We start from the raw sequence: 61,076 nt of genomic DNA, 5'->3' as shown, positions 1-61,076 counted from the left end.
GGAGTTCCACTCCAACTTAGATATTTGTGTCATAAGAGGATTTCCACTCCAACTTAGATATTAGTAAAAAGAAGATTTTGGAGAGCTTAGATATGATAAGTTTATAGTCTATTCTTTCATTATTTTGGTGTATTTAATATAATTTGACTCGATTTATGTAAGAAATAGTGTGGATCGTGTAAGCAATGAACAGTGTGGATCGTCCACACGATCCACACTGTTCATTGCATTGATCTATGGGTATATCTGATGTAAAAATAATGAAAGTCTAAAATTTTGTGTGAAGTTTCTCGTCATAGATATTGATTGGTGTGCATCCGGTCGAATCAGATTAGATCTGTATGGATCATGCGATCCCTAAGGCCAAAATATATAAGGGCCCTAACTTCCATATCAATCTGACCATCAGATGGGCTACACTGATCATATTTGAAAATATTTACTAAAGAAAGCTTAGATTTTTGCGCAAGTGTTGGTATCACTTGGTGTAGAAGGCCGAGATGGGCCATCAGTGTATGTGTGGTTAGATCTATACCATTCATCTAATGTGTAGAGGCAAAATATGTCATGACCTCAAGAATCTGGATGATCCAATCATCTGGTGGGCCACCCTTATCAAGCATTTTACATTCAATTTCAGAATCTTGAAAAGAAAATCTAAATTTTGATAATTAAATTTAATAAACATATTATATATGGAATTTTAAATTATTTGATCATTTAAGGTTTGGCCACCTAGTATGTTAATCAAATGTGGGCCCCACCATGTAATAAAACTAGATGAATAATAATATTATTGATATAATTGATAGGATCTCTAAATTCAAAGCAACCTAATTACCTTATGGATTCTGCACTACCAAACTCAGGTGAGTAACCCAACGTGTCTCATGATTCATTGGAATTAAAATAAATTATTTGTGATCGTTTGATTGATTGATGTACTGATTTGAGTGTTTTGTTGCAATATTATATGATATGGTAAATTATATGCTAATCTGTGCCAAATTACATGAAATTATAATTGTTTGTTGAATTTATTTATCAAGACAAGTATATATGGCAGTTATGAAAATGATACATTCATACATCATCCATCATTCATTGCATTTGCATAATAAATGGTCGATCTTAGGAGTCCTCCCTGATAGAAATGTCGATCCTAATAGAGTGTTACTAGATGCGAGCTATGCCTAAGCCTACCGAAAGGTGGAAGCCTACTCAACGGGCGGATGCGGGTTGACGATCATCCCATCCGAGGCATTCATACATCATTTGCATCTATATCATTGTGCATATATTTTTACATTTAGTGCTTATATTATTTTAATTGTTATGATTATGAACCATGTTGGGTTTTCTCACTAAGCCTATTCACATTACCTTTTTATTGATGAAAAAACTGCACAGATAAGTAATTAGTTGATGAAGTGCCATAGGAACAAGAAGTTGTGACTGAACTGGTGCACAACACACGTGAGACATGGCTATATCTGTCAGGAGAAGAATTGACAACATTTTGACCATTCCTAACTAATTAATTAGAATTTTATTTGTTATGATGATGTGATTTATATATAATGAATGATGATATTATTTGTAGGATTTTTAAGTATTTGATTGATTTTATTTAATAGAATTGTTCTAGGTCTCTAACAAGTATTCATTGGTAAGCTGCATTGACTGGTGAATGATGTATAATTTATGTTAATTAAATGTTTATGTATGATGAGAATGGATGGATGTTAGTGCTTAAATCATTTGTGTGAATGATTATGAAACGACCTAGTTGGAATGTAAAAATGAATATTACTTTTGCCTTTGAATAATCGTATAATGAAATGAAGTTAGTACACTTTGTGTACGAGTTACGACTCGAAACTCGGGTCTGAGGGTGTACACTCTGTACTCAAATTTCGGGGCATGACAACAAAAGTGATGGAATTGGTTCAAATGCAGGAGGTAGCTGCAATGGAAATAACTATAGTTATATGCCAAGAAGGCATTACTCCTGTGGAGGATATTAAGTTAATACTTTGAACACTGTGATTGTAATATTTTCACTATTCCGTTTTGTAAGTCTCTGATTTTCACTTATATTGTAGAAAATAAAATGAATGTATTTTATGCATTGGGATTTATCTACAACATCGAACTCGAATTCTAACCCGACTCAACAGCTTAAACTTGAACTCAACTCGAAAGCTTAAACTCAAACTCGGCTTGAAAGCTTGAGCTTGAACTCCGCTCGAACTCGTCTTGAGCTAGCCTGAGTTGCTGATCGAACCAGACCGAGCTGGACAGTCAGGCTCGAGGACCGAGCCAAGTCGAGTTCGAGCCGTGGTGCCAAGCTCGACACGATATCCAACTCTACTTGAAACCATTTTTTTTCTTTTTTTTATATAATGAAAATACCTATTTGCCACTGCTGCCCCTCGTACAGTAAGCTCTTGTCTTGAAGGGAATTTATTTTTTTAGAGTTAATTACGAAAACCCACATACCTTTTGATTCATTTTTTAATACATGCCTCATTTAGAAATACTCACAAATATATGCCCACCATTTAAAAATACAGTGAAAAAACAACATGTTTGATTCTAACTATCTATTCTTGACGGAAGGGCGTTGTTAAGGTCTCTAAAAGATCATTTTTCTCATGTTGCCAATCATATTCAAAGTTGGACCCTAAATTTATGCGCTTGCTTTTGTCATAGAGTTTGGGGCTTACCTTTAGCATACAAAGTGATCCATACTATCCACTTATTTTGTAAGCCTATCTCATGGACTGATTGCCTATTTTTTAATGGTGTTCATCGTTCGGATTTGATTTTATTATTGTGGGCCGCACCTAAATTGGATCTAGCTGTTTTTTTTTAAGGCTATAATATGAGTTGTCAAAGTAGATGGATGGGGTAAATCACACACATACAGAAAGGTAGGGGCCACATAAAGGGCAAGGGCCTGTTAGATGTAGTTAGGCTATTGTGGGCTAAGTTTGGCTATGATATGACTAATTTCTACGTGAGGGCCTGATATGAGATGTGAAAATAAATGGCTGACTAAGATCATACACGCACACAATGATAGGGTCTACTAAATAGTAGTTCTCACACATAATATACATCAATAAATGATTTTTTTATTTATATATTGATACTGATAATAAATACATCCAAAAGTAGCTGTTGTGAAGGTAATCAAGAACAAAAACCAATAAATAAGCAAATACAACTTATTTTGCTTCCGATTACATAATGTACATCGATAGGAAATAGAAGAAAATTTGACAATCACTCCACTCATGCATCATGCTCATCACTGGGCTCTTACGTATACTTGTCATAGAAAATAACGTAAATTGCTTATAAACTGAAACCTGAAATGAGCAGTCAAACAAATCTAAAATTGAACACGTGATGATCAAGCTAAACCTGTAAGATATTACAAATCGAAACATGAAATGAAGAACCGTCGTCCGAGCTCAAATCTGTAAGATGTTTAAACCGTAACTTGAAATGAGTAGCCAAAAAAATAAAAAATTTCAGAATACATATGTAAACATGAAACCTGTAATGAACAACCAAAACAATAGTTTCAAACCTGTATGTTGATACAAAGTAAAATATGAAATGAGCATCCAAATAATATTTTAACATCCAAACCTGAAATCAACAGTCATAAAAATATAAAACCAAACTTAAGTTATAACTTTGACTGAACATATTTTGATTGGACTTGACCGAGCTTGACTTAACTAGGTTCAAAGAATAATTATAGTTTACCACCAATTTCGGTCATTCACCGTATAAGATCTTAAGTTATTAGAGCATTCACAGGTTAGGCTCTTAAGTTATTGGAGCATTCACAGTTTATGCTCTCAAGTTATTGAAGCATTTACAGATTAGGCTCTTAACTTATCGGAGCATTCGATATAGGTCTCCTGCGTAGGTCTCCTGCGTGGTTGTCCTACTCGGGCACTCACTGTTGCGTGGTTGGCCTGCTTAGGCACTCACTATTGCCGTATATAAATGAATCGTCATCGTTGATAATACAGGGGTTGTGTGTTATTGGCTTTCTTGGGTGCTCACTGCTGCTGTATATAAATGATAATGATAATGGAGAAATATATCAGCTTGAAGATAATATCAAGATGGCTTTACTCTCGTGGCTTTGCCTGACAATAATATCAAGATGGCTTTACTCTCGTGGCTTTGTCTGACAATAATATCAAGATGGCTTTGCTCTCGTGGCTTTGACCGGCGATGGTATATTATCTTAATATTTCTTTAATCGTGATTTTGTTTTTATCAACAATTGAATATTTTAGAGCTTTATATGGAGCTTTTGAATATTTCATAGTCAGTAATCATCGGCGAGGTCAACAATGACCATCTCGATAATCGGCAATGCCTTGTAATGTATATAAGGCGATAATTATTTGGCAATGATTCTGTCAGTTGACTGATATAATATTATGTCATAAGAATGATATAAGGTGGCTATCGCCTTATTACCAATAATCATTGCTTGCTGAAGATAGTATATGGACTTACGATTTTGATAGAGCTTCAAGAGATAGTATGCTTAGTTGCTTGATCTACCCCCTTTTGATTGAATGAGATTTTCTTTGAGAATATTTACAATCAAAACTTCTTTATCTTTCGAGAACAATAATTTTGATAAGATGAATATTTATAGTCATTCCGACGCTCTGTTCATTCTGATTCATGGCTTGATAAGTTCGTAGTATATTGCCTCTTTTGAAGAATATATATATATTGAATATCTTTGTGTCTTGATTGACATTATAAGCTTGATAATTGGTGATAATTTGGATATAATTGTCGCTCAATAAATCTTTGCAGATAATTGGTAGTAATTTCGAAAATATTTTGTGATACCCTTTTCAAAATATATAATTTCTAAGATACTTTTGAAGGTCACAACAATAATCCAACTACAATAATAATCCCGGACTTAAATGTCAATATATAATAACTCAACCGTGGTAATGATTCTGGCCCTGGTGTTGTCCTGTAATAATTGATATTGACAATTATCATCTCAGGAAATCAACAATTACTTTTTCCGGGATCAAGGGATTAAGAGTTTCGCACAACTGTTCGAAAGGATATATTTGAAAAGAACATTTATAAATTGTATTTTTATCTGATTTCTCTATTCATTAATCACTCTTCATTCTTACTTCACCAGTTAATGAAGGTTTATGAAGACACGACTGAACTATTGCTTGTCTTATTATGTTATTGCATAGTCATTCTGCTTTTCCTTTTTGCGTATAAGCATGATGAACCGTATAACTACTTAGGATCACATCTTATTTCTTGAGGAGTTGCTGATGCCTTGTTTCAAATGAAAATTATATCGACTCTCCCTTCTTCTCTCTCTATCGTATTCTTCCATAACAATTTCACCATTATCAATCGTCCTTTTGGATATATCTTTAATGATATAGTAATTTTTAGTCTGATGCCTGAACGTACAATGATAATAACAGTATCATTTTGCTATCATCTTCTCTGTTTTTTGACAGTGCTTTGACTGAGGTAGCTTAATTTCTCCTCTAACCAACAGTTGATTCATCATAGGGAGTATATCTTTTTTTGTGAATGCACATTTCTTATGGGTTTGATATTGTTTGCATTTTTCATACATCATTCCGATCGTATGACTTTTCCAATTTTCTTCACTGCTATTTCTTCTTTCATTATGATAATCTTCTTTATTTTCTTTTTTGCTAACGGCATTGACTGATGTTTCATGAAGATTCTGATATAATGACTTTATGTAAAAAGCGGACACTTTTTCAACCATCTTTTTAAGAGTATGAGCCTTGGTAGCAAGATCATGAAAGGTCTATAAATATGCACTAATCAGGTTACATGCCACTTCTGGTCTTATACATTCTAAATATAACTTGACCTGATCCGATTCTCTAGGAAGATATCGACATAATGCCCCTAAGTCTTTCCATCGACTAATAAATTCTTCGACTAGTTCATCTTCTCGTTGGTGTGCAGATGGGCTAATTCAGTTAAACTGACTTCTCTATCGGAAGAGAAAAAATTCGCTATAAAAGAATCTTGCATCTATTACCAAGTATGAATAGACTCTGAATCTAAAGCTAAATACCATCTGAGGGCTTTTCTTATTAGAGATGACCTGAATAATCGTAAATAATATTGAGAAACTTTAGAAAGATTTCTCATTATTGTTATGAAGTGCATCATGTGTTCTTCGGGTGATCCGTCCCCATCAAATTTCTGAAAGTTCGGGTGTTTGAAGTCAGCTGGAAATGCTACTTCTTCTATTTCAGGGGGATATAGTGTTTGGTATCAGAATCTTTTATTCTGATTTCGTTTATTTTTTAGATGAATGTTTTTGATAACCATCTGTCGGATTTCTTCTTGTGTTATGATTTGAGGAATATTAGGCACAAACCTTTGAAATCTAACCGCTTGTGGTTATGACCTTTCTACTTGTGGTTCGATGTTGTTCACGACAGTCACTGCTAGAAGATTATGGATTTCTTCAACTGTGTGCTTATCTGGTGAAGGCTAATTGGGCTGATTGATGTCTGCCGATAAGACTTTTGTTTCTTTATTCTTCGATCGTTCTGATATTGAAGGAAGAAACAAGCATTGCATTGTTGGTGTTGTTGAAGAAGATGAACTGTTGTTTGATTCGAAACCAGCGTATTGTCGCTTCGAAAAGGACCAACTAATTCGAATCGCAATATCCTTGGTGCATGAGTTCATGTTAAATTCTTTGAGGGGTGTGTTGTAAGCGAACATTTGCTTGTCACAACGACTTTCCCTTTATTCTTCTAAATTCATAATAATTCTGCGGAAGATGTCTTTACAATTGTAGTTGGTGATATTGGAAGATATTCGCGAGTGACGGGCTTTTTAGTCATTCTCGAATGAAATGATTGCGTGACTGAGGCAATACTGCGTCTCAAGATATTTCGCATAATCAACCCTCTAACCGTATTCGGTATGATAATACTTCTTGTGGGGGCAGATTGAACACTTCGTCTTCTGGATGTTACTATCATTCATCCTTCATCGTCTTGTTGCGCTGCTGGTGAAGCAGATACCATTCTGAACATCACATGATATCGTATATCCTTGATCATAACTGATTTAACTTTATCTGGTACTTTTAGTAGTTGTAATCGCGCATTGTCAATGTAATCCACAGCGAATCCGTTGGGTGTGAAGTAGAAAACCACGTTAGTCGGGAGAAAAGCTATTGCGGTTGTATAAGGACAGAATACCTGCTATTCAAAATAAAGTATCAGTTATTTTAATTAAATAAAATTGCACTTTGTTTTAGAGATGAATAGGAGGATGTTCCCGTTGAGAGTTACCATTTTAGTGTCTATACGATGCAAAACAGTGATAAAAATCATATAAATATTTTATAAGTTATCATTAAATAATAACAATCCCCAATGAAGTCGCCATTTTGTTTCGACAAGAAACGAATATGGTTTGATAGGAGAATTATCATTCAATAATAATAAATAAAATAGAAGAACATTTATCATTATAGATTTTATTAATTTTAGGTTCATTTACATTCCTGTGTTTTTCTTGATTATGAAAAAAAGTACAATGAATTAATAAAATGACATAAAAAAAAGTAATCCAATAGCAATTTCGGCAGCATTTCTTCCTTCAACAGTTTCCGTTTATGGAGTTCCATCATGCCCCTCTCGCTCATATATATATATATAGATATATATATATATATATATATATATATATATATATAGGAGGTCGGATCGTAAAAGATTCCACAAAACTGCAAATAATAGAGTTGTGAGGACACTTGTTGCGCTCCTATGCAGTGTATCTTGTTGTGTGAGTGCGCATAATATATCTCTGTTGCGCGGGTCCACGCAACACTATTCACCACGCAACAAATTTTACAAAGAGAGGGACGATAGAGAAAGGGCCATACAAATAAGAAAAATGTTGCGCAATGGGAGATCGAAGGAGATAGAGAGAGGGCCGCAAAATGGGTAGGGCTACCTATCTTGTATCCTTGATGCGTAACAAATCGAATTCCTATTGACTCGTGCATTTTTTATGCCCTAACAAGTATAATGTTACTCTTCTCTTTTATGGAATCAACTTATTGCTGTTCAGTTTTTCTTTATTGGGTTAGCCTTGTACTATTCTTTTTATGTTATGGCCTGGGTATATGTCTTGGAGTTTCGAAACTCTCATGATTCGATTTAATTCCCTATTGATGCAAGTGATGTGTTGAATGACTCACGACTAGTGACTTATATGTATTCATCATGAACATAATGTACTATAGGTAGTAACTCTCTTGGTCAATGCGTAAATTATTGGATTTGATCGGTGATGTACATATCGATGTAAGTAATCCACATGCACGTGTTATATCATTTTCTTGGGATCGGATTGTGCAATTAGTTACGAAATCGTGTCATATAATTCTTATAATCCATGTGTTGTACCATCTCGATGTGTTATATAAATCCATGATAGTGTTGGACACCCGATTAATCTCTGTAGTTATGGGATGCGAAGTGAGCCAGATTTTTATAAATTACATCCCACAATGTGGTGCTCACTATGTACGATGAGCCACACACTATGCCAAATATGCATTCGCATACTAATACCACTCGTAGTGGTGGAATACAAGATGTATCATAACCTTTATATTATTCTTATGATGAATTGCTTGAATTATTATTAATCTTAAAGGACAGCCATTACTATGAGTAGGGCGTCGACCATTCCAACCATATAGATGATGCAGGTGATGCATATGCTGAAGAAACGTGTAATGCATGATATTCACATGAAAGAATACGAGTGACGTGAGATTATATTATTGATGATTTCATTTTAGTTTGATTTTATTTACGTTTCACGCCGCAATTTTATATATTTGTAATAAACTCCCACCTTGGTGAGCATTAAATAATCAGTTGGACTTTTATATTTAAATGGAATAAGATTCATAATATGATTTATTTTAATCTTGTGAATGGGTACCTTCATTAATGTAATCTGAAAAATTTAAAAAAATAAGGTACAATTATGAGGTATTCATTCATTCATTTCATTAATACCTAAAATTCTCGAGCAAGAGTATGTACTCAAGCTGCGAAAACTCGAGGCATTATAGAGAGTCTGTGAAAGAAAGATTAGTGTGGGGGTCCTCTGGTATCTTTGGCATAATAAAGTAATTGGGAGTTTTGAATTCCCTTGTGGAGAGGTTTGAAATCCAACATGAAAGCTTGGATTAATTCTAAAATCCTTCCCAGAGTTACATGTGTCACTAGACTGTTAATCTTTTAGGCAAATGACCCACGGATGATATCCCAAAATAATTAGATTATTAATCGCATCACTATAATACTTAAAATATGATGATCTGTGTAGTGCAAACATTATCCATGTAAATCAATAATTAAAAATTATTAGTTAGCTACTCAAATGACTCAAATTTAATATTGTGATTGTGGCCCATCCCAAACTTGGAATTTCATCATTTTTACTTAAATTATATATTTCAATAGGCTTATTACAACCATTATGTCAAACATTACATGCCTATTACAATTAGAGATATCGCAAAAATTATGTGTAATTACTTTTTTGGATTAGAGAATATTATGACTCGAGGGTGCTAAATACAACCATGGCATTTCAAATACAGGGTTTCAAATCCACGCCCTCAAACAGCCCCTTACAGTGCTCAAACAGCAATCATTTATTATAGTCTCTCCACCGGCGTCTCTCTCTCTCTCTCTCTCTCTCTCTCCGCGCGTTGAATAGAGGGATTTTCTCCATTTCTGGAGGAAGTAGTCATCAGAGAAATGGCGAATCAATTCGGTGCGCGCATGAACACAATCAATCCCATGGACTCGCAGACCCACAATACTTCCCTCCAGCGTCTTCACCATGTCGAAAAGGTCAAATTCTCTCTCTCTCTCTCTCTCTCTCTCTCTCCATTTCTTCGCTACTTCCGGCGCTCGAGGGATTCATGCCGTTCATCAGGCAGGGTCCATCAAGCGCATTCCGCGGTCAAATAATCAGGCGCGTCCCGGTCATCAGGTGGGCCATGCATGCCCGTCGACTGTGGACTGCCCGTCAATCATTATGCGAACCGCAGTTTTTTTTTTTTCCTTCTGCAATCAAGCAGGCTACCTGGAATTCATGAATTCCGGGAACCGATGTAGGTAGTGTGGCCCACCTGGTCATCAGGTGGGCCATGTATGCCATTCGACCGTGGACTGCTCCTCAATCATGATCTTAACCGCTGTTTATCTCTTTTCCTTCATCTGCAAGCATGCCGTCTATCCGGAAGTCATGAATTCTGGGTTCTGATATACACCGTATGGCCCACCTGATGAATGGACTGGGTTTGCACGCATGCTTGTTTGCGTTGTTTCTTTTTCTTCTCTGCGAGATGAGCTGGGAGTTTATCTTCTTGACTGTGCAGAGGATAGTGCATGTGCTGGAGCTCGCCGGCGCTGTAATGGATGAGCTGGCAAATTCAACTGGCCCCCGGATGGAAGTCCTCAACAACCATTGCCGCGAGTTCATGCAATCAATCAAGGTAATCTCTCTCTCTTGCTGTCCTCCTCCTGCAGACAATATTTGGTGTGGAAGTTTGTATTCAAAGCGCTCTTTAGAGACTTATGAGTGGAATATCCAAAGATGAACAAAATCATACTTAGAAGAGATGCCTAAAGCAATGGATGTGATTGTGAATTGTCGATACTTAGAAGTGTCACACAATGTAGGTGAATCTAACTGTTCAAATTGTGAGCTCCATTATGGTGGAGCTGACCTGATGCAAATCCAAAAGGAAAAGTAAATAAATTAATAAGAAAAGAAAGATATTGTGGGAAAAGACCGAGCCGAATGCTAGAGATCACAAATGCAAGACTGTGAGCAAGCTCAACAGTCCTCTAGTTTAGAACTAGAGATCACTATCCTTCCCTTCAACAACCACCGTAGAGAAAATAAGAGATTATCTTTTAAAAAAAAATAAAAAATATGAGATTATTAATCAGCTTGTCTTATTCCATAGGCCATAGGTCCTATTTATAATCAACCTTACAATTTATAATAAAATATATGGAATCTAAGAAATTATGAAATTAAGAAAGTACCTAAAATAAGAGGATACTTAGATAAGAAAAACATTCTAGAAAATGCCTAGAATAAGAAGATACTTAGATAAGAAAATATCTAAAATTATTTTCTGCTTAAAATAATGATATGAAAGAAAGCAGATTTCCTAATATAAGATATTTGAAAGAAATGGGAAGTGATGATGGGATAAAAAAGCTCAATTTCTTGTGCACACGTGCGGAGCGTCCACGTGTGGGATGTGGGACGATTGCATCATTACCCCAAAAAACGAGACTCATCGGTTGATCCTACCATCCAATTGGTGGCCATCAAATAGGTCACGAAAAGAAAAATGGCCAATGGTCTGAATCAATTAGGGAGATCAAATAAACAAGGCCATCCTACCCCTGTGAGCCCTGATCTTTCCTCCCTCCAAACAATGCCTATGTACTTCTTGGATAGTTTGGATTGATGGGCAATACTGGCCAGTGTGGATGGGGTTTTGCAACTCAAAGTCATTATTGCAAAGACTGTTTCTTACGTGTGTGGCAATTGATTTTCTTTTTGGGCTTTAAACTGAGAAAAAGATGGTGGAAGGTGGTAATATTCATTTGAAAAGAAAAAAAGGAAGATTGTAGAAGACAAGAATGATCGCACTTTTATGTAGCATTTGGGCACACAACAAAATTAGGTTGCAAAGATTCAGTTCAACGAAGAGAGAAGAGAGAGAGAGTGAATTAGGGCTCCACGTCCCTCCGCTCTTCTTTTATATATTAAGTCAAAATAGCAAATATCCCACCCCTCCTAACTTACAATATGACATGTGTATCTTAAGGATACCTAATAGACTAAGGGACACATGGACAAAACACAATACTAGGTGGGCCGTGTTACTGTATGGCCTCTTATTTCATTCATCTACGGCCCAGATACACAGTCATTAACAGTTACATTTCTTTAAAGTTCAATTTGAAAGACCATAACTGCGGTTTGGAGCATAGCCTACAAATACTATGGAATGTAATTGCAATTTGGTCATTTCCATGCAATTGAACTAATTGCTGCAACTTAATTTAGTAGTACATCTAAACACAACCTTAAGGTGGCTAGTAATCTGTTGCTGCAATGTAATTTTGCTGGACAAATTATCTTTCAAAAAAAAAAAAGAAAAAAAAAAGAAAGAAAGAAAATTGCTGGACAGATTTGGGCTGAAATTTTTCGATGTTTGGTATTTTTGTTAGTGTCCTTGAGTCTGTTTGCGAGTTGCGACCTCCTTGCTTGCTGGTCTACTAACATGTGGGGCTTGCTGGGTTGTATCGTGTGGAATATGACCGCATATGTAGCCCTGCAGTTTATCTGGATTGAAACAAATATTGGGGTTCCCATGGGCAAATCTTCTTGGGCTCCTACCATTTTGAAGGAGATAATGGCTGCTGTTAGAGAGTGGGCCAGCTCTGGTTGCAAATTCAAGGTTATCCCTTCTTTAGTGATGCAGCAGAATTGTAAAGAGATTTTGGTGTGTGGTGAGATGGAAGGCCCCACCTCTGGGAATGTATAAAGCTAACTTGGACAGCTGTTTGTTGGAAACCCATGTCTCGCTGGGGCAAGCTGCTTAATTAGAAACAGCTATGGACACACTATTTTAAGATTCCGCCCCTATTGCCTTCCAAGATTCTTCTTTTTCAGATGCTGTAGTGAGGCTGCAGATGGTCAAGCTTATTGTTGAGAAAAATCTTCGTCCCGTGTTAGTGGAAGGAGACTTTCTTCGGGGCTAATGGTAGCTCATATCCATGGAGAATTGTGGATATAGTGGAGGAGGTTCTTGACTCGAGAACCAGGATCCAAGGTTCATTCAACCATATTCGGAGAGAGGAGAGTGGGGAAGTCAATGAATTGGCCTTGGTTGACACTATTAAGATTAATGCTCAGGTCGAGTGCAATATGGGGCATCAGTTGATGGGGCAATTGAGACATGCCTCGTGCTGTCTCTAAGGCCTTGAGGCCACTGTTCTTTTTTGTGTTTACGGGCAAGGTGCTCCCAAAATGGGGGTTTGTATGATGTTATACCCCCTTAAGAATGTATTCAATTATTCTGTAGATTTTAATAGTGTGGTCTTTTCTAGAGGTCGGCTCCCTTTTTATCTTATGGTATGGATGTAAAATTATCTTATGTTAGAGTAAGCGGTTTGCCCTATTGTTCTTTTGCATGTAGATTTCAGTAAAACTTCTTCGATATTGATGACACAAATGGTTGTAACAATGAGACTACCGACGACGACGTTGAGAGACTACCGACGATGACGATGAGAGACTGGAAATCAGTTTGGGAAGTGATGGACGATCGTGATTACGGGCATGAAGAGAAGGACAAAGGAAAACAAAATACGGCGATCCCCGGGGTTTCGATCGGATTTGTACGAAACGGAACGGAGAGTCAGCAGGGGGAAAAATCGGATGAATGGATACAGGTAGGAAGAAAGAAACAGGTTAGAGGGAAACGAAGCTCTTATTACGACTCTCTTCCGACTCTTTTCGTCAAAGGCTATCCCCATGGCTGGTTTTCTTTGAATCTCGAACGAGTTTTTGGGCGTGCAGGTGCAGTCATGGATGTGATTATGCCCAGAGACAAAAGAAGTGGAGAATATAGGGGCTTTGCTCTCATTAGGATGAGCTCGGAGGAGGAATTATCCAGAGCAGTATCGATGCTACACGGACAGAGCTTTGGAGGTAACAAAATGCTAGTGCAACGCGCTAGATTTGGGCCGGAAAGGAATGTTGCAAAAGGAGACAGATCGGCTAGACTGGAACGTCAACCTTCTCAGGACACACACTACCCCTTGCAATCAGCGGCGCCTTACTGGGATGCTTTGGTGAAGCTCCCGGTAGTAAAAGGAATAACGCATGATCACACATTCTGACAACAACGACGAAAGGAAGAAGCCTTTAATCGAGCCTAAGGAAGCATATAAGATTAAGATCAGTGCTGAGCGCATAGCTCAATCAAAGAAGGACCTCTAGGACTCGGTAGTGATCATAACAAGAGAAGGCGCTTCTCTACCCCAGGTCTAGGAATGGGTGAATAGCGTATGCCGAATCCGGATAGCTCAGTTATCCATCAAACCCATAGGGTATAATGAACTCTGGGTAAAGCTCATGCCGGGTCTGAATCCGGACATTCTTAGAATGGCAGGGGCTCTCCACAACGATGGGCCTGTTCGATCAATTCTCAGCTAGGATGAATTCTCCATTTTCGGTTTCGAGGAGGTGTGGATTCTAATCTAGGGGATTCCGTTAGAACTCTGGTACGACGAGTTCTTCGTTTTGGTGGCGAAAGAGTTAGGGTAGTTGATAGAGTTGGATCAGAAAACAAAGTTCGGGGAGGAAATGGGAGTTGCTAGGATGAGAATCAGAAGGAAGAAAGGTGAATTCACCCCCCCTCTGATTACGGCTATTGTCGAAGACAAGGAGATCCCCCTCCCGATCCAGCAGGAGGAGAAATCTTCCCAATCTCCAAGATGGGGAGACATATGGCGTGCCAGGGAACTTCCTCCCGTCTCGGATCTCCGTCCTAGTGTGGAGCACGAAGGCCCTCCATTTCAATGCTCCCGTGGAGCACCTAAAGTTTCGGTACCGTCTCTGCAATTAGCTTTAAATGCTTTGGTCTGTCCTCCTTCCCCTTGTCAGATGTGTGGAGCCCTATCGCCCGTCCATAATGCCAGAGGTGCCTCTTGCACGACAGGTGGCACGACTTTTCCGTCTCGAGCGGCGTCCCCGTCTGTTGACGTAGCTGAGCTTAACCGTCCACTGGGGGAGAGCATACGCAGGATGATGACACGTGGTCATCTGATTTCAACAGACGCGCCGACGAAGTTTCGTGAATCCCGGGAGGCCTGTGTGTGTCTATTGGATACTGGACCTGAATTTGTTACTACTGCGTGTTTGGATTCCGGTTAGGCGGGTCCAACGGGTATTTCAAATTATGAATCGGGTCTGATGGTTCGTGGATCAAAGGAGTTAGTTCCGACAACGCCTACTCCTACCGATGCGCTCATTCTTCATCCTGCTTCTTACGGTCAGTCGATCCACTTTGAAGAACCACAACAGCTGGACCAAGTCTTCCCTCAAACCCACTCCATTCCAAGTAAGATGATCCTAGGTGTCGAAATAGACCAAGGGTCTTTCTATTCCGAAAATCAGCCATCGCAGGATTTCGTTCCCTCTTCCCCCCTGTCCTCACCAAATCGCTGGTTCGATCACGGCCTCCTTGACTTGTTCCAGGAGCATCCAGATCTAGAGGTGATCGGGGCAGCACCTCTTCAGTCCAGAGGGGGAGGGATGCCTACTTGTATTGAAGGCACCTCTCAGCCTCTGAAAAAGGTCAGATGTGAAGATGATATAGAGAAGATTCCTCACAAGAAATGGATAAAAGACGCTACGGGACGTGGGTAGAGCTCTAGGGCTATCCTTCGGGGATTGCCCAGACGACTTCATAGCGTTATTCCAATGTGTCGAAGCTAGTGGAAGACCCCTTGCAGAGCAGAAATCTCCCAAGGCGAGAAGATTAAAGCCAACTCCCAATAGGAAAGAGCAGAGTAACCGCACTACGCAGCAACAGGGAATTGCAGAATTTATTAATAGGGCAGGGACTTTCAGCCACTCCTTCGAAAAGGAGTTCCTACCAGGGTACTCGGGGAAGTTCCGTCTCCAAATGAAGCTGATCTCTTGGCATGGTCGAGGGGTGGGGTCCAAACAGAAACGAAGCATCATCAACGATTCCTGCATCAAATACAAACTAGATGTTATTTGCTTTCAGGAGACCAAGTGCTCCAACTTTAATGACAGACTGATGAGTTCTCTTTGGCGGGCCCCAGATGTGAGTTGGGTGGCTAAAGACTCTACGGGTAGTGTAGGTGGAATTCTCATTGCATGGAAGAACTCTATTTGGCAGGTCCTTAACAGCTGGTCTGGTAATTTCTCTGTTTCGGCTTTTCTTTAGCATATTATGTCTGACTTCGCTTGTCTTTTTTCTTCTGTTTATGGGCCAAGTCAGCACGGGGACAGAAAAGCTTTTTGGGAAGAGCTATCCACCGCCAAGCAGAAATTTGCAGGTGCGTGCTGCATAGTCGGGGATTTTAATGTTGTCAGGAACAACTCCAAAAAATCTCAAGGCAGAGCGTCGACGCCAGCCATGAAGCAGTTCTCTGATTGGATCGAAGAAGAGGAACTTGTGGACCTTCCCCTGCTAGGCGCTAGATTCACTTGGTCCAATGGGAGAGCCTCCCCTACTATGTGCAGGTTGGATAGGTTCCTTCTCTTGTCTGAGTGGGTAGATCAGTTCCCCGTAACTTCTCAGAATGTGCTCCCCAGAACCACTTCCGATCACTGTCCTATATCCCTGGAAGTAACGGAGCAGAACTGGGGGTCAAAGCCTTTTCGTTTTGATATTTCATGGCTTTATATCAAGGGATTTGCCACTTAGATTGCAGATTGGTGGAAAGGTTTTAAGGTTCAAGGCTTTGCTGACTACAAATTATCTGTCAAGTTGAAGATGTTGAAGAAAGAGCTAAAAGAGTGGCACAAGAGCGACATGCAAAACAGAGATCTCGACTATTCTAATCTCCTATCAGACCTCTCAGCCTTAGACGCGTAGATGGAATTAGGCAGGTCCTCTCCAGATTTGCAGGCCACTCGGGTGCACCTGATTCAGGAAATCGAAAACAGAATCATCCAAAAGGAAATTTCTTGGAAACAAAAGGCGTGTCTGACTTGGCTGAAGGAAGGCGACAGAAACACTCGTTTCTTTCATACGGTGGCAAACTGGCATGCGTCTAACAATAGAATAAACAACATTTTGGTAGAAGGGGTTCGAATTGAGGATAAAGACGACATCTCGAACATAATGACATCGTATTTTAGATCGCTCCTTAATGGAAAACAGTGGCGCAGACCAGAGCTTAGTGGAACCCAATTCAATACTATCTCGGAAGAAGAAGCGTCTTCCCTCGAAGCCCCTTTTACGGAAGAGGAGATAAAGCGGGCCATAGACGCTCTCGGTTCTGAAAAGGCCCCAGGTCTAGATGGCTTTCTGATTGCATTCTTCGCCCATTTCTGGGAGGTGATCAAAGCTTACGTCATCGACTTCTTCAAAGAATTCCATTCTAATGGCAAGATCTCCACCTCCCTAGGGGCTACTTTTATCGCGTTGATTCCGAAGATGGCAGGTGCAGCTTCTCCCAAGGATTTTAGGCCCATTAGTTTGGTGGGGGGCCCTTATAAGATTTTGGCTAAGGTTTTGGTTACTCGTTTGGCAAAGGTTATAGGGAAGCTAATTTCTAAAAACCAGTGTGCATTCATAGTAGGAAGGCAGATAGTTGATGCAACCTTAAGTGCAAACGAAATTCTGGATTCTGGTGCTAAATTGGATTGGAAGTATATTGCTTGTAAGCTTGATATTGAAAAAGCCTACGATCATGTAGACTGGGTCTTTTTCCAATATTTGTTATAGCGTATGGGGTTTGGGGTCAAATGGAGAGACTGGATGAAAGAATGCACAGGATTAGCTCATTTCTCCATTTTATTAAATGGCTCTCCCAAAGGCTTCTTCTCTAGTAATAGAGGCCTTAGGCAGGGCGATCCTCTCTTCCTATTTTTATTTCTTCTGGCAGGAGAGGCTTTCTCTAGAATGCTCTCGAAAGGTCAAGAGGAAGGCCTTCTTCTTGGGATCGAAATCAATGGTTTGCTGTGCCCAATCATGCACATTCAATTTGCGGATGATTCCCTTATTTTCTCTGAAGCGTCGAATGAGAAGGTGGTTAACTTGGGTACTACCATCCGCTGCTTTCAAGCCATTTCCAACCTCAAGGTGAATATGACAGTCGAAGATCTATGGGATAAACATGGAACGCGAGGAGGTGAACATTCTTGCACATAATATTGGCTGCTCTGCAGATTCGTTCCCGTCTTCATTTGTAGGCTTACCGCTATGCATCGGAAAACCTCCTATCTCTTCGTGGGACAAAGTCATTTGCAGATTCCAGTCAGCGCTTTCGAGATGGAAGAGCCGATATTTGTCTCTTGGTGGTCGTCTCACGTTAATTAAAGTTGCCCTCTCAAACATGCCAATTCATTATATTTCTCTTCTGAAATGCCCGGCTACGGTTAGAATGTCGATCGACAAACTGAGACGTGATTTCCTCTGGCGAGGCAAGGAAATGGGCAAGAAATTTCATCTTCTAAACTGGCAGGAGGTCTATTCCCAGTTGTCTCATGGTGGAGCTGGCGTTAAAGACCTAAAAGATATGAACAAAGCTCTCCTTGGTAAGTGGATTTGGAGGCTCGGGACTGAAGTAGGCAGTCTTTGGTGCTCTATTATAAGGGGTAAATATGGCTGCTGCTCTGATTGTTGGTGGGTGAAAGAGCTTCCGTCTCACAAAGTTACTCACATTTGGCACGAGATTATGAGAGTGAAAAAGGAAGTCCCCCCAAATATTGGTTTCATTCTCGGCAAAGGTGAAAAAATCCGCTTTTGGGACGATGTCTGGTTAGGAGACCAACAATTAAAACTCAGGTTCCCCCTCTCCTACCGGATCGCGTCGTCAAAGAAGGGGTTTGTTGCTGATTTTTTCTACGTTTCGGGGGGGGGGGGGGGAGTTCGTTTGGACCGTTAACTGCAGAAGAAGTCTCCAAGACTGGGAGGTTTTGAAGTATACACGCCTATTGGAATATCTTTACTCTGCGTCTCCCTCTCTTTCTTCAGAGGATGAAATTTATTGGAAACCAGAGAAGTCGTCCTTATTTTCAGTCCGCTCTCTATATAATCAACTACGCAAGCATCAGTCTGAGCCGCATTTCAATCATTCGTTTATTTGGAAATATGATACCCCCTCGAAAATTCTTGTGTTTGGATGGCTGGTAGGGAAAAAGAAAATACTCACCATAGACAATCTCCAGAAGAAAGGTATGATCCTCCCCAATATATGTCTTTGCTGTATGCAATCGGAAGAGACCGTTGATCATCTCCTGCTTCACTGTCAGTTCGTCCATTCAATCTGGGTTGAGTTTATGAATAGCTTTAACGTAGGCTGGTGCTTCCCGGGAACGGCAGATCAGTTTCTTTTAGCCTGGCATGGGATGTATTTTGGTAAAACGAAAACCACTATCTGGCGCATGGTCATTCTTGCAGTGTGGTGGTCTGTTTGGGGGGAAAGAAACAATAGATGCTTTAGAAATCTCTCCAATTCGGCCGGGACTGTAGCGTCTTTGGCTAAGCGTCTTATCATTGAATGGGCTTTGAATGTAAAGGATCTGTCAGGTCCTGATTTCTTCTTTTTGGGCGTGTAATAGGACGGCTGCTGTGCTTTCTCAGCAGCCTCCCTTTTCTTCCCTCTTTTTTCTTAATGAAATCTCTTCATATTTCAAAAAAAAATAAAATATTGATGACACAAAGGCATACATATAGTGGGTCTCCTGAATTTTTTACTATTCTTGAATGGTTTTGGTCATTTAGCAACAGATGCACTCGCCTTTTTTCCCCCCCTATCTAATTTACACTTTGATTCATGTTTATGTTGATGTGCTTAATTCTACTCAATAGCAATTGCACATGTTGGTAGGATTTGCATCTGCAGTACCTAGCCCGTTGCCCAGATAAACGAGGTTGTTTGATGTCGGTTATGCAAAAAGTTGTCAAACTTTTGCCAAGCTAATATGAGAATGACCCTGATGCCAAATTGGAGATTTTGACAAAGCGTGTGGAGTCTAGAGTCTTACAAATTAGTAGAACCAAGATAGTAACAACTTTAGTAAGAAATATTATAGATGGTTTGGAAATGTTTGCTGAAGACTAGAGGCTGCTCCACTAAAAAGCAGAACACCGATTACGTGCTTGAAAAGAGAACAAGAGAAAGACCGAAAGGAAATGAGACTATGATCGCGAGAAGGGATATGGTGACTATAGGATTGATTGGTCAAATAGGAATAGTAAATCCTATCCCATATAGCTAGTACCAAAGTCTAAAAAGGTGCTTGAGGGTAATACCTCGAGGCAAGGTGTGGTAAAAATACCTCGATGCATGCTTATCAAGGTCCATTGTGCATGAGATGTACACTTGACTAACATAAAGAGGTGTAGTAAAGGTGTAGATATGTAGAGGGATATGCATGAATCAAAAAGAGGCATACACTTCTATATTGTTTTATACAAACAATGCATGCCCTTATCATATATACTACTTGTAGGCATTTTGCCCCCTCTCCAAGTTAAAAATCTGGGTATGGGCATCAAAATGCCAATCCTAATATTGTTTTCCCACTTTTCCAAGTTAAAAGTCTAATTTTAAGGGCACCTAAATGAGTATCGTTGAAGCATTTTGCTTACTTTCCAAGTTAAAATTGAGGGTAAGGGCACCAAAATGTCAATCCTTAAGGAATTTTACTCACTTTTCAAGTTAAAATTTATGTAAGAGCACCTAAATGTTGTAGTTTTGGAAATGTATTGAAAAATAAAAGTTTTCAAAGGTCCAAATTAATAGATTAATCCCCGAGGATCATCGTTAGATATTATTAAGTTTATGTAGCAATCCAAGATCAGAACTTTTTTATTATTATCTAAACTTACCTTTTGATCACTGTTGCTGAATACCATTTGAGTCCTACACTGATCATCGTTGTTGAATACCATAGCGTAAATGCCTCGAGGATGGGCATTTACATGTCTTGATACAAACCTTTAACTTGAAGAGTACACAAAAATGCCATGAGGATAACTATTTAAGTACTCTTCCAAAAATTTGAACTTAAATGTTGATTTAAATGCCTCAAAGATAAGCATTTAGTGTTAGCTAATGTGTGTCCTGCAAAGCTAATATGTTAATTTTAACTGTTGATTTGATGATCTTGATTGTAGATTATGATGATCATAGGTTCTGTGTTGACATGTCGCTAATGCCATAACTAGTCGCGGGTGTACACACAGAGGTAAAGGAGATAGATTCCTTCGATTGTCCTTAGGAACTTTAATTTGGACACAACGACCGCTGGTCAAGGGAAAATTGTGGTCCATGAATCTTTGTATCTTGTTATTTCATGATCATATAGAAATTGTAGGACAAACATGTGGTTGTTATTCACCCTTATGCAGTCATCTTGTTTAAAGGAAACGATAACGAATCGGGATGGAAAGTCTCCGCCATTGGGTTCTACGACAAGTTGGTGTGCCTATGCCATACCTTACAAAAGTGTGTTATAGGAATAAGTTCCTTGGTATTGGACTTGTTGGACACTTACATTGGATGATCAATTTAAGTCTCTAGATCAGAAAACCCATAATGCTTGAACTATGATCAACTTGTTTGTATACTAGCTTTGACTAATCCTTAAACCTGAGGACATAAGGGGAATTTAAGTTCCTAATGTGATGTGCTTTGGCATATCTCACGAAGTTAATTGTGGCGGCTCATATGTGTGTGTTGTTGGGTTCATGCATTGAGACACGGTTAAGACCTATATGATCCAATAATTATTTACTGTTTCTCCATATGATTTAAATGGTTTTACGAGTGTTTTCAACCATTAATCTTTTGTTAAAATGTTTTCATCACACTAGATGATAATTCCGACGGTTGAGATTTGTGATCCATTACTTGATTTTATGGGAATTGCATTTAAGATGGATAGCTATGTTCAGTAGAGGGATGAAGTCAATTTGGATACATGAATGTACAAGATTACGGACTTTAAATGTGTTGGGGTATATCAAAGTTTGTAGGGTGGTGAAACACTATGCTAGTGTCTCTCCCCGAAACCCTAATTCCTTATAAAAAAAAAAGATCATATCCTAAGGGAGAAAACACAAAAAATAGAGAGCTTTGGATGTCCAAGCCTCCTAAAGCGTCACCTCATATAGAAACATAGCGAGAGTAAAGAAAGAGGGGGAGGAGAAATCCTCGCTTCTCTCCTTCCCTACATTCACAGGTCCACAAATGTGGCCCATTGTGTATTTGTCACTTTGTCCATTGCCCTAGCCTTGCTCTAGAGATGATGTTTTGGCTTTCCTCCTCTCTTCATTTAGGATAGATCTGGGAGAGAACCTTCTACTTTGAAGGTATGCAGGCATGGAATCAATCCCTAGAGGAAGAAGGGGAATTTATAAATTCTCTTTCTAAATACAACCCCTAGAAGAAGAAGGAGAATTTATAAATTCTCTTCCTAAATACACAATTCAAAAGTGGCAAACGAAGATAAATCTTAAAATCCAAGATTTCGTGTGCTAGGTAACATAGTCTCATAGATAGTGGTGTTGATGCTAACTACATTAGGGAAGGAATAATCCCTTCACAATTTCTCGAAAAAGACTCGTTACCGAATGAGTATGGCTAATGGGAATAGCTTAAAGATAAGCTATAAAATTCCCAATGTCAATGTTTGTAAGAAAGGAAAGTGCATCGAAGCAATGCTCCTTGTAGGCAAAAAACCTTCAAGAAGAACTTATTCTTGGCACATCGTTCTTACTGATGATTCAACCATTTTCAGTAAACTCTAAAGGATTAGAGACAGCTATTGAAAACGAAAGAATCTTGTTTGAGTTCCATGAGTCTCCTAAACAAGGACAACCATGCTCAATATCCAATCAAATTTCTCTTAAAGAGCAATACGTCCAAAATCTCAAAGGAGAACTTTGCTCTCTAAAGATTTTTGAGGCTCTCAAACAAAGAAAATTCAAATCTCAACTAGCCCTCTTCCCAAAAAAATTAGAGTTTGATTGTTGCTTTGACTTGCCATCTTCATTTTGGAACAGGAAGAAACACCAAGTCAGTCTGCCTTATATTCCAGGCTTTGATGAAAAATATATTCTGACAAAAGCTAGGCTCATACAAATGGATTCCAGGCTATTAGAATTATGTGACTTGGAGATAAAAGATCTCCTTAATAAACAACTCATTTGAAGATCAAAATCCCCTTGGAGTTGTGTGGCTATCTATGTAGAAAATGCTGCGGTAATTGAGAGAGGAGCGCCTCGACTTGTAATTAATTACAAGTCTCTCAATAAGGTGCTTGAATCCATTCGGTATCCTTTACTAAGTAAACAAGACCTTGTAAATCGTCATTATGAGGCAAAGATCTTCTCAAAATTTGGCTTAAAGTCTGCTTTTGGTAGATTTAGGTCAAAGAAGAAGATAGGTATAAAACCGCCTTTTCTGTTCCATTCGGCCATTATGAATGAAATGTCATGTCCTTCGGATTAAAAAATGTTCCATCTGAATTCCAGAATATAATGAATGATATATTCAATCCTTACAAATCCTTTTCAATTGTTTATATCGATGATGTTCTAATCTTTTCAAAAGGGATTGACAAACATTGGAGGCATTTGAGGTTTTTGATTATGCGATAGAGAGTAAGAGTTTGACGGATGTGTCGACGTATTCGGCACTGGAGAGTTCTCTTGTTCTTTCTTTCATCTTTATGAGTGTTTAAGCTTTTGTCTGTAATGGCTCAAATAGAGAGAACATTGTAAGATTTGAGTGTTGTGACAAAGTCTATCTTGATTACTGGTATTGGATCCAAGAGACTTTGAAAGTAAAAGTAGTTATGTTGGTTCGCTTTGAACTCGTAGTTTTATCTTGCTTGTACTGTTTTAATCTTATGTTAGTGTTTTAATTCAATCCAGCTGCTCTTCTTCCAGGAAAAAAATATCTTTTGTATTCCTTCCATACTATTTTAATTTTAATAAATAGACAGCGAGGCCCTAATAGTTGCAAGTGAGTCCATTTAGACAAGGAAGGCATTTGAGGTCGTATGTGTGCTGCTAGGCCACTATTTTTCTAAAATTCAAAAGAAATATGGATAGAATTCAAAGATCTTTTTCTTCTCGAAATTCTTTTTCTGCTGCGTCTGCTTCTGGTAGGACTTCTTCGTTTTTGGACTCTCCAAACCAAATGACTCTAAAAAATATTGGAGAAATAAATTATGAAGATTTGGATAAAAGTGTCCAAGATTGGACCATCCGTGCCGTTGCCACTAAAGAAATCTACAAAAAAGGATCTGTCAAACAACAGTCTGATTACATAATCAAGACTGTTGAAAGAACTCTTTCAATAGTACATAATGAAAATAGTATTGCCTTGTTGAGACAACATATCATTGAAATTTCATCGCAAGTATAATTATGTTTATATAGGACTGGTTCAAGTAGCCGTCAAACCCTTAACTCGTCTAGGGTTAAATACTTCGACCTTCTCATATGTGCGTGACAATGTCATACACTATTCCAAGACTCATTAGCAGGAATAGTTAGAGGCTAGCCTGAGTCAAGGGCCAGCCGTCTTCAACTGTCTACCCAATTATACAGTTTCTCTCTCAGATGAGAATTTAGATGATGCCTTAAGTTTCGGCATCCAGACTAAAGGATTCAATATGAAACCCAATAGTGAAAATATTACTGTAGTATACAGGATATACTACAAACTGATGAATACTATTGAGCCAAATATTGCATATTCTCAACAGTTAGAAGGAACAGCAACACTATTCCTAACCAATATGGCTAATAGGGCCCAAACCTGAAAGCCAATCAAATGGGAAAATCTTAACCTCTGCAGCCACTGGCACACTAAAGATGCTCAGCTAGTACCTAGGAGGCAGAATGAGGAAGTTGACTTAATAATAAGTCATGAAGATGGATAAATCGAAATAATGTTCAAAGATTTAAAACAAAGTTCCGCATCCATCTCAAGGCCCTCAACGCAAGACCTTCTGAATCCTCATACAAATCAGCTAGAGAATCTCTGTTGAGGCCATCTGGTATATCATATCCCATTTATAATCAAGAGGACACCACCTCTAAAAAATCATTTGATATTTCAGAAGCCGACTTAAACATTAACTCCAAACAGTCACTATAACATTCATGGTTCATCAGATTCTCACCCCAGTATCCTAATAAAATTGCTCTCTGGTCTTACCAACAGTGGTGGTTCTTGTTTGGGGCCGCAAGATGCATATTGCCTGAATCAATTGATCTATTATTCAAGGAATATGAAAAATCAATTTCTCCCCTTTTGTCTTCATGGAATTTCTTAGATATTAAGATGGGATTATTATAAAGAATTGGCCTTCCCGCCAAAATTTGGCTGAAAAATACATCTTAAGTGGTGGGATAAATATGAATTTAAAGCTTCTAAAATTTCAGAGGCATCATCTTCTACACTTAAGCCTCTGCTAAATAGCATCTTTGAAGATACTCTTTATAAGAGGCTTAAAGCTCAGCTTCTTGATGACATTAAAAATGAAGGCTATCAAGTAGTCCCACATGGTGGATCAATGATTAAAACCTATTATCATATCAAATCCTCTCAATTTAGAGGATAATCAAGCTGGGAAAATGGAAACTTCATCAAAGGAATGTTCTGAACAGAGCTTCTCTGGTGATGATCTCAATAAAATCCCTGATTGCGATAAATCTAAACCGACATTTAACATTTTTCCCTAATCAGTATTGCCCTTTGGCTTAAATTAGCCAGCTGCTAAGTTGCAAAATAGCTCCGTCAATCTATCCCTGCTCAATTTCAAGGCTCGAACAACTCCACCCAGTTCGGCACATGCTCGAACTTAGCAAGGACACACAAGCCTTAGATCAGCATGATGTTCACCTTCCAGACTCTTCCGGACTTAAACAAGCACTAAAGTCTGCCTTGATTCAGATTCAGAAATCATGCAAAGTCTTTCGGCAGGTTTTCTGTAGTAGATCAATACGACATCACTGTAGCGATCACTGTAGCAGTAAAAGAATCCACTTTTCCTGCAGCAAATCGAAACGTCAGCACTGTAGCAGTCACAAATCTTCCCTGTAGCAGAAACTTTTCAGAACAATTAACTTCTACAAAACTTCCGGATTTCAATGTAATTCACATCCGCCCGGACTTAACTAGACTTTGAGTCCATCTACCTTGTATAAAAGGAACACCAAGCCTCATTCGGTGGCAAGCTTGGAGAGTTCTCTTGTTCTTTCTTTGATCTTTCTGAGTGTTTAAGCTTCTGTAATAGCTCAAATAGAGAGAATATTGTACGAATGATTGTTGTGATCAAGTTCTCTTGAGTGTTGTGACAAAGTCTATAGATCTTTATGAGAGAGAGAGAGAGAGAGAGAGAGAGAGAGAGAGAGAGAGAGAGAGATTTGACATCTCTCATCTTATTCAATAATAGCTAAAGTATTGAGACTTTTGGTTCTAGCATAACACTTGTTTTACAATAAGCTTAACTCAGGAAAGCTCTTATTGGAAATAAGTACGCTTAGTAAAGCAATCAAATAAGAGTTTTTTTTAAAAAGGAATAGCTTCTATCATTTTGATAAATTGCAACTATTCCATCTCAAACAAGCATGCCCCTTCATGCCACTTACCTTGGATGTGGACCGTCCATCATATTCAACATTAGGGGAGCCCACCTTGATGTCGACTGGGCTAAACCTTTGAAGTGGGCCATACCTTCAAAGTAGAAGGTTCTTTTCCAGATCTATCCCAAATGAGGAGAGGATGAAAACTAACACTGTCTGTATAGTAGGGCTAGGGCAATGGATAAAGTAACGCATGCACGGTGAGCTACACTTGTGGAAGTGTGAACGCAGGGAAAGGAGGAGAGATGGTCATCTCCTCTTATTTCTTTGCTCTCGCTATTTCTCTTTATGAGGTGACACTCTAGGAGCTTGGACGTTCAAGGTTTCTTATTTTATGTGTTTTCTTCTTTTGGGATATGATATTTTTTTATGAGCTAGGGTTTTAGGGAGAGGCTTGTATGATGTTTTACTACCCTACAAACTTTGGTATGCCCTAATGCATATAAAGTTTATAATCCTATCTATTCATGTATCCAAATTAACTTCATCCATCTACTGAACATGGTGATCAATCTTCAATTCAATTCCCATACAAATCAAGTGATGGAGCACAAGATCTCAACTGTCAGAATTACCATCAAGTGCGATGGAAACACTTTAACGGTTAAAATAAAATATCAACGATTAAAAACACTTGTAAAACCATTTAAATCATATGGAGAAATAATTGATCCCTTATTAGATTATACAGGCCTTAATCGTATCTCAATGCATGAACCTAACAACACATATATATGAGCCACCACAATTGACTTCGTGAGGTGTGCCAAAACATATCACATCAGGAACTTAAATTCTCCACATGTCCTCGGGTCTAAGGATTAGTCAAAGCTAGTATATATACAAGTAGATCATAGTTCATACATTATGGGTTTTCTGATATAGAAACTTGAATTGATTCTCCTATGTGTCCAATAGGTCTAATATCGGGGAGTTTATTCCCATAGTACTCTTACACTCCTCTGTAAGGTATGGCATAGGCACACCGACTCATTGTAGAACCCGATGTCGGAGACTTTCCATCCCGATTCGTCATTAGTTCCTTCAAACAGGATGATCGCATAAGAGTGAATAACAACTATAGGTTTAGTTTGTCGTACAACATCTACGTGATCATGGAACAATATGGTACTAAGATTCATTGACCACAACTGTCCCTTAAGTCTTTAACTAGCGGTCGTCGTGTCCAAATTCAAGTTCCCATGGACAACCGAAGGAATCCATCCCCTTTAGGCTCTGTGTGTGTGTGTGTGTGTGTGTGTGTGTGTGTGTGTGTGTGTTATTTATAGCATGTACAACATGTCAGTATAGGACTCGTGATCATCATGATCTATGGTCAAGATCATTAAATAAATGGTTAAAATTAACATATTTGCTTTGCAAGGCACACGACACTAACGCTAAATGCTATTCTTTGAGGCATTTTCGTCAACTTTTAGGTTCAAAATTTAGGAAGAGTACTTAAATAGTTATCCTTATAGCATTTTTGTGTACTCTTTGAATTAAAGGTTTGGATAAGGACATGTAAATGCCCATCCTCGAGGCATTAATGCACTTTCCAAGTTAAAATCTAGCTAAGTGCACCAAAATGCTTATCCTCTAAACAATTTTCCCACTTTTGAAGTTAAAAAGGTAGGGTAAGGGCACCTAAATGCCTATCCTTGAGGCATTTCGACCACTTTTCCAGTGAAAAACATGTGTAAGGTTACCAAAATGTCAATCCTTGAGGCATTTTGCCCACTTTCTCCATGTTTAAAATCTAGGTGAGGGCATTCTAATGCCTATATTTAAGGCATTTTGCCAACCTTCTAAGATAAAAATCAAGGTAAGGGCACCTAGATGCCTATATTTTAGGCATTTAGCCCCTTTTTTAAGTTAAAAAATATTGGTCAAGGCACTAAATCTTCAAGTTACTCATCTTTAGTTTGTAGATGGCACAAATTTATTTTGTGAAGTGGACAAAAGTCAAGTGGCTAATCTCCAAAATAGTTGAAGATGCTTCAAAGGTGTATCGGGGCTGTGGATAAATCCAGCCAACAGTGAAATATTAATATGGTGGTGTGGCAAAGGAAAGGTGGTTCCTAGGCTGATGGTGAGTTATAAGGCGTTTGGCACGTGGAAAGAGGTGCTTAAAGGTATTCACAACTTAAAAAAAGGACTTCGCTTTTCTCTTGGAGATGGAACCCCAATTAAAATTTGGCACGGTACTTGGTATGGTGATGCACCTTTGAAGACAAGATTTCCTTCCATATCGCCTTAGCATTAGATGAGGAAGGCCATGTTTCTCATTTTATGTCGAGAAAAAGAGGGGTAGTATGGTCCCCTCGATTCCGAAGAGACATGAGTGAGAAGATAGAAGTTTGTTTAGACTAATGAGTTGGCTGTATCAAGTTGAAGTGGACGATGCAACCTAAAACGGATGGGTGTGGGGCTTAGAAAGGTCGGGCAACTCCTTGGTCAAGTATTTCTATCAGTCTCTGTGCCCCCACCCTCATCAATCCAACTAAGACCCTCCTCTTTTCCACATGTGGAAATATAAAGCAGCAACCATCGATAACCTAAGGAAAATGAAGATGATCATTATGAAGGATATCCTTTTTGCCTTAGGAGCTAGGAGACAGCGGATCATCTATTCTCGTACCGTTCTTTCTCTTTAGAGGTTTGCTGGCAAGTGTTCTGTCAGAGGAGGAGAGAATTTGAGAAAGAGAGGAAGACAAAATATAAGAGAAGGTACAATTACATATATGCCCTATCTTATTTATAATAATATGAGAGATGTCTAGCCCTATCTTATTTATAAAAATACGAGGGAAGGTACAATTACATATATGCCCTTATTATAATAATATGAGGAAAGGTACAATTATATATATGCCTTTATTATGGAGGAAAAACTAAAGAAAGACTAGGGGCTAAATAAGGAAAGCATAAAATGAAGAGAAAAAAGAAAAAAAAGGCTAAGACTAAGGCCCATAACATGTAAGGCCCAAGTGTATGTATGTGTGGGCCCAATCATGGGCCCACATGCACATACACTTATAGTCTTCAAGTCGAGGCATAAACATCAATCATGCCTAGCTTGCCACGAACACATCTTCCAACTAACACTGTAAAAGCCTTTTTAAAATATCCGCCAGCTGCTCGAAAGACAGAACAAATGGAGTAAAAATAACACTCGCCGCAATGAGCTACAATTGTCTACTTCTCAGTGTTCCAGGTGACTAAATTGTTGAACTGTCTACTTCTTAGTGTTCCAAGTGACTAAATTGCTGTAAAAAAAGTATAGTAGCCTGATGTAGAGTGACAATCAGTCGAACAAACTACCCAATCTGCATTAGAATACCCCTTTGACCATGTGGATTGGAATTTCCTTTATTACATGCTTACCCGTATGGGTTTTGGTAAAAAATGGAGGATGTGGATGAAGGCCTGCGTCGAATCCCCCCACTTCTCGATTCTCCTCAATGGTGTCCCTAAGGGTTTCTTCACCAGCTTGAGGGGCTTGCGCCAGGGTGATCCTCTTTCGCCCCTGCTCTTCCTCTTGATTTCTGAAGCCCTTTCCCAGATGCTGTTAAAGGGCCAGAGCGCTGGTCTGTTAAGAGGCATATCCATGCCAGGGGTCCCTACACCGATCACTCATATTCAATTTGCTGATGATACATTGATCACTTGCGAAGCCGATTCAGAAGCCATTGCTAATCTTCTCACAACTCTGCGCTGTTTTGAGGCTGTCTCGGGCCTGCGCATCAATATGGCTAAGTCAAAAATCTTTGGGATCCACATTGCTGAGCAAGATCTTAATTCCTTCGCTCAAATTATCGGCTGCTCCACTGTTTCTCTGCCAACTTTTTTCGTGGGTTTGCCGCTGGTCATCGCCTCCCCCCTCCCCCCCTATGTGGGACAGGGTGGTGGAAAATTTTCAAAAATCTCTGGCTAGATGGAAATGTCGGTATTTGTCTTTAGGGGGTAGGCTTACACTCATAAAAGCCGCTTTATCAAATATCCCCATCTATTTCATGTCCCTTTTCATCTGCCCCCTGCTATCCGGCGTCGGATCGACAACCTGAGGAGAGATTTTCTGTGGAGCGGAAAGGAAAATCAGAACAAATTCCATCTCCTCGACTGGCAGGAGGTTTGTATTCACTTTAAAGAGGGAGGCATAAGTGTTAAAAACCTGAAGGTGATGAATAAGGCCCTCTTGGGCAAGTGGACCTGGAGACTAGGATCAGAACCGGAAGCTTTGTGGAACCTTGTCATAAAAGGGAAATATGGGACCTCCCCGGGAGGTTGGTGGACTAGGGACTCTTCTGCTTATAGAGCTTCTCGTATTTGGAAAGGAATCCTTCGATCCAAAATCTGGTGATGGAAAACATTTCCTTCCATTTGGGATGTGGGTCGGCTATTCGGTTTTGGGAAGACCATTGGATTGGGGATAGGTGTTTGAAAGAGCGCTTCCCCTCTATTTATCGTCTAGTAGTTTGGAAGGACAAGCCCATCAACAGTTTTTTCTCTCGTTATGAAAATGGCATACTCTGGGACATCAGTTGCCGCAGAAATTTGAGGTTACCCACTTTGCTGATCTCCTGGAGTATTTATCTAGGGTCTCCCCTTCCTACACCGATCCGGATCAAATCATCTGGACCAGGGATAAATCCTCCCAATTTTCAGTGAAGTCCCTCTACCCTATCCTCCTCCGGCCCCTCTCCCCTACTGCGTCGGTCTCCCCGTTTATCTGGAACTACCCCGCCCCTCCTAAATATATCTGCTCCACTTGGTTGGCCTCTAGGAATCGAATTTTAATTGTCGACAATCTCATGAAGAGAGGAATGCAGCTCGCCAACATATGCCTCTGTTGCATGGCCTGTGATGAATCGGTCGATCATCTTCTTGTGTACTGTCCTTTAGTTTCTCAGATCTGTTTGGACTTTTTCACAAGATTCAGCGTCAGTGGTTGTGTGCCAGCTTCAACGTCTTCTCTTCTTGCTTATTGGCACGGGTTCAAGTTGGGCACAATTAAATCTAAGGTTTGGAAAATGGCAATCATGGCCATCTGGTGGGCGGTCTGGAAGGAGCGTAACGATAGATGCTTCAACAATATGCAGGCTTCGGTTCAAGCTGTCGGTTCGAGAGCAAAGCAGCTGCTTATCGAATGGGCTTCTGTTATGCCTTCTCTTAAAGATTTTAATTTTCTCTTTTTAGGCTTCTAGTTTGCTTCAGTTCGTTTTTTCTGCTTCTGCTATCTCAGCAGCCCCCCTTGTTTTTTCTTTTCTGCTCATTTTTTAATATATTCTCGTTGCTTTTTAAAGAAAAAAAAGATTATGATGACGATCAAGGAGGATACCACGCCTCGGGGACAATTTGATGTAGTAGAAGATGCAACAGACGGCTTTAAAATGACTACAAAGAGGAGTATGCATGAATTGAGTAATCAAACTCATTGCATGAAACAAATCTGGTCGACTAATCATCACATATATCAATTTGCCAACCAAGTGCTAATATATGCAGGGATTATTAAAAAGTTGTCCATCATCTGTCCCGAGCTTGTTATTAACTTCCAATGGAGAATTAGTAGGTTTGATACGAAGATTCACAATTGAAGTCAAAAAATCAAGCGCATATTTCCGTGGAGACAGAATTATGCCCTTCTTGGATCGAGAGACTTCAATTCAAACATATTATTTTAACAGACTCAAATCTTTGATATAAAATACCCCGCTCGGATATAATTTCAGCTCTGATATGCCATTAACATCATCACCTATAACAAAATATCATCTACATACACACTCATAATAATAGTACCCTTCGCATTCCACTTGACAGATGGAGAATGATCGAAATGGATACGTGTGGAATCAATATTAATTAAGGCACTACTAAACGTTTCAAACCAGGTGCGAGGAGCCTGCTTCAACTCATATATTGCCTTATTTAGACGACATACCTTGCTATCCTCCCTTCAAGCAAATCCAGGAAGAGAGAGCATATAGATCTCCTTGGTCAAACCACAAAAAGAAGAAGCATTCTGAACATACAATTGATGCAAGGGCAACATGAGAAATAATAACTCGCACCGAGTTCATCCTAGCAACATGAGCAAATGTCTCAGAATAAATCATCACCAAAGGTTCGTGTAAAACCTTTAGCTATAAGGTGGGCTTTACTTACATCGGGCTTGTTCTTGAGAACATATACCTAATGACAAGCTATAGGATTCTTCCAACTGGTAATGTCATCTCCCATTTATCATTCTTTTCCAGAGCTACTGTCTCCTTCTTCATAGCTTGGTGCCACAAAGGAGGAATGGGTAATGCCCAATCAACGGGGGCATTCTTGCAAACATGGTACAAAGGAGGCCAGAGGAGCAAGTTGAAAAATCAGCGATGGATAGCAGTCCGGGCAGTGCTTTGGGTGGTGTGGCTTGAATGCAACAATCACATTTTGGTTTTTCAAGGACAAGCAATGCCCGGCTAGGATGGTATCTCTCAAAGCCAAAAGAATAGAATGGGCCGTTGCTGCTAAGATTCAGGAGGAGCCTCCAGGTAATGTTGCATAAGTCTCAAGGGGTTTTATGATGCCTTGTGGTTTCCGTGGATGACAGCTTGTCAACCCTTTGTATCCTTTCATTTTTGGAATAAAATTTCCAGAACCCTTCATAAAAAATGGACCACAAATATTCATTTTCATCATTTCCTCTTGACTAAGCTGAATGTTTTGCAATTTGATTTGTCAGTCATCCACACAGTCCTAAAACTCAGCCTTGATGAATGCCGGTTTGGAGTCCATGCAAACATGGTCTAAAGCACCGTCATACGTATGCCTGTGTACGAAGTTTCTTCATTTAACTGCCTTTTCAACTCCACTAAGATGCCTGCCTTAGCAATATTTTATTTTTCTCTTCAATTCTCAGTAAATCAACGAAGTTTATGAAACTCATGGGAACATTTCTGAAAGCAGGACATCCAAGTCACCTTGAGGGAGGAAATCAAAAGTGCGTGTGAGTACCGTCCATTTGAGAAGTGTGATTACAACTCGAGAATCTCTAACGAGATCTGTTGCAAGAAATTGGAGTACGTCATTGAGCAGTTAGATGGGATGAAGCGGACCGTTGATCAACACAATAGTGCAGTTTGAGTAGCCATGCTGCTGAAGCCTGTAAGTATATAGTTGCACAAGAATATCACCTAAATTCTCACCTTTTGTGTTAGAAACGTGATGTTTCATGTTTACCAGTTTGAAAGCCATTGAAAGCCATCCACCTACTAATCATCCCCCAAAAAAAAGAAAAGAAAAGATAAAGAAACTGGGTTTGGACGCTTCAGATCAAGGAAAATAATATCTTAGCTGCCCATATGTTGGGCTTGGCCACCAATTAGTACGATAAGATTGTCTGAGCAATTTTTGGGCTATGCTTCATCTACAATGGGACCCGTGATTTGGATTTGGACACTCCAGATCAATGAAGAAAAACTCAGTTTCGGGGTGCTGAGTTGTCTTGCTACTGAAAGCATTGCCCCTTGTCTGAAGGTACATGGGGCAATGGGTTTGGTTTGTGTTGGGGTATGCACAGCCTGACCGAAACCCGTTTACCGAACTGGCCCAACATCCATGCCTGACCCTGACCCTGACCCTGACCCTGACCCATGACCCTAGATGAGATGACCAGGCTCGAATATGAGCAGAATTGTAAGCCCAAGCTCAGCCTGGCCCAAACCATTTATTTTAAAAAAGTGCTTTTCGAATCCTCGGATTGTTGACTACCATCGAAGGAAGCATGCTTGGTTTGTGACAGTTATTTATATGAGGGCCCATCACCTACGGGTGACCAGGCATGTGGGCCTATCTTTCCCCACCAAATTCGACTTTGTTGGACATCTGTACATGCAGATAGTTGGCCCCATCATGAAAACCACTCACCTAAAGAATTGGGCTGATCCTACTCATTTGATGGGCCACACCCATATGATGAGTCAGACCGTTGGTTTTCCAACAATTCCAATGGTGTGGTCCAGTTGATGAGCAGATCAACTTGCTTTTTGTGCCAGGTGATTTTCATGATGGGAACTGCCTTTTTACATGGGTCCTGTACAACTGACGTGTTGGTGGAAAAAGATAGGTCTGCCCGTTGAGTTCTCTATTTTATCATGGTTTAAAAACTCGAAGAAAACTCTGCGCCGCCAACTCCTTGAGTTGTGTAGAAAACTCAAACTGGGCCAATTCAGTTCCAGGTTTCTCATAGAAATACTTTGTTTTTCTTCTCCTCTTCCTTCCTCACCAGCAAATCTGCTAGCCGCAACTTCAACAAACAAAGCCCTCTCGTTCTCAAAATCTTGCATGGGGGGCTGCATTTGGACCATCATTCCATATTTTCTAGTGATCGTTCATCCTGTGGTCCTACTGGAGGTGGGTGGTGAACAAAGGTCACATCCATGGAAATGATCCCAGCCATTGGATCTGTGGATGGCTGATGGTTTTGTTTTTTTAATTCTATTTTTCTTTCATGTTCCTTTTTTGCTGTGTAGATGAGTACAATTATTTAGTGTCTAAGACATGGTGTGAAGTGGCTCCCTGATGAAGGAAGAACTTGGGCCCACATGGTGTATTTATCATATCCAACTCATCCATCAAATGCGTCCCCTCAGGTTTACTCCAAAGGCCTTAAAGCCAGTATGATCCAAAACTCTGGCGGGCCTTATCACAGGGAACAATGTGGGAGGGAACTGCCACCCTCGATCCTTCATACATGGCAGATGAAAGGTCTTGATGGATTGGATTATCTATCCATAACATGGTGGGTCCCCAGCGCTAATCAAGGGTGGTGTCCCCTGTTCTGTGGCCCACCTGAGTTTCCATTTGGGTTGATTTTTGGGCTCTGGTGGTAACATTGAGGTGACGCATCTGATGGACGGGTCGGATGTTGTGAATATATCATGTGGTCCCCACTTTTGCACGGTACCACCGCAATTTAGGGTGGTTTTGGTGCCACTGGTACCAAACCCCTATAGATACTTGGTATGTAGTCCTTACTGAAGTTTTTGTTGTTGTGGAAAGGATGCCATTGATCTCGGGCACCATGCCGTGTATGTCAACAGTGGTGATCGGACGTCCCTATCGCGCATCAGAAGTCCCGAGGCTGCAGTGGTGAGTTCACACCTCCATGTTTCTTGTAAAGAAAAGAATTCATTAGGAAACTCTCAATGTACTGAAAATTTTACTAATTTTCCCAATTTTTCTAATTAATAATTAATTATTTCTGATGCCAAGTTTCCTATTCATTCTGAACAAGGAACTTACTTATTTGGAACTTAGTTTGTAGATGTGGGGCCTATGGTGGGTCTATCCAAGCCATTGATCTGATGGACCATTCTCCAAAATCTCCCAAATTGGAAGATCCTACCCATAAAATCTTTGGTCTTTCCTCCATTGAATCTGTTCATGCATTTCCTTTTTAACTGTGTCTTTGTATGCCAACAGGAAGGTTGGAGCTGACCAATTGAAAGGATATTTTGGGAATGGTCCATCCATGATGGGTTCCGTCAGATCAATGGCTTGGATAGATCAACCATGGACCTCACATTTACAAAGTAAGTTCCTAACAGGGAAGTTCCCTGTTGGGGATGAATAGGAAACTATATATATATATATATATATATATATATATATATATATATATATATATATAGGGAAAAGGTTCTATACGGTCGAACTCATGGGAACTTCCCATGAGGTCATGTTGTGTGGGCCCACCATGATGCGTGTCGAACATCTACCCCATCAGTCAGATGCACCGTTCCATGGTGGCCTTAGGACTTAAAAATCAAGTTAATCCGTGAATTGTGTGGGCCACACCACATACAAAAGTTGAGAGGGGTTACCCTCCATTAAAAAATTCATAATCATTTGTTGGGCCCACCGAGAATCCAGCCCATCCATTATGTGTGTCCCGCTTGGATGAGGGGTCAGACCAAGTTTCAGACGAATCAAATTTCAGGTGGGCCCTGCTTTTATATGTTTTAGGCATGTTTTCACATGATTTTAGATGGTATGGCCCACCTGAGTTCGGTATACAGGTGATTTTTAGGATATCCCATAATTTAAAGGGGGCCCATCAAATGCATGGTGGGGCCCACACAGCTCAACCTCATGGGAAGTTCCCATGAGCTCGACCGCATGGGACCTCCCCCCCCGCCCACACACACACACACACACACACATATGGAAATGGTACTACGAGGTCAAAATCTTGAAACTTACCATGAGGTGAGCTGTGTGGGCCCCACCGTGATGTACGTCCAACACACACACACACATATGGAAATGGTACTACGAGGTCAAACTCATGAAACTTACCATGAGGTGAGCTGTGTGGGCCCCACCGTGATGTACGTCCAACATCTACCTCATCAGTCAGATGCACCATTAGTCTCATTAGTCTCACTTTCATCCCAATTGAAAGTGTTCATGAACCAGTATACTGGGCTTTTCTCTATTATTGGACTATAGGGCCGTTTTGATCAGAGTAAATGACATTTCAGGTGTGTTTGGATGGGAGTAAATGGAGGTAAATGGAATTTGAAATGTGTTTGGATGAGAGTAAATGCGTGAGAATGGAATGGAAGTAAATAGGCCTGTAAGTGAAATCCTCTCCGAACAAGAAGATTTGGAAGTCAATAGGGATGAAATGTCTTTTTAGCTACCTTGGAGAGTTGCAGAGTAAACAAAGATGCCGCTATGCACATATCCACCGTATAAGTGGCATGTTGATGATACTTCAAAACAATTCAATTATTGGCTACATCATTAAAATCACACCAAAAGAATGGTCCAAACCATCCAAAGGTGGCCATCTAAATGGATGGTTAAATTATTTTGACAAGTTGCTTATTTGTAATCTTTACACTTGTGGCCCACCTGATGCTTGATATTTTCTCAATTTTGACAAGACTGTATATTTCAATGGGCTTTTCTATTAAATATTACATACGATGCTAATTAGGGATATTAAAGCTGATTTGAGATATCATATATATATATATATATATTGAAATTTTTTAATGCATTTCAACGCCTCCCATATGCTCCATCTAAACAAAATATTTAGATTTCAAATAAGATGCGGATTTCATCATACCCCACAATAATCTGTCTAGATAAGGGCCATGTGGGGCTCACTGAGATGTATGGGTTTTATCCGCTCCATCATCTAATTTTCCAGATCATTTTATTATATAATTCAAAAAATGAGGCAGATTCGAGGCTCAAGTCGACGAAACAACAAGCCAGCACCGATTAAAACCTTCCTAGTGGCCGCTGTGATGTTTATCCATCCAACCTGTTCATAAGGTGATATAGGCCTTGAGTGAAGGGAAAACACAAATATCAGCTTGATCCATGTGTGAAGGGAAAACACAAATATCAACTTGATCCAAAACTTCTATGGCTCCCCAAAAGTTTTTATTAGTGGCCCTTCAATCCCCACCGTGTGGTCCACTTTAGGCTTGAATTTACCTCATTTTTGGGTTTATACTAAAAAATAATCCGGCAAGATAGATGAATGGAGTTAAAACCCATACATCGAGGTGGACCCCTTATCTTCTATTGAAGTAGGATGCAATCCTCTTCCTTTCAAATTCAATTCATTTACTCACCATCCAAACACAACCAAGCCATTTACTCCCAATTCCATTTCTCATTTACCACCGTTTACAAGCTCCCAGTCGAACCCATACATTAGGAATTATTTGATCTCAAAAGATTCTGCAGCTTGTACCAGTGATCTGCACCGTTGATCTGATGTGATTGGGCATGGATGGACCATGCTCAAAATATCATTGATAATAGAATTGCACCCTTTCTATATCTGGGCCACAAATGGACAACTAAACAGATTTGCTGCATGGGCTCTTCCAGTCGAGGAGTATTGGGTCATGATCCATCTTTGGGAGGTTGCATCAGGCCAATGGTGTGGATCACTTAATCATGGGCCCCACTAGTACAAATCGGGAAAAAAAAAAAATCAGTCTTGCGTGTACGGCTATAATAACTCCAAGTTGGATAGCCTTAAAATCCTCAGTATGGCCATGTTCCAATTGATCCAGACCGTTGGTCTGTTGGGTCACACCAAAAATACATCATGCTCCAAAATCTCCTGGTTATAGGATCCTAGCCACTAATCTTGGGCCTTGGCCTTCTCAGTAGAACATGTACCATTGCTACACTTATTGTTTATTTTCCGGACAGGAATTGAATATTTCGAATTCTCCTATCAAAGAGATTTTTGAGGCATGTCCATCCACCGTGGGCCCCACTTGTAACGAAGTAAAACCACCCACCTGCCCCTGTGTGACATCTAAGCCGTGGATCAGGCTGGCAGTGGGCCACACCACGCAGATTTGGTAGTGGCAATTTTCAGGCATGGAAATGTTCCCATGTTCTGGGCCCGCACCTGTCTGGCTGCACAATTTTGAATTTCTATCATTTGGGCCTTGGTCGATGAATAGGTGGCCCACCCATCAATCGGTCGAATGTGGACGGTTGACACTTGTTTTAAAACCATCCATTGCTTTCCGGCAGTATGGCCTGCCTGATGAATTAACCCAGTCTTATTTTGGAGCCCACCCATCTACACTTCTGGGCCCACCTGATGTATGAATCGAATGTCCGCCGTTCAGGTCCAAAAGAATGGGGCACGCGCACGCACACACATACACATTAAAATACTAATTTCATGTAATTAATATAATGATAGATGATGTCCAAACAGTACCCAAATTAGGCATTCTTATTAGTTTCAAGCTCCTATCTTAAGTGGGCCATCTTATAAAGGTGGGCCTAGTGTCCCATAACGATGCGTGGGAAGTGTCCCGTCTCGAACGCCTTGAACTGCTCTTCCCCTTCCAAAGTCTTGCGGCCTTGGACCAGTGTGCTTGGCTCATCGTCTGCGCCGAGGTTCTTGTCGCATCTGTTCTTCTCGGTGCAAGGTCTCGGGTGGACCACATGTTCCTTACACAATGATTTATCTTCGGCGCAGAGGCGGTCCCTGTTTCGGACAATCTCCCTATAGTTGATGGTTCTATCTTCACCGGGCCCACCGGTAGCGTTCGCTTCCATGAAGAACATGCACACGAAAAGTCCAGCGATGCAGGCTAAACGTACGTGATTTATAGCCATTGGATCGACGTGGGCCTCGTGATTATGCTACAGATTGATTATGGAGTCGTGTATGTGTGGATGGGATTTATATGGAGTTTTGGGCCTTGTTGTTTGATTAGTATTGTGAGGTGGGCCTTAATTTGTGGGACATAAGCCCATACAAGGTCTTTGTTGGTTAGGTTAGTTAGGGACGCAGTTTGTGTCCTACCCAGCCTGTCTCCAGCTGGGAATGGGCAGGAGCTTTAAGTGGCCACCGTGATGTATGGGTCTTATCCACACCGTCCATCCATTTTTTTGTATTATTTTATGGTATATGCCCAAAAATGAGGCAGATCTAACGCTCAAGTGGACTACACAATGGGGATTAAACTCTTACCGTTGAAAAATTCTTGGGGGCCCCAGAAGTTTTGGATGGAGCTGATATTTGTGTTTTCTCTTCATCCAGGTTTATGTAACTTTATTAATAGGTTGGATGGGAAATAAACATCACGGTGGGCCCTAGAAAAGTTTCAACGGTGAGAATCATTATCACCGCTCTTCCTGTGGTGTGGTCCATTTGAGAATTGGATCTGCCTCATTTTTAGGATTTTACCCTAAAATGATACGAAAAAATGGATGGACGGTGTGGATAATATCGATACATGACGTTGGCCACTCAAAGCTCCTGCCCGTTCCCAGCTGGAGACAGGCGGGGATAGGACACAATCCGCGTCCGTTGGTTAGGGGCGAAGATGATACGGTACGGCTGGAAGCACTGGAGTATGCTACACCCATCTCTCGAAAATACACTTTCGTGAGTTGATACATCGATCGGTCCGTCCATCTAGTGGACCTTATCATAGATGGCCTTTTAAAAAAAAAAAAAAAAAAAAAATTTTAATCTCCTTTTTCTAAAATCAGACCCATTAGATAATCCTATTCATTGGTTTTCTTCAATTTCAAATATTTGACCGTTAACTATTTTGATTTTGTACTATCGGTTTGAGGGCCATCAATCATCCAATCCATGTGTGTTTTGAACCATTTGTTATCTACGGTAGGGACAAGTAGATGGACGGTTACGAAGATATATTACCCATCAATGTGAAGTTATGGTAGTACCATACCCTGTCATCTCTGCTCGTTCTAAATATAGGTCTGTCTGAGGGACGCGCCTTCGGTGGATCGCTGTGGGACCCATCGTGATGTATGTGCTTTACATCCACACCGTCCACACCCGTTTTAACAGTTCATTTTAGGGCATAATCCCGAAAATAAAGCAGATCCAAATCTCAGGTGGACCACACCACAGGTAACATTGCTGATTGAATACCCACCATTAAAAACTTCTTGGGGACTAACCTGAATGTTTATTTGCCATCCATACTGTTGATAAGATAAAAAAGACCTCCATGAGGGCCACAATAAGTTTGTAACGGTGAATCAGCACTGTTTCCTATTGTGTGGTCCACCTGAGATTTGGATATGCTTTATTTTTGGGATAATGCCCTAAAATGAGCTGCCAAAATGGATGGACGGCGTGGATGTAAATCACATAAATCACGGTGGACCCCACAGTCAGGGATCCACTGAAGCCGCGTCCCTGTCAGAGTGAAGCGGATTCCCTGGTGGCATGCACTGTAGGGTCCACCACCATGTATGTGTTTTATCCACACCGTCCATCCGTTTTTCCAGCTTATTTTAGGGCATGAGCCCAAACATGAGGTAGATCTAAAGCTAGAGGTTACGCGTTCATTGATCTGGACCCTCCAAATTGAATGGCTGAGATGCGATGACTACAGATGGATAAGTAAAACGGAGACTGGCTAATGCTAGAGGTTCCGCATGTGTAAAGGACAATCAAAGGTGGGTCCCACGTAATGGACTGACGTTATTAATTATAGGACAGTTTTTACTGTAATCAATATGAACCATCCATTTTCCAATTGATTACAGGATTGTTAGGATATCACATTTTTGGAGATGGACGGGCAATCAAAGGTGGGCCCGACTACCTTTCCTACTGTAATCACCATGAATCATCTTTTCCCTGACCATTGATTGGATGGCTAGGATCATCCTATCGAAGTGACTTTTGTGAGCAATCAAAAGTGGGACCCATGCATTGGAAGGGCCATCTCAACGTGGGATCTTTTTCTAGCATAAATCAATCTGGATCATCAATTTCCCTGGTCATTGATTAGATGACTACAAACATCCTAGCTAGAGACGGATGGTCCTGTCAGGGTCTCCACGGGGCCCACCGTGATGTATATTTTTCATCCACTCCGTCCATCCATTTTTCTCAGATCATTTATGGCATGAGCTCAAAAAGTAACCAGATTGATGGCTCAGGTGGGCCACACCACAGGAAGCAGCAGGGATTGAAAGCCCACCTTTGAATACTTCTTGGGGACCACAGAAGTTTAGGATCAAGCTGATATTTATTTTTTTCCTTCATACAAAAGCTCTATGTGACCTTATAAACAGGTTCGATGGCAAATAAACATCACGGTGGGGCCAGGAAGTTTTCAACAGTATGAATTCAATCCTAGTGGTGTGATCCACTTGAGTCTTAGATCTGCCTCCCTTTTGAACTCATGCCCTAAAATGATCTGCGAAAATAGATGAACGGCGTGGATAAAACATATACGTGACCATCGGTCTCTAGCTAGGTCCTGGTGGGGGTAGTACCCAATCCACGCCGTCCAAACAGTGTGAATTGGGGTATGATAGAGGTTTTAAGACTTGAACGAGTCCATATGACTCGTTTGAGTCAACTCGGACTCGGTGGGAACCGATCCGATTCGACAGCTTAAATTAAAAATTAAAACCCAATATCATTTGACCCATGTAATGGATGGTTTGGATCTAGTCCATCTACACCACATTCATCAATGACATGTCGAAATGGTACCGACGATCAATCCGGTCCCAAAATTCCAAAAATAAATAGTACGGGTTTATTAACGGTGGAGAATGAATCATCCCTCTATCATATTTAGTACATGCTCATGCGACCGTACTTGTATATAGTATGGTATACGTATAAAATACACTACAATACAATAATCTTCATACAAACTGGGCTAAGCTGGTGGCCATGATATGATCAGCCACGATTTTATTCATCTTTTCTGTCCCATGGAAGGAATCCCAAAATACGTATTTGCTCGCATCTGTACAGGTGAACGGGTTCCACTTATCACACAAGTAGCCCATCTCGAACATCCCTGTCGCGCAGCATCCGACCGCTGCATTCTCGAATCCTGGCCGTTGACATTTCAATCATGGTTACTCAAAATGGAAGATTTCTACTGATTATTATTTTGGTACAGAGAAATGAGATGTAATTTACAGTGAGGTTTCATCACTCGGTGAGTCGACTCGTTCGGTTCTGAATCGAGTCGTGACTCGTAGAACTGAGTCACCCCCACAGTTTCAATTCTTACTTTGAGTAGAGCTGGACGATTCGATTCGGCAGACTTGACTCATCCGACTTGTTTAGACCCAACTCGATCTGAACCGAGTAGACTTTGTCCAATCCAAACTCAAAGCAATATATATTTCCAATAAGAAGAAAATCGTTTAAAAAATCAACAGAAAGTTCTATTATAAGAGTCGTTTTTTGTCATTTGGGAACGTTATCAGCATCTATCATTGAGCAACAGAACGGGAAGATCGTTGATCAATTAATGTTATAGGTCTGCTGACGCGTACCTGTTGATTTTAGAGACCTAGGCCCACGATGGAATGGTGCATCTGACTGATGGGTTAGATGTTCGAAACGCATCACGGTGGGGCCCACATAGCTCGACCTCATGGGATGGACTCGTGAGGCCACGCGCATAGTACCTCTCTCACACACACACACACACACACACACACACACACACTATATATATATATATATATATATATATATATATATATAGTATGTGATTTCAGCCTGTGGTTACCTGTTGCACCTGACCTGACTCGGTGCCGACTCGACCTGACTTGGTACCTGTGACCGGGTCGGACTTGGTCCAGATTAGTCTAGGCTAGACCCGGGTCAGGGATGATAGACTTGGGTGGGCCCCACCATTACAAAATGTGAGGCTGTGACTATGGTTGGATCTTTCATCATCCTGGGGAAATTCTTATTAAATGGATGATTTAATAAACCCCAGTCAGGCAGCCTCCTTCGTTTTGTGATGTGGGCCATCACTAAATTCTTGGTGGGGCCCACCCACCATGATCAGATAATTACTCTAGTTTGTTTCGACTTTCCAGAATGAAAGATCCAGCCTCTGTCCAAATACTCATATTTTGTGATGTGGTGGGCCCCATCCACACTAAGATCATTACTCCCCCTTTATTTTCCTTAATCTATTTTGATGGTGGCGGTAGCTTATATGCCAATACAAACTTGAAGAATCTAACTTCTTAAAAAAGAAAGAAAAAAAGAAGAAGAAGTCATTTTTCATTTAATAAACGGGTTGCTGGAGTGGGCCACACCCCCCATAAACGGCATAGCTCCACCTTGGTGGGCCCACACCATTTACTCTTTTCTTTTTTAGTTTGTTTTGACGGTGGCAGTTAGCTCATGTCGAAAACGCCTTTTTTTTTTTTTCAAAAAAGTCATTTTTCATTTAATTAACGGTGTCCACCACCCGATTTTATAAATCCTTTATAAATGCATTGCAAATGGATAGTAATTATTTCATTCTCTAATTAGGGTTGATTTGATGCCTAACGCTAAAATTGAAGGTGCTGTTAAATATATGTGTAGCCCACGGTGATGTATGTGGGCCCCATCCTGGAACGGGCAGATTCTATAGCTTAATGGGCGGTTTTGGGCCGAAAATTGAAGGCCTAGTTACCAAAGATACGGGCCCATGATGAGTTTTCAGCAGGTTAAAATCTGGCCATCCAAAGCCCGGGCCAACAAAGTATGGATGTCCTAACCTATTCCCACGGCTACTTTTGTGCCACGTGGCACTTTTGTAGGCAAAGAAACCTGGAAGAAACGGAATAGACTCCTATGTTAGTTTTGTACTGTTTTAAAATGGTGGTAATTCATCCTCTTCAAATGTGGTGTCGATGTACAGCTATCCAGAACGTCCAAATTGTGGATGGGGCATCACTGGTCAAGAAAATCTAACCATCCAATTAATTGGCTATCAATCGGACGGTTAAACATTAATAGTGACCGGTCCAAAATCGGTGGAAAAATCAGATGGCTGGTAGTATCTTGTCAGTGCAGGTTTTCCGTTGTCGTCCATCCACGGCTGGGTCAGAAATTTGAACAGTCTCGATTGCCCTAAAACCATGTCATGTGCATATTTGAAGGGTCGCCACCATTTTTTTATATGGTGCAGGACAAACAGAGCAGTCTAACAAAAGAATAAACCAATGGGACGCGACCACCTTTATGTACGTGTTGTATATCCACGCCGTCCATCCGTTTTTTTCAGTTTATTTTAACCATTGGCCCAAAAAAATTCCGATCCAAATCTCAGGTGGACCATACTAATTGAACGGCCACCATTAAAAGCTTCTTGTGGGCCACAAAAGTTCTGGATCAAGCTGATATTTGCAATTTCCTTTCATCCATGTCTGTGTGACCTAATCCAGAGATTGGATGTCAAATAAACATTACGATGGGCCCTAGGAAGTTTTCAACGGTGGATGCCACTCTTTCCTGTGATGTGGTCGCTTTGAGATTTGGGTCTGCTTCAATTTTTCGTCTCGTGTCCTAAAATGAGCTGGAAAACCAGATGGACGGTGTGGATGTACACCACATACATAAATAAAGGTGGTCGCCACGTTCACGGCTTCACCGAAGTCGGTATTTCTCTTTCCCCTGCCTCACGGAATCCGCGTTCAAAAGCGCGGACAAAAGTCCTAATGGCATGACACGTGGGAACGAGACACACATGTGAAGCAGCTGATGGAATATAATATCCCATAAAATAAGATAACTGATCAACGGTTCCAATTTAGTGCTCAGATGTGGTCCACATGATAATCATATTTACCTGAACTTAGATGCATGGAGTCTGTAAAATGGAGATTGACAGACAAGCTGATCCGATCTCGTACAAATACGATTTTTTTACACGTGTGAGGCAGTGCAGTCGAGTGTGATGTGTCCACCAAAACATGAGCATCGCTAGTTCTACACGCGTGTACATATGAATACGTGTGGGAGATCTGACCTTTCCATCAGCTGTGATAGATTGTCTAGATGTTCAGACCAAAAAATCAGGCTAATCACAGATTGGGTGCGGTATATCATAAAAAATAAATCGACGGTTCCAAATACTTATCAGTTTACTTCGTGTATTGCGGCCCACCTGAGGAGTGAAACTGATTAATTTCTGAGGCAGCATATCTATGAATTATTTCCAACCAGATGGAAAGCTCAGGTGTCTCTCACGTGTATCATGTGGCACGCATTCCTGCGTGTAGATGGGCAGTGCTCTAGATGAGATGCCGAGCATAGAGAAAAATCTTGTTCTCGGAAATTTCTCGGGAGATTTGGATATTATCGAAAAAGAAAAAAAAAACATTTTGAAATATAGCGATAATAGTTTAGATATTATCGCGATATTTTCAACGTCTCGGGTAACTTTGTGAAAATGACCACCGGTTACGGTCAAGTCTTCCTGAGACGGAAGCGGATTGGCTAGTGTACTGTGTACCTCACACCGGCTATATAACTGCTGTACTGACGTCAGCATGTTATGTGGGTCTGATCATGAGGCACGTGTTATATCCAAACCGTCCATCCATTTTGCGAGCTCGCCTTAAGGCTCGAGACGAAAAATAAGAGAGATCGAACTATCAAGTGGACCACACTGCAAAAACCAGTGGGGAATTGAATATCTACCGTTGAAACCCTTTTTGGGGTCACGGAAGTTTTGGATCGATATGAAAATTATTTTCTCTCTTCATTCAGATATTTTTGACCTTATGAAAAGATTGGATGTAAAATAAACGTTATGATGGGCCCTAAAAATTGTTTAACGGTGAAGATCATTATCTCCGCTGCTATTCATGGTGTGGTCCAGATGATCGTTGGATAAGATTCATTTTTTGAGTAATTTTCTAAAATGATCTCTAAAAATAGATTAACGGTGTAGATATAATAAATACATCACTGTAGAGCCCATGTAACTTTAATATCTTTTGAACGGTTCGTACAACTCGAAGCTCGAGGATCGTCAGTGGTCGTCTTTGCACGACACGTACCTACAGTAGCTCAGCTATATAGCTAAGCTATATAGCTGGTGTGAGGTACACCAGCCAATCCGCTTCCGCCTGAGACGTGGCAGCGTTAAAAGAAAAAATCTGATGGTTCTTGGAATGCAGGTTCTTGTTATCTGTGAACTGACAAGACCTGATAAAAGAAGTGAAGGGAACGCAGTCGAAAGCTTGAACCTGCGGACTATGGATATATAGGAAGCGGATTGGCTGATGTACCGCACACCATGGCTGGTGTGTTGACGTCACCAAGTTTTGTGGGTCCCATTACGAGGTATGTCTTATATCCCAACCGTCCTTTTATTTGGAGATCTCGTCCTAAGGTTTGAACTGAAAAATAAGAAAGATCCATAGATCAAGTGGACCACACTGCAAAAAGCTGTGGAGGATTGAATGTTTACCATTGAAACCATTTTGGTGCTCACAGAAGTTTTGGATCAATATAATATTTGTTTTTCCTCTTCGTCCACGACTGTGTGATCTTATGAACAGATTGGATAGAAAATAAAAGCTACGAGGGCCCTACGAATGTTTTAACGGTGAGAATCATTGTCCCACAGCTATTTCTGGCGTGGTCCACTTAAACTTTGGATATGAATCTTTTTTTTGAATCATGCTCTATAATGATATCACAGACTGGATGAACGGTGTAGATATAATAAATACATCATTTTGCGGGCCATGTAACTTTGGTCTAATTTGAAACGTAAACAACTCGGAGCTCGACGAACTGCAACGCTCGTCTTCGCACGACACGTACTACACCAGCCAATCCGCTTCCGGATTTATAACAGACTGAAAAAGCTGACTCCCTTGGGCCTTGGGGATTACCCTACGTTTGTCCGTACCATCATTGTGTTACACGTGTCACTCACTACAACTCATCCGTACAATCCAAAAGCTGGGTCCCACCTTGGATTGAGAATTGAGCATATATCTAAGATAAACAGTAATCAAGCAATATCCTGATCACCTAATTAAATGAAATAAAAGAAGTAAAATAATGAACCGTCCGAATTCGAAGAGAAAAATTGTACGGTTAGTATTATCTACGGTTGGGTCCGCAATTTTGACATCTAGATTTCCGCACAACCATGACATGTGTATTGACGAAGAGTCCTTTTCTTTCTCTAAAATGGTGAAAAACTAGCATCGGACTATCGGAGACTGGATAACTAGGGAGGCGACAGTTATACCTTATAAAATGATGCGCCGCTTCACGGGAGATAAGATTGGACACATCATTCGCGGTACACGTGCGAAATAAGTAATCGTATGAAGAATCCACTCCATTCATCGCTTTGGTAATATAAAATTTTCAATTTTATTATTTGTCTGGTTCATTTCATATGTGGAAGAAAAATTTAGACAGAGAGTCATTTTCTTTTTGACCGTTGAATTTTATCATGATAGGCAAACAGCTAACCCAAATTAATCCATTAAATTCGTGGGCCCTAAGATGGATGGATCACCAACAAAAATTAATCTCCAATCAAAATCTCTACACGGAAGATTCGAGGACATTTAATAGGCGGCTGAAATGAAAAGTCATTCACATGTGGATTTGAGTAGCGGGTTTGGCTATAATGAAGTGGCGTCACTAAGTTACGTGGACCCTACATATACATATGTATGTATTGTATCCGCACCATTCATTCATTTGGAGAGATCATTTTAGGGCATGAGCCAAAAAATGAGCCAGATTCAAAGCTTATGTGGACCCTACCAAAGAAATAGTGGGCCCACCGTGAAAACACAAATATTAGATTGATCGAAAACCTCCGTAGCCCCCCAAGAAATATTTAATGGCAGGGGTTTAATCCCCACTTATTTTTTCTGGTGGGGTCCACTTGACCTTTGGATCTGTTTCATTCTTTGGCTGTAGCCTTGAAAAGATTCCTCCGAATGGATGAACGGTGTAGATGTAACACATTACATCATGGTGGGACCCACAGAACTTGGTGAGAGATTCGCCACTGACGATGCGAGTAGATAATGAGCATCCGTAGGTGGTGGGTCGCGCAATTTTAACTGTTTATTATGAGTAAATACACGCCACGTGTATAATTTCTAAGAGGTTGATTTTTCAGCCGTCAGACTGCCAGAGTATCGTAATACTTCCCTTCTTTATTGCATTCGGTGTTAGTACGATGCATGGATGCATTGAATAAAATCTGCCGTACTCTGTATTACCAAAAGTTGAACGAAAGGTGGTTTCTATCAAAAAGTTGGATGTGACAATGGAGTTATGGTAACTAAAGCGCACCGATAGAAAAGTGTACTTGGCTTCTTACCTGTCTAGTGGAAATGAATGCAAGAGAAATGGAAACCACGCAATCGGGTGCACCTTACGTCGGTGGCTCGACCCTAATGGCACGCTCAGGTGTACTAGAGAATATCAGATTAGTTCCGCTGGACTACTCCAAATTGTAGTCTGCAGCGTTATTGGTCCCGAATATTCACTAGGTGGGACCCATCAGTCATTGCCGACTTGCAAAAAATGCAACCATTAGAAGGTCCCAACCGTCAGATTAATGAACTTTTACGTGTTCATGTGGACCGCTGATCTCTTTAGTTTCAACCGTCTATTTAGTGGCCTATTTTGTGGGGACGGTTGAACCATCCAATAGCAACATCTGTATTTGACTCGGATTGGTAGTGATCCCTGGTGCTAGAAAAGTTCTCTGGCCCCACCATGATGTATGTTTTTTATCCACGCCGTCCATGCTTTTTTCCGGTTCATTTCGGGGCATGAACAAAAAATGAGGTAGATTTAGATCTCAGGTGGACCCACATCACAAGAAACATTGGTGATTCAATCAATACTGTTTCCTGTGGTGTGGTCCACCAGAGATTTAAATCTTCCTCATTTTTGAGTTCAAATCCTAACAAAAGATTGAAAAATGGATGGACGGCATGGATAAAACAGAAAAATCATGGTGAAGTCCATAGAGCTTTTCAAGCAACGACCAGTACCGTCGTGCGTACATTTTCCGGTGGTCCTGTGGATTACCTACTTTTGCTCTAAACAAAAATAAAAACATAAAAGCCCATGCGTATTTGCGTATACACGCAACCATTATCTGCAAATAGAGCAAACATCTGATAGATCCGAGCCATCCATCAGGTGGGCCACTGTCTACTTCTTTGAAACAAACGGTCAATATCCCTGACTTTCATGTGGACCACCTGAAAGGAATCAATCTCGAATGTATCACACGTGTGCCATATGAGCGCGTGTGGACTTAAAAACTGACTTTGAACGTACCGTACAAGTATGGCATCTGAACGAGTTCCAGCAGTGTATCATAAATGTCTGAATACACCAATCGAATTCCCAAGAGCTCTTGATTCAGCCTAGCCACCAACGCCTGTAATTTCCCATTGAAATCTCTGGCCACCACATTATAATCTTCCCTGCAATCACTACCGTGCATGAAATTCATGGTCCTCTCCAATGGCAAGCACCCCATTGGTGGGATCCCACCCAATGATATCTTTCGACCGCCCAGATCATAGATCGCCTTCACGAACGACTCTGCGATCCCCACCAAGAAGTCCTGGTAGCCGTTGATCGTGAATTGTGATCGACGGCCAGGAACAGTGTAGTAATTTTCTAGGAAATCATTGGTTCCTACACTAATCAGATAGAGAGCCTCAGTCAATATATAAGTGGCCTCTTGATCTCCAACATAGCTTCTCAACTTCGTTTGGTATTCCTTGAAATGCACCAATTCCTGCCAGAGAGGTATCACATTCTGCACAAATTGGATTTTGAAGTTAGTTTGGAACCCGTTTGGATACAAGATTGGATTGAATCGTGATTTTTCCAATTCATGTTTCAATAGTAATAGTAATTGCGATTCGATTCTACTGACATTCCATGCAAATCCAAGCTGGCGATTAGTTTATCTGAGTGCATTTGGATTTCGTATTTAAATTCAATTGCAATTGATTCAAATTCAAAATAATAGTAATCGCAATCTGGATTGCCCCGCGTTTGGTTGATTTATCACGATTTGAGCATCCAAACGCATCTCTACATTAACGAATTTCGATTTCGTGACTCACCAGGACATTAGATGTAGCATTGTCGTAGCCGGTCCCCGCCGATGCGAAGCACACGCCGTCGACGAAGTCCTTGATACTGTAAGTAGGATCCAGGTAGGCCGGCACCGCCGGCTTGATTCCGAACGCCTCCGATATGAAATCGGGGGCGATCCGACCGTTGGAAAACCTCCCGGTGGGACGCGCGTCCCAAAAATCGCGCCCATATGGCTCGAAATTGCTCTTGAGGATGGTCGTGATATGGTTGTTGTTGCCGGCATCGACCGATGAATCGCCGAAGACGATGACCGCCGGGACCTTGGTGGGAGGCCCGTCACGAATCCCGATGCAGGAAAGTGGGATTTGGAGGAAAAGGAGGAATAGGAAGGTGTTGGAATGTGCCATGACGTCGAGAGAAATGTTGGTTTGTGTTGTGCTGGGAAGCGGTTCAATAAATAGGAGTGGAGAGATGGAAGGTGGGGGAAGATAAATGAAGAATTCAGGGGGTTGATTGTCAATATCTGAGGGTTAGGAATGTTCATTGTAGTAACGACTAACAACTAACAGATACTCGCCCTTTATTATTTTTAAAAGTTTCCAATTTATCGCGAGTTTTTAAGCGGAGCTTTTATTATTTTTGAAAATTTTCAATTTATCGTGAGTTTTTAAGCGTTGGGACGGAGGGTTGAATGGGAAAATATCGTGATGTGTAGTGCTCTTAGTTGTATATCGGATCGGTTGATCTGAACCGTCCAATAAATTGAGAATATGTTTCATGGTCTACCATGCAAAAATCACATTGATCTGATGTTCCAATCCATCGTTGTTTTGGCCATTTTTTTCCTTTTCATTTGCCGTCCGATTGATGGATGGGACAACCGGACACGTGTTTGGTTCGTGGAATTGAATGGTATTAAATGGTATTAACATCAATATTGCACAATAGTTGCATCTCTGGAAATACAATAGTATTGTACCCATCAAAAATTTTGCAATGGTAAAACATCATATTAAGCAAGGTAACGTTCGGTGCACTGGAATTGTAATTAACGAATTAGCGGACCAAATTCACAACTGATGTTAGATGCCGTTCACTTGTACGCATATATAATCAGAATATCATGTATAAACGGTGCAGATGGATGGACAGCATGAATAAATACATGCATTAATGAGCCCACATGTATAGATGATTTCAAAATATACGAAAAATTCTGATGGGACAGAATGCAATTCCATCTAGAGGTGGGCATCGAGCCGAGTCGAGTCGAGGTGGGCCAAGCTTGGCTTGGCTTGTCCATGATGTACTCGAGTTCGAGCTAGAGCTCGAGCTTGGCCTCGAGCTCAACATTGAAGTTTTGGCTTGTTTACCAAAGCTGTCGAGTCGAGCTAGTGGTTCGAGTTAAGTCGAGTTTACCTCGACTTGAGCTCGAGCTTGTTGGGTGAGAGAGTAATGGATTTTGTTTCTGATTCTCCTCTATTGATGAAAAATTCAAAAATCTTAAGAGAATCAAAACAAAACCCGATGAAAAAACCAAACAAAGCTCCGAATCAGATGAGGAAACCTATAAGAATCGATCTGTTCTTAATCTTCTTCCACTAGCAGAAATCTAAGTAATAGAAAAGAAACAAAGCAGAACACAGATTAGAAATCCAAGTAAAGAGCTCTAGCCAATTAGATCATTGGATTTTCTTGAAGCTCTAACAAATCTGAGAAGAACCCATCTCGAATTTCTTGGGTTTCTCGCCTAAGAAGTAGATCTCAAGATATTGAAACCATACTATTGTGGAGCTGAAATGAAAACTGGTGGTGGTGGTCGGGGCGAGCGTGCGGCTGGCAGTGGGCAGAGAAAGAGAAGAAAGGAAAAGGGAAGGGGTGCATGCGGTTGAGTAGAGACTCTAGGATTTATTTTTTATTTTTTTATTTTTAAGTTTTAAGTTTAAACTTAAAACATACATTAATATAATATATATATATATATATATATATATATATATATATATAAATATAAATATATAAAATATAATATAATATTTAATATATTTATTAATTTAGCCGAGTCGAGCTCGAGTTCAAGCTTTGAGTCGAGTTGAGTTGAAATGCCCCCTGGTCGAACTTGGCTTGAACTCAACTCGAGCTTCAAATAATTAGCTTGACTCGGCTCGAATCGGCCATTCAAGCCGAGTCAATCTGAGCTGACTTGAGCCGATTCGAGCAAGCTTTTTGAGCTAGCTTGACTCATGAACAGCCCTAATTCCATCGCACACATAATCCCAACCTTTCCTAGCCTCTCCTAATGAGAATTACACGAGAATTACATAGGACAAATGCAATTCTATCATACTTAATCCCATCTAATACCTTGCGCCCGTTTGGATGGAAAGCAGTTCATAATGGCCCCTAATTTTGTGCAAATAATCTTAGCCGTCCACATTAAAGGCCATTAATCTAATGGTTAAGATTTATCGGATTGGAATGGTATTTACATGTAGCCTGTTGGACCTAATGAACAGTCTAGATCGATGGATTGGATTCTCTGATTGTCCCAATGCAGCTAGGATCAGCAGGGGAAGTTTTTCTTTTCTTTTCTTTTTTTAAATCCCTTCAAGGTTGATCTGTTGATGGGCCCACTTTGGTTTATGTGATGGCATAAGTGGGGCCGACTAACTATTAGTCTCTGATCTTTTGGTCAGATGATGTGAGGCTGTAGGTGGGCACTACTTGGTGTCATAAGTGGGGCTCACTTTTTCAGGATGTGGTGGCATAAGTGGGGCCCGCTTACTATCATTTTGGCACGGGAACGGGTTGGCTACTTCCTCTGCCACCAGCCATCGTACTCTGTGGGCCCCACCATGATGTATGTGTTTCCTACATTTTTAAAGATTATTTTAGCGCTTGATCCCGAAAATAAGAAGGGTATATATCCGAGGTGGATCACACAACAGGAAAACAATAGTGATTGGATATCCATCATTAAAATCCTCCTAACACTCACTGTACTGTTTATTTGAAATCCAATCTGTTGATTATGTCATAAAGACCCAAATGAAGGGAAAAAACAAATATCAACTTGACCGAAAACTTTTATGGCCCCCAAAAGGTTTTTAATGGTATACATTCATTCAATACTGTTTCTGTTATATGGTCCACTTGAGATTGGGATATGCCTAACTTTTGCTCTCGTACCATAAAATGATCTGGAAAATAGATGTACGGCATGGTGAAACACACACATCATGGTAGGGCCCACAGAGCACCGGCCACTAGCCATTGGCAGGTGATAGGGGGAGTAGCTAGTCCGTTTGCTCTTGGTACTGGGTGGATCTCATTTTGATGAATGTGATCTAGATTGATCCGGGGACGGGATATTTTCTTCAGCTCGAAATTGAGTCCGGGCCGAGTTCGAACAGGTCCCAGTTCAGCCCGACTCGATCTGAAACTCGACTCGACCTGGTCCGACTCGACTCGGCTCGACCCACCGTTTATATATATATATATATAGGGAAAAGGTACTATGCGCTCGACCTCAAGAGTTTGTCCCATGAGGTCGAGCTATGTGGCCCGATCGTGATGCGTTTCGAACATCTACCCCATCAGTCAGATGCACCATTCCATCATGGGCCTAGGTCTCAAAAATCAAGTCAATCTGTGACTTGTGTGGGTCACACCACATACAGAAGTGAGGAGGGGCCGTGCACCATTAAAACATTCATAATCAATTTTTGGGCCCACCAAGATGTGGTTTGCAAGCCCAAAAAATGATTATGAATGTTTTAATGGTGCATGGCCCCTCCCCACTTCTGTATGTGGTGGGCCCCACAAAGTGCTTTTATATGTTTTAACGGTGTCTTCACATGATTTTAGATGGTATGGCCCACTTGAGTTCTGTATACAGCTGATTTTTGGGATATCCCATAATTTAAATGGGACCCATCAAATGCACGGTGTTGATATTCGACACGTATCACGGTGGGGCGCACACAGCTCGCATAGAACCATTTCCACACACACACACACACACACACACTATATATATATATATATATATATATATATATATATATATATATATATATATATATGTATTACTAAATCCTTATCCTAACTATTTAAACTTGCCAAAGTCCTTCCCATGAATTTGCTGTAAGGTCTGAAACTGGCCCGAACTCGCCTGATTGCTAATCGGGCCGAGTTCGAGATGGATATGTTGGCCCGGTAACCGGGTCGGGCCGGGTTCGGCTGGTGATCGGGCCGGGTTGAGTTCGGGCTGGGTTTGACTAGTGACCAGGCCGGGTTGAGCCTAGTTCAACTCGGTTCGGCCCGATGTACACCCCTACGTTCAATCCCCCACTGCTTTTTGCAATGTGGTCCACTTGATAGTTATAACTGTCTTATTTCTAGCTCGCCAAATGGATGAATGGTTCAGATATAACACATACCTCATGATCAGACCCACATAACTTGCTGACATCAATACACCAGCCGATATGCTTCCCTCAACCTTCGAGTTGTACGAATGGTTCAAAAGAGATCAAAGTTACATGCCCTGCAATGATGTATTAATTATATCCACACTGTTCATCCATTTGGAGAGATTATTCTAGATCGTGATCCCAAAATGAGTCATATCCAAAGCTCAAGTGGGCCACACCAAAAATAGCAATGGGGAGAATAATTCTCACCGTTCAAACATTCATAGGCCCACCATAAGGTTTATTTTCCATCAAATCTGTTCTTAATGTCACACAGATCTGGATGAAGAGGAAAAAAAATATCACATTGATCCAAAACTTCTATAATCCCAAAAGGGCTTCAATGGTATAGGTGCAATCCTCCACTCTTTTTTGCTGTGTGGTCCACTTGATCTTTGGATCCATCCTTTTTCTTAAATCAAGCCTTAAAGTGATTTTGCCAAATGTACGGATGGCTTGGATATAACAAATACCTCATGATGGGACCTACAGAACTTGGTGACGTCAACACACCTGCCAGGTCGGTGATGTGTGGTAGACAGCCAATCCACTTCCGGCTTATACGTGCCTCAACTCAAACCGTTCAAAGCATGGGTCCCGCTGCACATCGATCAGAACCCGAAAAAGTTTTTTTTTAAAAGTAATTAAGTCATTAGTGGGTATCTCTTGGACGGCTAAAATGGAAAGTAGTTGCTGGTCCAAATCAAACAAATAAATGTAGATGTCTCCCCATGATACACGGTTATAAATAACCAAGAAGAGATTGTTGGTGGTGTGTCGACGTCACCAAGTTCTGTGAGCCCCGCCATGATAGATCTATATGTTATATCCACACCGTCCATTTATTTTACCGTATCATTTTAGTGCATAAGCACGAAAATGAGGAAGATACAAAACTCAAGTAGACCACACTACAAAAAGCAGTGGGACTCCGTTGAAACCTTCCTAAGCTCGCCGGAGCTTTTCAATTGCCACTGATTTCTTCGGTGGTGTGGTTCACTTGAGATTTTTCCTGTACTAAAATGATGTCTGAAAATGGATGGACGGATTGGATATATATATATATATATATATATATATATATATATATATGGTGGCCCACATAATTCGGTGACGTCAACACACCAGGAAGGTCGGTCGTGCGTGTAACATCGGGCAAATATATATATATATATATATATATGTATATATATATATATATATATATATATATATGGTGGCCAACATAATTAGGTGACGTCAACACACAAGGAAGGTCGGTCGTGCGTGTAACATCGGGCAAATATCCAGGGATTCATTTCTCACTCATCCAGAACGGTGATTTGATTGTTTGATCCGTGGGTAGGTGGTGACGTGTCAAAAACCTCACACATTGGAAGCTTCTGAAAATTTTGATCTGGGGCCGACAATAAAAGACTCGGAGAATATGTCAACGGGCCAGAAAAATTCCAAACCACGGAGGTTTTGGGCCATCCGTAATATTCACCGGTTTCCATAAGATCGACGGTCTGGGTCAATGAACCAGGTGCCCCACCTTTTAGCAGAGCCGGCGTCCTTGGATTGTAGACATGGGTTCTCAATTCCGAAGGTGTAGGTGGACTATCTCTGATAGGGCAGTATTAACCTTATGATCCGTGGCCCACGGATAGATGGTTAAAAGAGAAATTCAACAATGCTCCACATTTAATTCAAAAGGCCCTCATATTAGTTGTCAATATTAAAGATATTTGTATACGCTAACTACAGGTGAAATGACCCTAAAAAGACCTTAGGTTAGGTGCTTTTGAAAAAATAATTAAAATGGGTAAATTATAGTATAAGTTTACTAAGTTTAGCCAACCTAATTTTAGGTTCGTCCAGTCAAACTTACTTCGGCTAACTTAATTTTAGTTTCGGGTAAGTTTTCAGATTTAAAAATTTGAAAAATCAGTTACAAATTCAATCAACCTAACTTTGGGTTCGGCCAGCCCGAAGAAAATCATCACGCCCCAAATTCGGAAACCAAGCTTGCAAAATTCTCAGTTAGCGAATCCAGTACAACAGCCTCCTTAATATCCCATTCTCGGCTCCCGGCTCCCATTCGCCAAGTTCTGATTCTGGGATCCTATAAGGAGAATTTTCAGGGTTTTTCTTGGGTCAAGGAGTATAACCACAAGTATACCTAAGTCACGAAACACCATCACCACATATCCACTAATGTAATCTTTGAGTACAGTGCTAAAAGAGAAATACATGATATAACATAACTCCAAAGATCGGGCATATGCTCCTGCCTCAATGTTATTGCGATATAACATAACCTGTACGTAACGAATGTGCATAAGCTTACTATGAAGCTTAAAGAGTGCGTGCATGTGCGCGCAATACATATGTCAAACATACAAATGTCAAAGTAAGTGGAAATGATGAAAGACTAAATTAGCAAGTCCATAAATGATGTTAGTTTAACGTGGGCTACACTACATAAACTTCTATATTTCTAGTGGGGCATGTCGTTCAGTTCTCACTCTCTGTATATGATGTGCCGATTAAGGCCGATTATTGCCCGATATGTCGGATAACATGCTAGTGTACTTGAACTGGTAGGACACAATAAGAACATGCTTAGTATAATAACATCATGCCCAGACATATGTCTATATGCATCATTTGTATGCATGTTATGGATGATGATTGATCATATCATATGCCTTTAAGCTGAGATACTTAGGGGACCTCATATGAGATAGAGTTGCCCCATATGATCGCGCGGTACAAATAGTTTTGATGCATGACTTAGATAGTATGACTCATGCATTTCATATCTTGTATGTCACGGTCACTTTATGCCCTAGCGACATAAGGATTATGGTATCCACAGGCATATTGTAGATGGTCAGATTGGATACCGAAAACATCTGTTTTTGTATTAAGGCGCTATGAATGTCCTTAAGTGAAAGTCCTTAAACTCTTATGGTACTAATAAGATGTTTCAATGTTGAGACCTAGTGGATAACATGAGCGCTCGAGTGCCGAATACCAATAGGTCGCGTCTTCCACTATGTCGTGGTTGGTTGAAAAGGGGTGTGACCTTATTCGCCCAAGGTGGGGCCCACGGCTGGACGGTGTGGATGTGCAAAATACACATCATGGTGGGGCCCACGGCTGGACGTGGAACCAGTCCGTCCGTCCGTCCGTCCGTGGACGCCAGAGGGCAGCAGCAGGCGCTGCTACCTTAGTTTGGACGCCAGAGGGCGGACGGACGGACGGACTGGTTCCACGTCCAGCCGTGGGCCCCACCATGATGTGTATTTTGCACATCCACACCGTCCATTCATTGTCCACCTCCCTGGCCGTGGGCCATTCAAAAAATCAGCCTTATACGAAATTTATGTGGGCCATACCATTTAAAATCATGTGAAGACATGTCAAAATATATAAGATCACTTGGTGGGGCCTACCTGAGTTTTGGATGTTGCTGAAACTCGGTATGTACCGTCAGTCAGATGGGACCCACACAATGGGTGGTCTGGATCAGTGGATCACATCACAGTGGGCCCCCAAACCATGACCCCATGAACGGTTAGATGGCTAATGAACATCCCAGCGTGGATGTGAATAAACATCATGGTTGGCCCTGGTCCGCGGTCCGCGTTACCTTGAAAATGGATTAGATGACATATGAATATCACGGTGAGCCCCTCCCTGGCTGCATGGCCCTGTGAGCAGGTTGGGCGCAATAAACATTTCAATGGGCCCCTGGTTCACACAACCTATCAACAGGTTGTATAGAAAACAAACATTACAGTGGCCCATTTTGTATGGAAAAATAAATATCATAGTGGGCCCTGTGGAAAAATAAATATCATAGTGGGCCCTGTGGAAAAATAAATATCATAGTGGGCCCTGTCCAGGCCCACGTGACCTTATGAATAGATTAGATGATAAATAAATATTATAATGGGCTCTACCCTGGTCCACATGACCCTATGAATAGTTGGTTGGAGAATAAACATTATAATGGGCCTTAAGTTGGGTGGAAAATAAATATATATTGGGCCTTAGGCTGGGTGGAAAATGAGCATTTTGGTGGGCCCCACTTATGTAAGTATTGTAAACCACACCCTCTATTAGTGTGGGCTCCATCATAATGTATGTGTTTCATCCCACTGTCCAACTGTTTTTGGAGATAATTTAAGGCCCATTATGGAGGCCCATCTTCATGCATTAGTGGTCCTTATTGAGGCCCACCTTGATATAGATATGGGGCTCATGTTATGTAGCCCATTTGATGTATTTGAGTCCTTGGGTCAAAGCCCAATTAGATGTACAAAAGGCCCATTACAATATGTGATTCATGGAAGGCCATTCCTTGGGAGCGATGTTGGTTTGATGTCCACATTGATAATGTTGGTTAAATGTCCGCATTATAGCTCTCCCCAAGGCCCACTGATAGGCCCAAACTTGTGGTAAGTAGGCCGTCTAGGCCCATCTCCATTATACCTAGAACCCATCTCTTTATACATGTTTAGTATAGATCCATGATTCATGATCATTCGCATCATCTGTATGCCTGATGAGAGGAGTGACCGATCATAGCATATGCCTTGGGGCAGACTATTTATGGGCTCCCTGATAGGCGGAGTTGCCCATATAAGTGTATGGTACATACAGGACTGTTGCATGACTGATAGTGTGACTCATACACTTGCATTTGTGTGATTATAGTTATCATATGCCCTAGCGACATCAGGGCCATAGCCTCCATAGACACATCGTGGATGGTTGGGTTGGATACCGAAAATGTTTGGTTCTAGCATACGGGCGCCATAGACGTCCCTGGGTGAAAATCCCTAAACCCGATGGTACCAGAGGATGACTCCAACGTCGAGACCGAGTGGATATACGAGCGCATGAGGGCCGAATACCAGGAGGCCGCGTCTCCCACTGTGTCGTGGTCGGTTGGAAAGGAGTGTGGCCTTACTCGCCCGAGGGTAGGGGGCAATACTAGGCTGAGTTTGACCAGCTCGCGAATGGGTCCGCTATCGACGTGCCGGATAGGTATTGGCAGACTATTGGTCAGGCGGATAGTGAGGTTTCTTACGCTCACTTGGACTGTGCGGCTAGGAGAGCGGTAGTGCCACTTGGAGTGTACTAAACCCCGATGATTATCTAGAATGAGAACTGTACTGATACATGATGAGGATTGGCATGCTTGAGTTGCATCTCGCATCGCATGGCCGTGTTATGGCCGATAGCATTCATATCTTGCACCGCATAGCCTTAGTACGGCTGATTGCATTCATGTACTCATCACCATGATTCCGCATCACTCTGACCTTGCATTTTGAGCACGTTTATATTGCGCACACACTTACACCACCCTCTAAGCTTTCCATAAGCTTATGCACGATTGATGCGTGCAGGTGACGCCAGGACGCAGTCGCAGCCCTAGTCTCGCTGTAGTTGGAGCGTGCAGCAGAGCTTCTGGAGTTTTGTTTCTTTTGTTGCATTGTATTTCCCCTTTCTGCCGCATTGTACTCAAAAGTTTTTGATCATAGTGGATTTTGTGGTGGTGTTCTTGTGGTTATTGTTTGTGGGTTATGTTTTTGTTATGCTCATTATGAATCAGACTGATGATTTGAAA

General features: G+C 40.8%; 2 protein-coding genes across 4 annotated transcripts; one reads left to right on the top strand and one right to left on the bottom strand.

Annotated features, from left to right (window-relative positions):
• Nucleotides 1-9,756: 9,756 nt before the first annotated feature.
• Nucleotides 9,757-36,075, top strand: LOC131228619 (mediator of RNA polymerase II transcription subunit 11). 2 transcript variants are annotated; one of them, XR_009163024.1, is made up of 5 exons: nt 9,757-9,986; nt 10,517-10,633; nt 33,506-33,703; nt 35,600-35,689; nt 36,023-36,075. XR_009163024.1 is itself a non-coding variant. In XM_058224400.1 (4 exons), exons 1-3 carry the CDS (start codon nt 9,891-9,893, stop codon nt 33,680-33,682), a joined length of 390 nt encoding a protein of 129 aa, XP_058080383.1. In that variant the 5' UTR covers nt 9,757-9,890; the 3' UTR covers nt 33,683-33,703; nt 35,600-35,791. The 2 variants fall into 2 exon arrangements, 1 of the variants encoding a protein (XP_058080383.1); XM_058224400.1 differs by lacking the exon at nt 36,023-36,075 and having other exon boundaries at nt 35,600-35,791.
• A 6,544-nt stretch (nt 36,076-42,619) lies between these two features.
• LOC131229109 (GDSL esterase/lipase At4g26790-like) lies at nt 42,620-51,424 on the bottom strand. 2 transcript variants are annotated; one of them, XM_058224983.1, is made up of 3 exons: nt 51,002-51,424; nt 50,204-50,688; nt 42,620-42,948 (listed from the first exon to the last, which is right to left on the bottom strand). In XM_058224983.1, exons 1-3 carry the CDS (start codon nt 51,380-51,382, stop codon nt 42,885-42,887), a joined length of 930 nt encoding a protein of 309 aa, XP_058080966.1. In that variant the 5' UTR covers nt 51,383-51,424; the 3' UTR covers nt 42,620-42,884. The 2 variants fall into 2 exon arrangements, with proteins under 2 accessions (XP_058080966.1, XP_058080965.1); XM_058224982.1 differs by having other exon boundaries at nt 50,199-50,688; nt 51,002-51,422.
• Nucleotides 51,425-61,076: the final 9,652 nt, after the last annotated feature.

Source organism: Magnolia sinica, chromosome 16 (genome assembly GCF_029962835.1).
Source record: "Magnolia sinica isolate HGM2019 chromosome 16, MsV1, whole genome shotgun sequence".
Taxonomy (NCBI): domain Eukaryota; kingdom Viridiplantae; phylum Streptophyta; class Magnoliopsida; order Magnoliales; family Magnoliaceae; genus Magnolia; species Magnolia sinica.
Note: the sequence above shows the minus strand (reverse complement) of the source record. Positions and strands in the feature narration are given on the sequence as shown.

What these genes read in the sequence shown, in the direction of transcription:
- LOC131228619 (XM_058224400.1), top strand. Translation starts at nt 9,891, where the DNA reads ATGGCGAATCAATTCGGTGCGCGCATGAACACAATCAATCCCATGGAC. An exon ending in GTCTTCACCATGTCGAAAAG is followed by an intron (nt 9,987 to 10,516) that starts GTCAAATTCTCT and finishes TTGACTGTGCAG; the next exon opens with AGGATAGTGCATGTGCTGGA. An exon ending in AGTTCATGCAATCAATCAAG is followed by an intron (nt 10,634 to 33,505) that starts GTAATCTCTCTC and finishes TTCTGAAAGCAG; the next exon opens with GACATCCAAGTCACCTTGAG.
- LOC131229109 (XM_058224982.1), bottom strand. Translation starts at nt 51,382, where the DNA reads ATGGCACATTCCAACACCTTCCTATTCCTCCTTTTCCTCCAAATCCCA. An exon ending in ATGCTACATCTAATGTCCTG is followed by an intron (nt 50,689 to 51,001) that starts GTGAGTCACGAA and finishes CAATTTGTGCAG; the next exon opens with AATGTGATACCTCTCTGGCA. An exon ending in TCAGATGCCATACTTGTACG is followed by an intron (nt 42,949 to 50,198) that starts GTACGTTCAAAG and finishes GTCAACGGCCAG; the next exon opens with GATTCGAGAATGCAGCGGTC.